Below are 72,089 nucleotides of genomic sequence, written 5' to 3'. Positions count from 1 at the left end.
TTTAAAATTGCTTATGGGGCTGCTTCCAAACTAAAAGTCACCCATTCTGTACATCTAAGAGCATTCCCATGAATTGTTAAAAATGTCTAGTACTGAGGTACTCTTTCTTATACAATTTTATATTTGGTATGAACTAGCAGTTCATGATAGATGACCTTAAATTGTGTATTTTTTGAGCTGTTGATGAAATAATAATCTCCAATATTAAATAGAAATTTGCATCTTTGTGTGCAGTATAGTGTACTACTGAAACACAAACAGCTAAACACTTCAGCAACATTCCTAACAATCAGTCAGCAAATCTCTTCTGTGTCAGATGGGTGTTAACTAAGAATGACCAGTGTTTGGTGACCTTCAGTGCCACATTTAAGAAGGGAATAACCATCTAAATTTACTCTGATTGCCGGTCTCAAGCCCGGATAAATGGGCAGGGTTACGTCAGGAAGGACATCCGGTGTAAAATTTTGCCAAATCGATATGCGAACAACAATTTTGGATGTTCCGGTGTGGCAACCCCTAACGGGAGCAGCCGAAATAATAATAAGAAGATTAAGAATTCAATACTTTTTTTTTTGTTTTATCTTTAGAGTTGACTATGAACTTGTGCCCTGATTTGCACAGCTGCTACCACCTGAAGTTCCTAGTCACTTTGAAAATGGATCGATGGGTTCTTTTTCAGAATGTAAAACTACTAAGACAGTACAACTAACATGTTTTATACAGATGGCTTATGTGTGTGATGTCATTCTTGAAAATGAGTTAGAAGTATTGCCATCCCTGCCTCAGATCATTAGACCTGATACCGAGAGCCATGGATCATTGCCAGCAGACTGAGTTTCTGTCCACGGTTTCCGCAGCTGCTGCAGTTTGACATACGGTAAGATGTGCTGAAATATTCTGTTCGGAGATACAAAGTTATAACATTTCATCAGCTGTTAATTGTGGGTATCTGTGTTTTTTCTTAAATTAATTATGTGCATAATGGCGGTAATAGAGTGCAGTCATTGAGATGAGTAGGGCATTGGCTTTAGACAAGTATACACAGATTTCAGCATCTTTATCTTAGAAATAGCAAGAAAATCTAATTTGGTTTCTCATTTTTTCACGAGGAGAAGCAAACAGCATTCTGGTGAGGGTAAAGCTCCATTGGCATTTTGCGTGTGATCATTCCTATCTCATAACAAGAAACACTGTTTTTTCTTGCTTTGTAGAAGTGTTAAAAATATATCTTTTTTTTTTTTCCTAATATAATCTTTTGCTTGGGAAAACCTGTATATTTCTGCGCTGGTATCCAAAAGGTTGCTGGTTCGAATCCCCGTCACTGCCAAAAGAGATCCTACATTGCTGGACCCTTGAGCAAGACCCTTAACCTGTAATTGCTCCAGGGGCACTGTACAATGGCTGAACGAAAAAAATGATCTGTATGTGGTGTGATTATAAATTCTTAATACATTTAGTTTTATTACATGTTTGATAGAGTAGAGTATTACATGTTTCTATGAAGCTAGATTAAGAAGGGAGGCGATGATTAGTGAGCAGCAGGATGGTTTCATACCAAGAAAGAGCACCACAGATGCAATGTTTGCTCTGAGGATGTTGATGGAGAAGTTTAGAGAAGTCCAGAAGGAGTTACATTGCATCTTTGTGGGCCTGGAGAAAGCATAAGGGTGACTGGAGAGGAGCTATGGTATTTTATGAGGAAGTCGGAAGTGGAAGAGAAATACGTAAGAGTTGTACAGAATATGTACGAGGGAAGTGTGACAGTGGTGAGGTCTGCGGTAGGAGTGACAAATTAATTCAAGGTGGAGGTGGGATTACATCAGGGATTGGCTCTGAGTCCTTTCTTATTTTCAATGCTGATGGACAGGCTGACAGACGAGATTAGACAGGAGTCCCCGTGGACTATGATGTTTGCTGATGATTGTGATCTGTAGCGATAGTTGGGAGCAGGTTGAGGAGACCCTGGAGAGGTGGAGATATGCTCTAGAGAGGAGAGGAATGAAGGTCAGTAGGAACAAGACAGAATACATGTGTGTAAATGAGAGCGATGTCAGTGGAATGGTGAGGATGCAGGGAGAAGAGTTGGCGAAGGTGGATGAGTTTAAATACTTGGGATCAGCAGTACAGAGTAATGGGGAGTGTGGAAGAGAGGTGAAGAAGAGAGAGCAGGCAGGGTGGAATGGGTGGAGAATAGTGTCAGGAGTAATTTGTGACAAACAGGTATCAGCAAGAGTGAAAGGGAAGATCTACAGGACGGTAGTAAGACCGGCTATGTTATATGGGCTGGAGACGGTGGCACTGACCAGAAAGCAGGAGACAGAGTTAAAGATGTTAAGATTTGCACTGGGTGTGACGAGGATGGATAGGATTGGAAATGAGGATATTAGAGGTTCAGCTCAAGTTGGACGGTTGGCAGCCAAAATCAGAGAGGCAAGATTGCGTTGGTTTGGACATGTGCAGAGGAGAGATGTTGAGTATATTGGGAGAAGGATGTTAAGGATAGAGCTGCCAGGTAAGAGAAACAAAGAACGGCCTAAGCAAAGGTTTATGGATGTGGTGAGAGAGGACATGCAGGTGATGGGTGTAACAGAGTAAGATGCAGAGGACAGAAAGATATGGAAGAAGATACACTGTGGCGACCCCTAACGGGAGCAGCCAAAAGAAGAAGAAGAAGAAGCAAGAATGTGGAACAATCTACCAAGACATGTAGTGGAAGCAGAAACCTTGAAAACCTCTAAGAAAAATCTGGAAACAAACACCCTTGATAGACTGAATGGTTTCCTCTCGTTTGCCAAATTTCGTATGTATGTATTAATGTATAACTGGCTTTTTCTTTTTTAGCATCCCAGAATTTAACCTTGGTTTGTTTTGTCACTCAGCTTGTTTTATATACAGTGATAGTTGACTGCCACAGTACGTTGGCTCCTCATGACCCTGTAAAGGATGGAATGCATTCAAAAAATTGATTAATGAAGGGCTAGGAATGAGAGTAGTGTACAGACATACACAGTATCTATCAATGGAAATACCAGAGGAGGAAACTGTTGAGGATAAAATCAATTGGAAAATCAAAAAGTGCTAGTTTATAAAGCATCTCACAACACCAGGCTACATTTAAGAAGGCTGCATGGTGGATTACTGAGCATACAATTGGGGCATTTGCATGCATATGAGACCTGTTCACAATGGGCTGCGATACAGTTGTTCCCCTTCTGTTTTTTTAAGTTTGCTTGTTCTGTCTCTGTAGAATTTAATTGATTTACCCTGTGTCCTTCCACCGTCCAAATGCTGTCAGATTATGAGTTAACACCACAGTATCATAACATTATCATACTATACATACAAGTGTGCTGTGATGGCCTGGGGTCTCTTGTGTTTATTGCCATAATGATCCACACATATTACTCAACTGTAATTTAACATATACTGAAAATGAAGAATACATATTAGAAAAACGCCTTATATAACTGAAAATCGAATATGTTCAGACTCTTTCCAGTAATTAACTAAGTATAACAGAAAAATGACAGTATAGCTAGCACACGGGGCCAAAATAATCTGGCATTTTGAGCAGAAAAATATCAGTCTACAATGCAAGAGTAATAAAACAAATATTCTTCTTAAAATGGGAAGTGCCATGGTGTCTTTCATAACCATGCAGACAGAAGAAAGAAGCAGCTTATTAAATACATCTGATGAACAGCCTCTGATCCCCGCTGAGAAGCTGGCTGAAGCGCTAGTATGATGCTGGGGATATCAAATAAATCTCTGTGAAAGTCATTCATGCACCCTGCTTAGATCTTTCATCCAATATCAGATCTTTCCCATCATTCAGTAATATGAATAGACTGGGATTCAGAACTGTAACGTCACCATGTGCCATCAGATACCAAGAGCCTTTATAATGTCATCACACATGCATATTGAAATACGTATACATTTTAATTTTATAATGTCTGATTTTTCAAAGCACAGATCTGAACAATTGCATTAACTATCATATGTATTTTTGGCATAATTTTTTATATAACAACCATGCTCAAGTTATATGAGAAATTTGTATTCTAAAAAATTATTAAGTCTATAAATTTACAGCTCACTTTCAGCATAGTTTTAGTTTTATATTTTAGCAATCTTATTCTTACAGTATTAAAACTTGTACCTTATTTAGGACAGTATGCATTGAAATCATATTTGGGACATTATGTTTGAATTAAATACTTTTTTTTAGTAAGTAGAGTGGCACTGCATTTTCAAGGCTGATATAAATATTTTTCAACTCAAAAGGCAAAATCATGAAATTTGTTATGGTACAGTTTATGGACACAATCAGATACATCACTCGTGGTTCTACTGCCTGGACAGAACTCTTCAGGCTCTTCTAACATTTGATTCTGCAGGGGAATGCAGCACACCCATGGGCATCAAACATGGATTTTGGGAGGATGAATATTTAACTCAGTCGGTCAGCAGCTGAACACAAATGCTGTTTACAAAATCCTGCCAGGCAGTGGTACAAATTTACTTTTTTCTGTTAGACACTTTGTCTGTGTCTCTTCTTTCTCCAAACAGGTTGGCATGAATGAATTTCATAACAAATGAACTGACATTTCACCTTATTGAATATATTTCAGGGTGTTATTTTGTATGTTGGAACAGTGGATCATTTTGCATCCTTCCAGCTCGAGGAGCCTAATTTATAAAGCTTATGTATCCATCCATCATCCAACCCACTATATCCTAACTACAGGGTCACAGGGGTCAGCTGGAGCCAGTCCCAGCCAACACAGGGAGCAGGGCAGGAAACAAACCCCAGGCAGGGTGCCAGCCCACACACACACACCAAGCACACTAGGTGTGCAATTTAGAATCGCCAATGCACCTAACCTGTATGTCTTTGGACTGTGGGAGGAAACTCACACAGACACGGGGAGAACATGCAAGCTCTATGCCAGGAGGACCTGGGAAGCGAACCTGGGTCTCCTAACTGCGAAGCAGCAGCGCTATCCACTGCGCCACCGTGCCGCCCACACAATTGGAGGTTTGAAATTTGTATATGCAACTTCCCAAGCAAATGTCAGAATTTATTTAAAAAAAAAGAAAAACTTGACAAGGGAATGTGCATATATTTATGACAACTCTGACCAATGTATAGACAACAAATCAGAGAAACTAGGAAAAGAAAAAAACACTAGATAAAGTAGGGAAATGCAGCCAAACCTTCCAAAAGATGACTTGCATGCATTATTATCATAATATAATTATAACATATTATAATAATGGCTTGGCAATATAATAACTCATGTACTGCGCCGTTACTATAATGAGTGTTAACGTGACAAATATATTAAGCCTCAAAAGTGTTGAATACGATGTGCCAACTGTACTTCAATTCCCTTTTAAGAAAGTCAATGCTGCACATTTTCACTGAAGAACTTTATTGGATTTTCTTCAGTTTATATCGATTACCTGTTGTCATTTCTAAGGGAACTGACTGACAAGTCTGGAATATCTCGGCCAGGCTTCATTCCATCATGTTTGCTGTGTTGAAAGCCATGAACTGACAAGTGAGACACTACATTCAGTTTTTGTAAGGTGTGGGTGGACAAACATAAACATAACATACTTCTGCCAACATAAAATGGCAATTTTCAGCAGTGTCCGGTTTTCCTAATGTAACTGGACCAATTTACTGCACTCATATTGCAATAAGGGCATCCTGCGAGAATGAAGCTGCTTTTGTTAACTGTGAACAGTGACATTCCATTAATGCGCAAGTCATCTGTAATGCCAAGATAATAATAATACATTTTATTCATATAGCACCTTTCCAATGCTCAAGGCACATTAAGGCTGACAAACACCTATTGCTCTGTGTCCTGGGTCACCTTGTGATTCATTTCTGTTGAGGCAAACTAGCTTAGGCAGACCTCAGTTTTTCATATGTTCTGTACTATTCATTGTATCAGCAATCGTGCCAGGTAATAGGTACCAGGCACAGGTACCATGTGCCTTTCCCAGACCATTACAATGCAGAGGATAAGTGGTATAATACCACACATGATCTTATGTGCTCAGTTGTGGATTGCAGGAGGATGCTGTTGAATACAGGAGGTTGTGTCTGAACACATCAGGAGGAAGGCTGCTCTATCAAACCAATGAACATCTGCAGCATTGTGACTGCATATGTATAAGGTTGATTTGCATTAAGGTGTGTTCTGGAATGCACATTTACAATGTGATTGTAATATACAGGGTGGCCCACGAAAAAGTAGCCCGCCTTTCTGCCAGAGTGGCACGCCAATTGACTACCCTCATCACGAAAGCTGTGTAGACGTAGTGCAAACGTGTGAGTATGAGCTGAGCGACATGTATTGACGCACAAGGAGATCATTTTCAGCACTTTCTGTAAAGAGTAAGTAAAGATTTTTGCATTTCAAGTTCTTTCTTTCTTTATGGAAGGGTGCCTTTTTTCGCCAGGAAGGCGGGCTACTTTTTCATGGGCCACCCTGTTTAAAGGGTAAGTTACGTAGAAATGTGTATACAGCAGGCTTTATAAATTTTACTTGTTTTCGGCATACGCATTTTTCTGTTTTTTTGGTACGCGCAATCTTCATACTCATATCCACGCTATGTCTCATAAATGAGGCCCCAGGAGGTCAGGTTTGAGACTGTACCTGGTCACCATGTGGAATTTATACACTTTAGGGTGTCTGAGTTTTTCTCTTTGTACTTTGACTTAATCCTGTATTCTAAAGATGTATAGGCTACTTTAATGGGTTACTGATTTTTTATGGGTGGCTTTAGCAGCGTGAATATGTCTCTTGAAGGTCAGATCCCTTAACCAGCTTCGACCAGTGTCGACTTTCGGACACCCTCCTTTCTACCTTCAAACTCTGCTAAAAGGGTATCCTTAGTCTGACAAGCCTACCACCCAGTCCTACACAAAATTGTCATTTACTTTAGACTGTCCTCCCTCCTGTGTGGGTATGAATATATTTTACATGGCTAATTAGCTATCTATTCCCATTGAAGGACCCACAAGTAGCAAAAATTATATCTTAGTCTTTTGCTTACTGTATATAACTTTATTTGGAATTTGCATTTGTGTTTTTTGTGAGGTAGAATGGGAATATTTTTCTAGTACAGATGCTGTTTTGGCAGAGGTAGGATGGAAAATACGTTTTTTGGAGGAATGAGAGAGGTTCTTTACAAGGTAGTTGGTGTTTTGTGTGAGATAGGAAGGTAGGGTGGAGTTTTGCCAGAGGGAGGAGGAGAATGTCCTAAAATGGACACCACAAACGAGGGCCAGCTTCTGCTTCATGGGTGATTCTGTGGGCTTTTTTCTACCACAACCTTATACTGAAATAAATTTGTTTGGAAAATAAATGAATGAAGGAGTAAGAGTCACTGTATCTTGGAATATTTCATACACTGATTTTATTCTTGCCTTTTGATCCATGTTACTAGCGTGGTCTCTGGCTCTATAAAATAATTGAGCTCAGAAAATGGAAGGATGGTTAATTCATTATCATGTCATTCAGTACACTTTCTATGTAGCACAATCAAGTTCTTGCCACTTTGTGTTGCAATGTGTATTTGCGGCAAGCAGCCATGTTAAGTATAGATTCATTATTGAGTATCTAGTGTGGATTCACTGTCAGGCCCTGGATGGCCATCTGACTTCAATGTGGCTTTTTATTTTGAAGACTTTAATGCTAGAAGCTGTTTAAACCATTACTCATGCTGGAGTTGTTGTATATGCAGCTGGTCTTCTACTTTAAAAGGATGTTCACAATGAATCCCCAACACTGAGAAAATGAGAGATAGATTTGTGGAGAAAAAATATAATGGGTGGTCCAGGATGTACTGTACGTCATTTTGGAGGTCACTGGAGCTTTTCAGTAAAACCTATTTGTTGAACAATGGCTTTTTTCCCAAGTGGGCCATCCCACATGATTTACTTTAAGACGAGTTACAACTATCAGGTCCATATTTCTCATTGGCAGCATCACAAATCAAACACCACCTAAATTTATAGTAGTCAAAGAGTGCTGTCTGCGTTTCCACTTGCATTGCATCTGCATGTTGAACATTAAAAGAATGTAACAATGCACATTATATTCTCACTTTTGTAATTATATACAATATTACATAATAAATTAATCTTTAATGGTAGAGTGATGCATATAATTTTAAATCAACAAAAATTGAGTCAGAAGTACATACAGTATGTCAAATTCTAAAAAAATGATAAAACCATAAGCAGATGTACACTGCAGGAAATGGAGACAATTGTGCATTAGGTTAGTCTGTGTACAAGAAACCCTTTCATTGTAATAGTTTTTGCAACAATATATACAAGCAGCCTTATTTAGTCCACCACTAAATAAGCACAATCTGTGACATGACATATCAGGCAACAAATCAGTGCTCATTTTTCCTACTAAAATAAATACAGAATATCCCTTTTTAGACTCCTGCTTTTGACTAAGTAAATAAATATTCAGCCAATCATTTACCCTACAGATGATTCAGTGCTCTTATTTCATGTCCCAAGATACAAATATCTACCATAGCAATGCATGCTCTTATAGAATGGGAAATGGGGAGCCATAGTTGTTTCCATGCAGCCAAAAAATTAATTCTAAATGGAGGACTAGTTTGTCGCAGGTCACATTCACATACACACCCATAAGGGTCTGTTTAGATTTGCCAATCCATCTAACACACAAATCTTTGAGGTGAGTGAGGGAATCAGACTGACCAAAGGAAGCCTTTATGTACTGTATTTATTCCCATGGGAATAATGTGTATACTCTGTAAAAACAGTCTCCATACATAGAATTAGGCTGTCCATAGCTGATGGCCAAGTAAGGAGACAAAAAAGGAGGTGACACACAGGGAAAGCTACCTAACCAGAGTCAGTCCTTGAGTTCTTAACGCCTGTGTTAACTTTGTGGTGTTCTCTTGTCACTAAGGCTGCATTGTTCCAGTTCTTGAGAAAGCAGGTGCCTCTTCACTTAATGACTACAGACCAGTGGCACTTCACATCATGAAGACCTTTGAGAGGTGGGATCTGGACTATATGAGTCCCTTGTGAAAGGCCACATGGACCCACTGTGGTTTGACTATAGGACAAAGATTTGGATGGAAGATACAATTGTCTGTATTCTCCAAAAGCCTTATTCCAAATTGGGCAAAACTGGCAACACTGTGAGGATTTTGTTTTATTTTTTATTTTTTCCAGTGACTTCAATGCAATCCAGCTGTCCCAGTTTAGGGATAAGCAGGTGGATGAGCCTATGGTGTCCTGAATAAATGATTATCTGTCGGGCAGACCACAGTTTGTGAGACTGAAGGACTGTGGTTCTGATATGGATGACAGCAACACTGCAGTACCACAAGGAACAATCCTGTCTGCTTTTCTCTTCACTGTTAATCTCAGGCTATAAGTAAAAAAAAAACAGGCCAGGTCACTTGAAGACATACTCTGCTGATTCTGCACTTATGGGCTGTATAGGAGTCAGGTGGAGAACTTTGTTTCCTGAGCAGAAACAATTGTCTGCAACTTGACACCAGCGAAACCATGCAAATGGTTAATGACTTTTGCCGCACTAAAGAGTCTCTGTACTTAGACACTATTCAGGAGTGGATGTTGTTGTAGTGCACTGCTACAGGCACTTGGGGCGGGGGGTCACATCAGTGACAAGTTGGACTGATGTTGTAACTCAAAGGTATTATTTAAAAAAGAGCAGTGCACTCTCTACTCACAGGGGGTAGTAGCGATGGAGGCAATGAAGACAAAACTGATAGCCATTATGAATAATGCCGCACATCCTCTGTTTTCAGACTGTCATTGAGTTCCTTTAGCCAACGAATTATTCAGCAAAAGTGTATCAAGAAACACTACTGGGGCTCCTTATGCCACACTGTGATAATAGTATTTATTAAGCTTTTGTAAAAAAATTCCCACTGGTGACAAATAGATAGATAGATAGATAGATAGATAGATAGATAGATAGATAGATAGATAGATAGATAGATAGATAGATAGATAGAAATCTATCGATCTATCTATCTATCTATCTATCTATCTATCTATCTATCTAAACAGAGGTCTATGAAGCAGCACTACTAACCCCTGGGCCACCATATTCTTGGTGTATAGAGGTGTCCCATGCAATCTGTAGTAGAGATAATTATATCAGAATAACAATTCAATACTTTATCAAAAGATATCAAATAAATGACGTAAAAATTGTAGTTGCAATGCAAATGTGTGTTTTTTATGATATGCTTCATCCTATTAAAAATAAAATTAGAATACTTTTGAAACAATTTGTAGTGGTTTGTAGTGGTGTATATGTGATTGTGAGTGTAGAAGCAATCTGTCTTCTCCAGCCAGTTATGCAGGTGAGGTATTATGCTCTTTTTCACTAATATTTTTTTTATAGATTTATTATATTCCAGCCCACAGAAAGCGCGTCTCCCAGCATCATGAAAGACTGTTATTCACTGCATACAAAACATGAAAAGGAAGATGTTGTGGGTAATTTATTTCATATGCTATCTCTATAGCCTGAATTGTTTAAAGGACGATGATGCACTTTGTATTTACAAGCAACTTTTAGAAGCATTCAGTTAGTTAGGGTATTTGGTCTTTTGCTGAACCAATCTTGTTAGAAGCTGGCCAGGTTTTTTCAAAGGATGATAATTCAATACTGCACCTTTGTTTTGGTTTCCTTCCCCCTTACTGATCCCTCGTCAAAGAAACTAGATTTTGAAAAGCCTGCCTTTATTTAGGAAAGAAAACAGCTCACTAGTTCATTTAAACTTCCAATTATTTTTGAACCATTATAAAATTTTGACAGAAAGTTGGAAAAGAGACAATTAGTTTGCTGTGCTGTGCAAACAAAGCCATCCAAGGAGGGGAGCTAAAATCACTATAATGTTCACAGTATTACATATAAGAGTACAATGTTCATTGTTCAGTTTTGTTTTTTTTTAAAACATAGTAATGATAGTATGCCAAAAAAACAGAATACTATGAAATTTAAACTTCAGATCCTCAGATAGTCTGAACAATAGCCTTTGATTTCAATTGTCTAGAGTAGCCAGTAGTAATGAATTAAATTACAAATGATTGAAACTGTTCATATAGTAGATTATGTTAAAAGGTAGATTTCATGATTATTTTTTGCACAGTATGAATAATTGTCTAATGCTTGAAATCAAGACTAATAAATAGACAAATTAATGTGGTTATGTGTATAACAAAAACCATATCCAATTAATCTCCAACAGACTCACAGTCATTCATATTTTTCGGGATGACTCAGTAAGAAATATTAAGCGCAGAGTCCTGAAAATAAGAAGAAACACAACAATGAGCATTGATTCTTACTTTAAAAATCCATTAAATTGTGTATATATATATATATATAGAATATAGAATGCTTAATTTGATTATTAGAATGCATTCATTAAGACATTAACATTTTAGAACAATTTTTAAATTTCATTCAAGTTTGTAAACTTATGTGACAGCCACAATGAGATACTGTATGTTTTATTAGTAAGTTAAACATAATTATTTAATATATAATAAATAACTAAGGTGTGTATTCAGTCCCTCAGAGGAATCTGATCGGTCAGTTTGGCGTTGGTGATGCAATGAAAAGAGGAAGTGTGAGTGTGAGAAAAGGAGGAGTTAAGGCAAATGAAGCGCCCAGAGAGATTCATCTTCAAAGATGGCAAATATAAAAGTGGACAGGAGGTGAGAAAGGTGCCATGAAAATAACGACAGAGTCTGAGAAGTAGAGTTTATGGGAATGCGCTTGACAGAGGGCGCACCAGTGAAGATATACTAGTAAAGGCTGTGTTGTGTGGACACAAGAGAGAAGTAGATGAGTCCAGGTTTCTTAAAAAGGCAGCTTTACTGTTGTCATGACAGGAACAACTGAAAGCTTTTTCAAATGGGTGCGGTCACCTCAGCAAACAAGAGGTGATGCTGTCGTCAACATGCATTAGCTCCCTTCCTCAGATTAAAAGAACGGATTGCCTTCTTCGGAGAGAAGTCAGAAAGTAAGTACAAGGCCAGGTCAGTGGCTCATTTTCAATGTTCCCTGTATCAACCATCGGACGTCAGACACCAGCAGTGGACAACTGACTGTTGCCTGATTTAACAGGGTTTTTAGCGCACAGTGCAATTGTGGGATGCCAGTGTCTCAAAAAGAGTAAGACGCAGGCTGACAGAGTTGTCTTCAAAGACTGAAAGTGTAAAACCTGATAGGAGATGAGAAAGGTGTCTTGAAAATAATGAAAGGCTGAGAATGTGCTCAAGAAAGGGCGCACTAGTGAAGAGATGCTCACACACACATAAATGCAGAGGAAAGGTGCTGGAGGCACACATAGAACAAAAGATAGCAAATATTTTTTAATTATTCTATTACTTGTGTTTGACAGATTGAGAGGCCAATTGTAATATAAAAGATCAAAACCTTATGTAACATTTTCTTACCAATAATTAAGCTGATTTAAGCTCCTGAGATGATAAAAAATGTAATACATTAAGTATATTCTGTAATTTGTGAAAAAGTAGCACAAAGATTAGGATTGCTGCCTCAAGAATCCTAGGAGTGAATTTCACATGAGGTTGTTATCAAATGTTATGAAATGGTGACACAAAGGCCTAAAAAAAAAATTAAAAAAAAAACCCTAACCAGGTCAGAACTTCACTTATCCGCTTAAAGCTAGGCCTTGCCTTAAAGTGGCCTAACCCCAAACTCATAAGGTATGATTTGGCCTAAAACAGGGTTCAGACATTTAAAGTTCAAAAATATACAAATTGCTCTTCAAGGAAGAGGATACACCATTAAACCTCTGGCTTGAGAGACAAAAGATTTTATTTAATTAACAAAAATAAGAACACAACATAGGGAAATGAGCAAAAGGATTTGTCTTAAAATCTAAAAAAAAGATAAAAAATAATCAAGGACCAGAAGAACCCAAAGAACAATACTTAAAAGAAACACTCACCACCACAATTAATGAACCTTTAAGGGATCACGCCCCAACCAGAAAAATAAAGGCTGAGGGTGGTACTTCAGCTGTGACATAATACTGGTTCTACCCACAGAAAAACAGGAATATAGACAAACAGCATAAAGACACAATACATAAATACTAATAAAATAGAAAATAAACAAGATAACATCACCCATTTACTCCTAGAGTCTGAATGATTTTACTGCAGTTTGCCTCCTACATTCCTAAGATGTGTGTGTAGATTAATTGGTCATCCTATATTTCCCAATGTTGGTTGATTCCTGTGTTGTACCCAATGATGTCAGAACAGGCCTGAATCCACAGCACAAAATGCTGAGATGAATATGAGGTATAGACCCTATTATAGTTGCCTTTTAAAGGGACAATGCTGCATATTTGCACTGAAGAACTTACTTGTATTTTCCTCAGTTTAAATCGGCAACCTTTTATCACTTTGAAACCAATGCAATCCCTTGTTGTCAATAATGGCATTACATTAAAACTTGGGAGTGATTTACTACCTGTGTACAGAAATCTCAAAATCTCCTGCCCTACAGCCTAATGCCTCATAGTCTAATGGTTTGACACAACATGACTTTTTGGAGCTATGCAAATGATCATAAATGAAGGGAACAAGTCTTTAGAGGCTGAGAGGATCTTTTCGTCCACAGTAACGATTGGGTTTTACCCCAATTTAAGATCCCAAGAGTCTCTTGAAACTATGGGCTGAGTTAGACCAGGCATTGAAAAGACAGACTGTCCAACATTGGGCTCTTTTTTTTAATAATATCCGGGTTTAAACAATGGTTGACTTTCTTGCAATAGGTAAGCACCAGATGGAACTTGATAACAGGTCAGGAATATCTCAGCCAAGCTTCAGCTCCATCATCCCTGCTCTGCTGGAAGTCATAAAAAGGTGCCACTACTACATTCAGTTTGAGTATAGTGTTGGTGTAGATGTCAACATAAAAATGCAATGTACAGCAGTGTCTAGTGATCAGAGCAATTGACTGCACCCATAAGGGCACCTAACAAAAATGAAGCTGCTTTTGTTAATACTGCATAAAAAGCAACTTCATTTACACATACTATTTGCACATTAAAATCACAGCATGTACATATGCTTTTTTCTCCTCCCACTGCAGTAATACCATGCCAGTGAAAAGCAACCCGCTACATTGCCTGAGGTCAGACCTTTTTTTTCAGTAATGGTGCAGCTGGTGGAACTCACAGCATTCATGGCAGCAGTGACATCTGCACTTAAACCGTCAAATAATGGTTCTTTGCATTATTTACTTTAGAGACAATAACTTCTATATCATACGTTTCAAAGTTTTTGCCCTTTACCTCTCTTCTCTTGTCACCGTTGTCTCACAATTACAAGTAAATCTGTTCATTATATATGTATGAGATTGATAAGCATGGTCCACATGTATTTGTTTCAGGGTGGAAACTTGGTAGGTGAGTTCACATACGCACATGATTGTTATTTATAAAGGGTAAGTTGCAAACAAATGGGCCTATGGCAGGTATTATAAATTAGATTTTTTTTTGCCATAAGTATTTTCCTGTTTTTTTGAATTTATTTTCATTCTTGAATCGACACAAGGTTTATAAATAAAACCTCAGAACTCCACTCGGTCTCAGTCCAGAGGTAAACTCAAGAGGAAGGCTTTCCGGCTTGCACACGCCCAAAATGTAGCATAGGCTTTTAAAGTTATGCAGATCTCAAAATGCTCAAAAACATCCTTCAGAAGAGAGAGGATAACTGGAAACCTCTTGCTTTCCAGACAAAACACAAAAATGCTTCTTATGTTTCCAAAACTGTTTTAATTAAACAAAAAAAGACAATCACTGAAAAACGACAGTACAATAAGAATTAAAAAGGGTATGACAAAAAAGGCAGCCCAAGGCAAACACATCTAATCTGAAATCGAAAGGCAGAATCAAAGAAGAAAGCAAATAATCCAAAACCAGAAATCCAAACAAAACTTAAAAAGAGCTGATCTGAACTCCACAGCTCCCATGGTAAAAATGAAAGGAATAAAAGGAAACAATAACAACATTAAAAAAAATAATACATATATATTCTCAAATAAAAAAACAGTCCAAAAACAACAGGAAAAATATACAGTGATGAGCCAAAACAATATTGTCACCTGCCTAATACTCTGTTACTTCTTTGTGTGCTGCCTAAAAAGCTCCCACCTGCCAAGGCATGGATTCGGAAAGACCTCTCAAGGTCTCCTGTGGTATTTGGCCCTAAGACGTTAGCAGCAGATCCTCAAACTCCTGTAAATTTTCAGGTGGAGACACCACAAATGAGAATTGCTGTTCCAGCTTATCCCAAAGATGCTTGAATCGATTGAGATCTGTGAAATTTGAAGGCCAAGGCACCACCTTGATCTCTTTATCATGTTCCTCAGGGTACATTATCCTGATAAGAGATGACATTGTTTTGAAATAGTCAATGTCATTTGCTCCATGTGGGATTAGTCATAATGTTTTGGCGCCTCAGTGTATAACTAGCAATAAAAACTCTAAAACAAAAGAAATAAACTTTAATTAAGGACAAGTGCCCATATTTATCAAATGTCTCAGAGGAAGAAAAAGGTCTTCATGGCTCAAAAACCTTAGAGTGACACAAATTTGGTCCAAATGTTAGGAGTAGGATTAAACGCATTTTATTAATGTTCCTAATTCAGGAAACAACTCTTAACTCACATTGATTTAGCAGGGCTCCTGAGCTGTCCTAATTCACTAGGATCTACCAGAAGATGGTGTTCAGGCAAAGATTGGCATGCATTTCCCAGGAAAGGCTCAATAGTTAAAGATTGAATAGAGATGCAATAATGTTCCTAAAAATTTTGTACATTAGGCTATTTGCTCCATCTATATAGAAAAACCATGCGCTCTCAGTTGAAACGAAATTGTGGCAACAGTGATCATTTGGGTATGTCATATCCAACAATTTCTGGACTTGTGCACCAAAGTATGAATGCCATAACAACATGTGAGGTAATGTGAAGAGTTATACATATCTTTACCACTCCACATGAGTTAATAATGAAGCAAGATTCAACCGTACATATCACTGGTTTTCCTGGAGATGGCATGGTTGATGGTTGATGGCGAGATCATTGCCACAATTGTGAATAAGCTAACATATTTGAATAACAAGTGATATCACAGTATCAACACACAGGTAGTCATGAATGTCAACTGTATGGCATAATCAGCATATTACCCTGAAGATAGGCTTGGCCAGATGGGTGATTGACAGCACAATGTTATACAGGTATGCATTCCACAAACTCCTGGAACATTCACGTTACACTTTATAAGGCAGGCAGAGATTCTATTGGATAAGTAGAGCCTCACAGAAGACAAGGGGGCATCACGGAGAGAAGCACAGCATACAACACTGGAAGAAGATCAGTAGCACTACAGAAGTGAACACAACTTCAGTAACTGTACAATAGTAGCTGTGGCTAATTTCAGTAACTAATAATTTACAAGGTGATCCCTGTGGCCATAACAGCAGGAAGGTGATCCATCCATCCATTATCCAACCCGCTATATGCTAACTACAGGGTCACGGGAATCTAATGGAGCCAATCCCAGCCAACACAGGGTGCAAGGCAGGAAACAAACCCCGGCAGGGCGCCAGCCCACTGCAGGCAGGAAGGTGATTCTTCAGAAAATACTGCTGTAGAATATTTATGGTTAAATAAATGTGCCTGTTATTGGGATTTACTCTCATTCATTGTGTGTCTTAGTCTGTCTATCTCAGTGCTCATTAAAGTATTATTCTAGATGTTGTTGTGAAAAGGCAATAAACACTTGCGGCTTACTGCAATATATTACCTTTCTACGTTTCCTTTTTGGTTATTCTGCTACAATTTTGAATATTATTATTATTATTATTAGTTTTGTGGTTGGCTCAGGTTGGACGGTTGGAAGACAAAGTCTTAGAGGTGAGATTGAGTTGGTTTGGACATGTGCGGAGAAGAGATGCTGAGTATATTGGGAAAGGATGTTAAGAATAGAACTGCCAGGCTAGAGTAAAAAGAGGAAGGCCTAAGATAAGGTTTATGGATGTGGTGGGAGAAGACATGCAGGATATGGGTGTGTCAGAGCAAAATGTAGAGGACAGGAAGGTATGGAACAAGATGATCTGCTGTGGCAACCCCTAACGGCAGCAGGCAACAGAAGAAGTAGAAACTTTGTGGTGAAGCCTTAGTATTTTAGTCAGAAAACTACAAAATACCATCATAAGTCCATGGCTGAGGGGTGCTGTAAAATCGCAACGTCATTAATTCTCAAATGTAAACTACTCCTTGCTGGAAGTAAGTGTAGGACGCTTCATAAGTACTTTTCATGACCTACTCTGGGGTAGGACAATTTTCTCATCCTAGTCAGACTTTTACTGCTAGTAGTACTTCTTAGCTGTAGTTTTAGGAGTAATTCTGAGATGCATAATAAATACAGAGACAGACCTAGGCTGACATATAATAAGGCCTCAGCATCCCCAAACTGGATTAAGTGGGCTTTCATTTTGTTGCTTTATGCTACAAAAAACAGAAAACACAAGATTCACGTTTACAGTGTCATATAATATTTATGATCTTCAGATCATAAGCACATAAAGAATGGTTATAGGTAATCATAGAAAGCACTTGATTTCACTAAATAAGTTTTTGAAGGGGAAGTGCAGACCTCAGTTCAATTCTATCATTTGTTAAAACCCTAATGATTTTTTATTCACAAAAATTAAGAAATTTATTTAGCAAAGCATTTGAAAACCATTGTTCCACTTTCTTTGTTCAATGAAGTACAAAAAAGATAAAAAATAAAAGGAAGAATCTGTATTTATTTAGTGGTGTTTACCTACTCAAACTTAAATAAATCAGTGGATTAATGCAGTAGGAAGTGAGTACACCCAGGTGAACATAACATGTTTGATTTGTACAGTATATGCTACTGCTAACAACAAAAATTGAAAATATAGAAAAAAAATGCCATAATGTTTCCTTTGTAAATATATTGTATTATATGACCCTGCACAGGATTAAGCAGGCTTAGAAAATGGTATGGTATGGTGCTATTGAAGGTCCTCAGAAGTCTAAAGCAATAGAACAGATAGTACAACCTGCTATTCTAAGACATTGCCATTGTTATTTTTATGCCATTCCTGTGTACCTTTTGCATTATGCTTAGGGTCACTGCGTTGATGGACAACAAATCTTATCCCAAGCTGCATGTTTCTTGCAGAATACATCAGGTTGTCCTTCAGGATTCCCCTGTATTTTGTTACATTTATTTTACCATCACAAGCCTTCACAGGACTTGCTGCAGAGGAACATCCCCACATCACGATGCTTCCAGCACATGCTACACAGTGGGGATGTTTTTTTTTTTTTTTGATAATGTAGAGTGTTTGGATGACAAACATGGCAATGGCCATAAACCTCAATTTTAGTCTTATCAGATCATAGAACCTTCTTTCAGCTGACTTCAGAATCTCCCATGTACCTTCTGGCAAACTCTAGCTAAGATGTCCTGCTTGTTTTCTTAGCCGTGGCTTTCGCTTTTCCACTCCCCCATACAAATGTCACAGGTGAAGTCTCTTTAATTTCTCTTCAATTTCAGTCACTGTAATTTGTAACTCCTTCAGAGTTATGTTACTTGGTGGTCTCTCTCAATAGTCTTCGTCTTAGACAGTCACTCAGTTTTTCTGGATGGCCTGCTCTCGGCGGATTTACAACTGCGCCATACTGTTTTAATCTCTTCATGATTGATTCAGCTGGTCTCCATGGATATTCAGTGACTTGGATATGTTCTTGCCTCCATCCTTTTGCTTTTCCATCACCATGTTTCACATTGTTGCTTGCAGTGTTCTTTTGTCTTCATTGTGAAGGTTTAGCCACTACAAGTTGGACCATCCACATACAGCTGCATTTATACGTCAATCAATTGAAGCCCCTTAACTACAGACTGGTGATCTCCATTTAGAATATTATATGACTTCTGAAACTAACTGGTTGCACCAGGGATGATTTAGGTGTGTCATATTAATATTTATGCAATTAATTATTTTGTGTTTTATATTTAAAAATTTAGACTACTTTTCAAATATCTATTTTCACTTTGACAATAAAGAATCTTTGTTCTGTTGTTTAATGCCAAAAAGTCAAATTAAATCCACTGTGATTCAAGAATAATATGTGAAAACTTTCAAAGGGTGAATACATTTTATAGGTGATGTAACTGAATTATGTTCAGTATTCATATATAACATGAAGAAAGTTCTGAATGATAAATAGTTTAATTATTTATCTCTAAAGGTCAGTGATAGAGGCCTCATTGTTTCTGCAGCCTGAGGAAGAATAGTAGAACAAAGCTTAACCCCAAGGAGCCTGTTCATTTTGAGTCTCTCATTTCAGAATACGTAATGTTTTCTTCATGAATAGCAGTGGAAATGTTTGGATAAGTGTTGCGACACTGGGAGGATTCTAAATTAAATCTATAATAGAAAAAAAAAAGCTGGATGCTGAACAATGATACTATTTGAACACAGACAATATTTACTTTATAATGATAATTGTTACTGGAAACAATAACAGGTGACAACATGATACGAGTGGAACAATTTAATACTCTGTTTGAAATGGTTTCACTTAGCACAAGCCTGGCTTGGCAATATGAAACTCAACATGTTAATAAAAAGCTGAGCATCAACCTTAATGAATTGTAGGGCATATCTGAGTAAATTAGAATAGTTTGGTAACAATACAACTGTCTCATCAATTGTAGAAGCCTTTAATCACAAAGACATTTGCAATGTGCAACATTTTCTTCCTTCATATCTAACTAATGGATATGGTAAATATAGTGCAGACTATTAAAAAATTAGAAAAAGCAAAACCATTTTTAGTGACCTTTAATATTCACCATTTTAAAATAACGGATGTTTAACCAGTGTTAATTGACAATAAAAGGCTATTCGGTTGATTTTATTTGATTGAAAGAAATCTCTCCCAGCATTCCTTCCTATACCAAGAGTCATTTTAGAAATGGTGTATTTATTAAATGTGAAACACATAAGGGAGAAATAATCACATGGAGATCTGAAAGCTGTAAAAGATGCCTGCTACCAAAATATGCATTACAAATCAATTATTACTCCCTGTCACACAGATATTTGACAGTGCTGTGCTGCATTTTCACATCTTTATATACCATCAATAACTGTCCCTTCTCACCACCAGCCTCTCTATCTCTCTCCACCTTTTTCTCTTTCGCATCCAACAGTGAACTTTCACCCTAACTCCTCTCCTCATTCTAACATGAGTGAGACCTTTAAACTCTATTTTCCAAGTAACTGCTGGACCAGACCAGAAATTCTGAGGACAAGGTGGACCTCTATAGTGATTCAGCGTCTAGTTCAGAGCTCTCTATAATTGCCCTTGCATTCTCTGCATGACTTAACCCTGACTAGTACGTAAACTGTATGGTCCAAAGAGGAACAATATCTTGCCAAATAATGATCTATTGGAAATTACCTGTCAGTTGTTCCTATCCTTGTGTTAATGGGATTGTATGGTAAATTCTGTCCTAGGTATGGATTGTTTGGAAATACATTCAGGAAATGGAAAAGTGCCCTTCTGCCAGCACACCATGCCCACAGTTTATCAGAACTGAGAACCTCAGTTGCCCTTATCCATAACAGAACTGTCTGCATTTTAACCTTCTTGTGAGGTATTATCAACTCCTTCCCAGAGCACATGATTTTTTTCAATACAAAGGTGCTATTGAAGGTTTCAGTTCCAGAACTGCAGTCAGACACCAGGGGATGACAACGAGCGGGGAGCTCTGTCTCTTGAGCAGAACTCACCATTGTAATTGTCGCCTGGCCTTTAGCATACTAGGGTGATGGATAATTCATGACATTCTGCATATTATGGCTCTTCTTCATGTAGGTGGTTTATACATCTAAAAATTCTTTTTTATATTACTTAATAGTCATGAAAGCCTTTCACCTCAGTCCACTAATTTTCTAATTCACTTTCACCGTGAACAGAGCCCTGTTGAACCTTAGCAGTTTCCATCAGACTCCAGATGTGTGGTTCATGTTGTCTCTTAAATAAATTCTAGACAGGCAGGGTTATTCAATCATTTCCTATTTTTTTCCATCACACAGTCATGGGTACATACAGTAGCTCCATGTAAAACTAATTTAGAATCAATATTCAACATAGAAATCAAGCAATAGGCAGAAATACACTTAGTGTGATCTTACAATAGATGTTTAGAGTTCTGTAGAAACTCGAAGACTACAATTGCTGTTAGGCAGCTCTGAAAAGTGCCATGTCGACATGACAATCATGTATTAAACAGCGTTTTTTGTACAGTATATACAGTAGGTTATTTATATTTTATACTGTCTGTCTCTCATTTACAAATTTTTTAAACAGAAACAGTACCCTTCATGTCAGCAAGGTCCCAGTGTGGGAGCATTCTCGACTGCCAGTGGCAAGTCTGCACAGAAAATAATTTCCACTGTCTGAAATCATATGTCACCTATGTAATAAGTGGCTTTGCCACTACCCGAGCCAAGCTGTCACAAGGAATATTTACTACAAGAAAAATATTTTTGTTGACATGCTTAGCTGAAGACAAATGTTTTGGAACATCTAAAGCAAAGCGATTCTACCCGAAGTAGAGAGCTATAAATGTAACATCAAAGTGAGGTATAATCTTCAAATCAGATAACAAAGATTTTATTACATCCTCCCAGCTACTGTTATCTTAAAAAGAAAAAAATGGAATAAGAAATGAATAAACCTGAAATGTGATTAAAATACGCAATCTTCTAAACGTGTGATAAAATCCAACTCAAATATTGTAGATTGCAGCCCTTTCTAAAAGTCGATAAACTTAAGAAACCCACCTCACAATAAGGTGCTGATTCCTTTTCTGGTTCAGATACAAATAAAAAAATGCTATAAAAAAGAAGCTACAGCTATAGTTAACTGTTTTTATCACAGAACACTTGACAGTTTCAGATCATTTGTGCGAGAACTGTGTTTGAAGGGCATTTCAGGTACTTTATATAAATCAAATCCTAATCAATAGACATTTCTTAGAAAAACAAACATTAAACTTTAGCGTCCCAAAAAAATCTTTAAGAAATACATTTAAACTGTTACTGCCGACTAGAGAAAATCCTGTGGCAATGGTTAAAGACTCATTTATTATGTTTCATTTCTTTTGCAGTGGTTAAATACTTAATTGGGAGCAGTTATTTTTTAAATTAAAATTAATCAAAAACAAAACAAGATTAGGAATACAAGATTATGGCAATTAACTATTTATATTTTATTGTTGTCGATTGTTGTTGGTTTGCCTTATGCAACTCATTAGAACTTCAGAGGATCAACAGTCCATTTTGTTATTTATTCAAGAAGGAATTGGAGGTGCATTAGCCTGGTCACACCCAGAGCAGTGACCACAAAGGATACAACACTTTCTGTTCACAGGTGTTTTACCTGAGACTACCAAAGAGAAGAGAACTCCAACTGTGGACTTAAGAGCACAGTATTCTCCAAACTGAGGATTTTTCTACATTGATGGAAAAAGACTGATAATAAGGATTTTAAAGTATTCTTGGAACAGGACTTAGCCGTATTGTTCTTGTCTCCTGTTGTAATAAATACTAAATACTGAACCCTTGGTGGGCACAACAGTGATGTATCAAAATAAAAAATCACAACCAAAGCTGAAATGTAGACAACTAAATACCCAAAGCTAATTGCTTCTTTTTGTTTTTTCTTTGTCTAATCAATCTTGCATACTTTGCATAAATTATTTTTGCCTGAAGAATAAAACTGAAGGTTGATGAATGGTCATTTTATTATCAAAGTTATTCTTTTCAAAGAGTGAAAATATATGAAAATATTCTGTTGTACCATAAAGATGATTCTGCTAGTAGACCATTAGCTGACTATAGATGTCTGGTTGGTATATACAGTATATCATGGAAATGATGTTCTTTTAGCAACCTATTGAAGGAAGTATTGCAGATGTTTGATTATTATGTATGGTGTAACAAGTCCGTGGAAGTACACAGCACCATTTCTGGCTGTATATATAAGGCTGGTTGGGTATATACCAAATAGTATGAAAGTGATCTGGTGGAAGTAAAGACTAGGTTTACTGGTAGTTGCTCTTCCAAAATAGGATATTGAATCTGATGGTACAACTAGTGGGACAAGGTGTGCTCCAGAAGTGAGTTCTTGTACCCCTGTTCCAGATGGCAATTTAATTAAAACCACAATGGCAGACACTTTTTGGATTGTTCTTTTTTGGCCTTTATCTGCAGATGAATTTACTATGGACAACCTTATAAGAAGCAATTACAGAATCTCCAGATAATAGAGCTCTTATTATCACATCAAAAGGTGGGATGTTCATTGAGGAAGAGTGCAGTGGATGTGGACTATTTCAGACATGCAAAGCCTGGCTAAGCTTAGGTCCTTCTCTGTGGCTGAGTTTGCTTCTAAGATTAAGCTGCACTGTGACAAAGTTGTATGTGTGGATGACATCAAGCTGTAATAATAATAATAATAATTCTTTACATTGATAAAGTGCCTTTCTCACTACTCAAAGCACCCTCCATGAGGAAGCAAACCCACAACCTCCTTTAAAGGTGGGAAAGTACTGAATACTGTTCAAGAGTTGACCTTCAGATCTAGAAGAAGCAATGTGGACACTGTTCTGGCTATGTGAGGGTCTATCAATTGTTTGGGGTCAGTCATGGGAATTTGTCAGTCCTGTCAATATGTGCTTTGTGGGTTTGAAAATAGTCTAAGATGATGTACTTCAACATAGATTCTGCAAGAGTATGGAGGTCTCGATTTGCCTTCTCTTCTCTCCAAGTCATGATTTTTACTTACAGAATATCAAAGACTACCTCTCTGAAGAGCTGCTAAATGTAGCAGAACAAACAAAAGTTTGTTTGTTATTTCTTCTCTTGGGCTTGGTTTGTAATTATGTAACACAATGAGGTAGATTAAGGAAAGCTGAGCTTTCTCTTTTGTGTTTATTCCAGCATTAGACGGAAATGTATGACATCATAACAGAGGACTAAAATTGGATTTGCAAATATTAAAGGGGTTCCTTAAAACAATACTTCACAAGTAATAAACAGTGAACAATTGGTTCAGTCATTTAGTTAAATAATGTAAAAAAAAGAGTACAAAAATTACTAAGCACAGGAAAAAAGCATAAAGCAATTGTTTGTATTATATCAAAGAGCCAGACCTTTACTAACTTAAGCATTGTCCTAGATATTTCTGGAGATTTTAAAAATTAATTGAAATCAGAACTCTCAAATATGCTGCCTGCTTGCTGGAGTACTCACAATAACCAGCTGAGCTGATAGCCCATGATCACACATTTAAACTTATAATTATCATTATAAAGTGCATTATAATAAATCACAGCATAATGTCTGTTCATAGTGGAATTGGTATAATCGTTTAATGTGTACAGGACCGCAGATTAGGTAACGAAACACATAAAAAAGCCCTGAGCTTTTCATATGTGCTGCTAATAGACAAAAAGTCAATTGTCCATCAGCCCATCCATTCACTTATTCAGCTGAGGATCCCAAGGATTCACTGCCATGCGTATTTTAGCAGTGTTTTTATAATAATAAATGAGAAGAGAGACAAGTTCTTGTGATAAGCAGAATGCCTGATGTGCGTGAATGAAGGTTGTGTATTTTAGAAACTATGGTGGAGCAGTGGTTAGCACACTTGCCCGGCGATAGGAAATAAAGGTTCAAGCATGTATGTTTTCCTTGTTGAGTCTGGATATTCTTTGTGACTGCACAATTTTTTCTGGATATGCTTTCTTGTTGTGGAATTATGCCACGTGATTTCCCGATGGGTGGATTAACCTTATTGTCGCTGAATTGGATCGCCATGGAGTTTTTATGATCTGGAGACTAGCGCCATATGAAACTGAGGTAAGATGTACTCCTAATTTAATGAAAGTAATACCAGCTTGCGTCCTGAGAAGTTGCTTGATTGTAATGACAAGCATGAAGGTAAAGAAGTAAGTTGTTTGATGGTCGTGACAAGTAAATAAGCATGAAGGGAAAGACGCGTTTAAGTGCGTTTAATGGTGAAACCTTATAAATAAAATAAAAAGCACAACCTCGAGTGAGTTTATAGCACGTGTGATAGAGATCTCTGTGAATGAAATACAATTGTAAAAGAACTTTGTTTTGTGAATGAAGTGCAATTGTAAAAGAGAATGTGAGAATGAGAATATGTGAAGATATTTGAAAGAATGAAGCAATTGCTAAGTGTGTAGAAATGACTGCAAAGAGTGAAAGCTGTTTGTTTGTGAACAGCAGCTTTCTCTAGTGTGCTGAATGTGTTTAAAGAATTACTGTTATTCAGAGTCTGAGGTGGCAGATGCTCTTATATGTCATTTGTAATCTAACAGTCAGTGCTTCTGTGTTTGTCAGCTGACTAATTAATAATGTGAATCAAATCCAAAAAGATATGGGGTACGCTTCATATAATGATATAATAGGTTAGTAATAGGGGATCATATCCAAGTTTAATTGTATTAGTAACTAGCAAAATACCCGCGCTTCGCAGCGGAGAAGTAGTGTGTTAAAGAAGTTATGAAAAAGAAAAGGAAACATTTTAAAAATAACATAACCTGATTGTCAATGTAATTGTTTTGTCACTGTTATGAGTGTTGCTGTCATCAAGGATTTGATTATCGTTATTTCTTTCAATCAGGTTCTTATTTGGAGGACGTGTTGTTTTCAAGTTACATTCCGTGTTTGTCAACCATTGTAAAGGTAACAGGTTTCATTCATTGAAGTGTTCACTACCCAAATCGCTAAAGGCAAGGAGGCACCTATTTTGAACGAAAAGGGAGAAGACAGCGAAAGAGTGGAAAAGTGAGAAGGAAAACTGTTTAAATAAAGAGCTGGGAAGGTGAATGGAAAGAAGCAGCCAGCGGTAAAGCAAGGAAGACTCCATAATAAGGATGGTTGGGTGCACGTAGAAGGTGTAACAATGTTCCCGCACGAAGGGTTTAGAGAGATGCACTGGGAGAAGTATAGAATAGGGAACTCCGTGTGACTGTTCTGCTGTTCTCCTTCGACAGTTCTGTGGCTCTGCATATTTGTATGCACCTTTCTAAACTTGCATCACTGGTTCTGCACACAATTCGGTCACGTATAAGGGAACTTTTAATCTCCCCGAAATTGCATGTGCCTGCTAACACTCTCAGATCTGTGACGTAGTTGTCTATATTTTCTCCCCTTGCCCGATTTCTTGAAAAAAATCTGTACCTCTCTACAGTTTTGTTTATTTTCGGGTTGCAATGTTCATCAAATTTACGTATTATCAATCTCATGGTTAACTCATAAGGTGTTACATCACCGGTCAGCAGCTGACACAGTTCTCTGCCGCTCTCTCCAATAAGATAACGGAATAATCTGACCTTAGTGTTTTCCTCTGCCTTCGGCATTGCAAGTTCTGTGAATAATCTGAACTCGTCCTTCCATGTTCTCCATGACTTCGCCAGGTCTTTAGCATCGAGGCTTAATGTCAGCGGTGGTCTCAGACCCTCCATTTTTCTTTCGTGTGAGCGTCTCCGCGTCCTGAACTTTTAACAGCAAACTGGCATAACTTTCGGTGCAGTTCCATCACTCACGCTGCCACCATTTTTCTCTCTCAAGATTATTAAAAGGCACAGACTCACGCTTCCAGTTTATGTCTGTTTATTTCACATAGTTAAAGCCAAAACAAAGTTCCCGTGAGCCGCTCGGAGTACATGCATTGAAGCTTCTCAGCTGTGCTTGTGCTATCTAGTGCGATCTATCTCGCGAATAACGTATTCGTCTTAGGCATGACAAACGCCAGCGGCAGCGTGTCTATGAACCTAATTTAAAGTTAAGCTTTACACCCTGCTTTCCTATTCGTTTGCATAAGCACAGTCCTTAACCAGAAATTTTAACTCCGTTACAGCAATTTTAACTCTGCTACAAAATGATCAAAAGTCTCGTTTATACCCTGCGTCTTCTCATTAAACTTGTATCTCGCGAATATCGTATTCGTCGTAGGCATGTCAAACACCAGTGGCAGCCTGTCTATGAACTTAATTTAAACTTAAGGTTTACACCGTGCTTTGTTTCCGCAGTAGCTGCACTTCTGAATATGCTTGTACTCGCTTCATATTCTTTGCTGCCTTCTCAATTGTTTAATGCGTTTTTTGAACAGGTTTCATTCATCGAAGTGATCACTACCCAAATTGGTACTCGTGAATCTAAGATGTTTAACAGGCATTCTCGGTATTAAGTTGTGGATTTGCCTGCGAATATTTAGCGGTAGCGTGTCTATGAACGTAATTTAAACTTAAGCTTTACACCTTGCTTTCCTATTGATATGTGTACAAAAGGCTTGTTCAGCATCAGAGGGTTGTTACATCACACACTGCATGCACGGGTTTACCTTTCCCAGTCCTGCAAAATCAGTTCATGTGAGCCGCTTGGAGTACATGCATCAAAGGTTCTCAGCTGTGCTTGTGCTATGTCTTGTGATGTCCATAGCTTTATTTAATGTTAGATAAGACCCGGCACTTAAAAATTTCTAATCTTCGTTTACATAAGCACAGTCCTTCACCCACGAATATTTCGCGGCAGCGTGTCTATTGGATAGCTGCTGACGGACAGCCTTATATGGGCAGGCACAACTCTGCCTCACACAGCGACCGAGCTGCAGGTTATAGCCGTATATATGGATGAAAGTAGGTTCCAGTTATGACCGTTACGCATAGAATTTCGAAATGAAACCTTTATAACCTTTGTAAGTAAGCTGTAAGGAATGAGCCTGCCAAATTTCAGCCTTCCAAGTTGGAGAATTAGTGATGAGTGAGTGAGTGAGTGAGTCAGTCAGTCAGTGAGGGCTTTGCCTTTTATTAGTATAGATATAGTACATGTGAATATCTAAAACTCTAATTAGCAAGTAAAATCAAAAGTGATCATGATTGGTATTGGTAATGCATCTTTGAAGTCTACAAGCAGATGCAGTGTTAAATAAAGCCATGACTTATTGACCTAGATGAATCTTAGAAAATTTTAACTGAAGGCAGAAGGACAGCAGGTATCGTGGTTAGTTAAAGAGTTAAGAGTTTAAAAATCTGAATTTCAATAAAAGTACTATAAACATAAAAATTATGTAACTTCAAAACTATAGATGTTCTTTTTCTCCAGATTCAGGAAACCCTGTGACCAATGGATGAAAAACACAAACTATTTTTCTATACAAGCTGCAAGAAATAGATTAACAGCAAGTTTGGGCAGAGAAATTAGATATAATCTGACCAAAGGGTGGTGATTGTTTGATTATCAATCATAAATGAATGAACAGCAGTTATTGGAATTACAGTGGAACCTCGGGTCACGAACGTCTTGGACCACATACAAATCGGGTTACGACCAAAATGTTTGCCAAACTTTTGCATCTGTTCACGACCATACACTCAGGTGACGAACAAGCCAGTTTCCCTTCCGGTTCATACGCACCGATGATTTCCACACGAGTTCAGTCTCTCCCTGTGCAGCGAGCAAGCAAGAGAGAGAGAGCGAGAGAGCGAGTGAGAGAGAGAGTGCCAGAGAGCAAGCGAGAGAGAAAGAGAGAGCACGAGAGAGAGAGAGCGCGAGAAGGCAGTTAAAGAATGCACCGGGCTTGTTTTTAAAGAGACTGCAAGGTTAGTTTTCTCTGTTCAAGGTTTTCTCAGTGTTATTTAATGTTTTTACATTTAGTTTACTATTACACTGTGCCTTCTATGGTATAATTAACTAACTATTTTTGTGCTTAAAAATGTTTAAAAAATATATATTTACATACAGCTCTTACGGTCCGAAACAGATTAATTGTATTTACATACAGTCCTATTGAGGAAATTACTTCAGTTCCACTGTATTCCCTTGCATGTTGATTAATTGTGCAAGTGAAAGGGTATAACATCCTATATAATAAAAATGTTTAAATGATAATAATTGAAAAATACAAAAAGTTAAATGTTAATAAATTAAACTAGACTAATTTCTTTCTCTAGTCTTCATATCAAATACAGTGAAGAGGGTTTACATATTTTGATGTATCTCAAATGATTATTATTATTATCACTTCACTAATAATGAAATGTACAGTATTAGAACTGAATACATGTATTCATTTGTATCTGTTAGTGATTAATTTTATGAAGATTTGTTGTTACATTAATATATTAAGGTTAGTGCTCACTGATAATGCACATAGCTGGTGTTTAGTCCTACTGAAGAAACATTGTCACTAGCCTGGTTTAAATGTAATAATTTGCCATATTAATTTATCTTTTATGATTTATGATATGAGACTGAGAACTGACAAAGTATTGTTTTATGTTATGTATTTGCTCTGGCCTTCACCCTTCTTTATTTAGCTTAGCAAGCATTTTAGTTTGGCCACTCAATTTTGTGGTTGTTAAGGCCTCTCAACTCAGTGGTAGAGCTTTATCAATAAAGAAAAGGTGGTGTTCTACGAACAAAGATTTAAAATGACTGTACTGTACTAATGACTCTTGGTCTGCTGCACATACCTAATAATAGCTGGTGAAGAAACAAATCACTTTTTCCAGAGTGGAAGGAGTGCAGAATCAAAGAAAGATTGTAAGTCTAGTTAAGTAAATCTGAAGCCATGATATGGTTGTGCAGACATTTGCTGCAGAAACAAAGATTTTATGGACTTTAACAGAAACAGGCTGTGAAATGCCACTGAAGTGAGATGACAGCTGTTGAATGTGAAGGTTTCCTTTGATTGACTGCTGTATCCAGTGCAGGACAAGTGAAGTGTTCCTCTGCTAAAAGGACAGTCACCATGTGTGCATGTCATTAGCTTTATAATGGCAATCGGACTGTTTAGTTTCTGTTCCAGTAATGGCAAAGACTTTAGTCCCTGTACCAGCCACACATTTGTTGGGAGGAATCTGCAAAGCCACCAAGCAAAAGACTTTGTCTACAAACCATTGAGTTGGACAAGGCATGTATATAGAAAACTTAGGAATATACTTGAAAAATGTTATAAGAAGGGATCAAGGGTATGAGAATATGCATAATTTACCATCAATGATGTTAAATTGTAAATTGAAAGGGAATAGAACATCCGATAGTGAAGTTGGGGAGAACACAAATCTACAATTATGCAATAATATTAGTTAAAAACAATTATTAATCATAGCAATAGATCTAGAATAGCATCTGAATTATGTTACAACTATTGTAACTCATATAAAGGGATCAGACACCAAAGGGTGGGGCACATATAGCAATATACTGTAGCTAGAAATATTATGAGTGCCAAAGAATAGTGAAGTCCATCAAGAAGCTATATAGATTTTTAATGTAATTTGAGGCTATATTACCCACTGCATGGACTCAATGATATTTAATTACAACACTGGAGGTCTCCACCTACACCACAGGTGGGATACAATGATCACTACTTAGTAACACCATGATAAATGTAACTGTTTGTCCAAGTGTACTGTAACTTATTGTTAATACTTATTTACATTGATATATTAGATGAATGAAACAGGAGCTATAGTGGCACTACATGCCACATTTCCACAAATGTTCTTGAAGAACTGGCTACACTGTAAAGGGGGATCGAGTACCTTTTTCTTTGTGGATAAGACCTTCAAGTACTTTGTATTATTTTTGTCACAGATCCAGTGACAAAGGGTGGTTTGTAATAAGAATGTAAGTTTAATGTAACTGTACTCTGTACAATAATTATTTTATAAATCTACTCACATGTACAGGCCAGGCCAAAGTTAGCACACAGAGGCTCTCAGCATTTAGAACTACTAGGCATGCATTTGAAGAGAGAAGATACAACTACGAAAATGGGCATTATACTGTTTCTGTATGCTAGAGATGAAATTGAATCCTCTCCTTTCCTTGTTTGGAACCAAAGTAAGGGCCTGCACATGGAGAAGACAGTATGTAAAGACTTGAACAGCACCCAAATACTTTGAAGCCGATAGACAGATGGGTGATATTGTCATCCATCCTGAAAAGCCTTCCAGCGCAGCAACGGAAAAAAACGCAGACTGTATACATCGAGATCCCACCTTGATAAAAGTATTGTCTTGCTATGGCTTCCTCCATCTGTAATGCCGTGTAAACCGTCAGTAAAGAAAGCTAAGTTATTTTCTGTTATGTGATTTTTACCGCCGTATCACTATGGGAGGGATATCGCCTTTTAATATCATATCTGTATAGTTTTCAGTTACTTAAAACACCGCAATTACAAAAGAACTTATTCCAATTAGGGAGCTATAGCCCCAAAAAAGAAACAGTAGCCAAATGTGCAGGTCGATCTTTAAGTTCCATGTCAACATAAGAGAAAGAGCCGCATGCCCTATGCATGCATAATAATTAGTCACGTGACAAAGCAAGGGTTATAACAAACCTTGAAGGACCCTGATCCCCCACCCCAAATGGTGGAGACAAAATGAAATTATAATAATAATGAAATATTTATTACTATTTACATGACGTTTATATCTTTTTGATTGGATAAAAGGTGCCAAGCCATAGCACAGACAGTTTAGAAAGCCTTCAGCATGACTTCAAAAAATAGAATGAGCCAGCAGTTTCAATCATTACATGCCACTTTGAATTTTCTACCTTTAAATGTCCTATATATTTTTTCTGAATTTTCACTACGATTTTGGCATTTCCACTTATTTTGATGAAATCATTGATTGCGCGACTCTGACTGCATACTTTCTTCTTTGATAGCATTGAGGCACAGTGGTGCAGTGGGTAGCACTGCTACCGCACAGCTAAGGTCAACTTTTTGGCCAAAATAATCGGTCCAGTATAGTTGACAGACGCTACCCTAGCCCTTAGTGACACTTTAAAGATGACTGCACCATTATAATCTAGCCAAATCTAACTCAGCTAGTTCTTCTTCATTGACTTTAATGCAGTTCGCCAAGTTTGGCAAATATTGCGAACATTTTCATCTCATGGCGAAGCAAACTTGGCAATGTTCCCTCATTACTATAAGTATATAAGTACGTAAGTAAATAAATACATGCACACACATATTTGTGTCTAGTATTTATGACTATAAAGCAAGAAAATTAAAAAGAAAGAAAACTTCTGACTTGGCAGTCACAGTGAGGCATTATGCAGACTTATTGCTGTTGGTATAAAGGAGCCCCTGTTGTGTTTCTTAAAACACTTCTGCTGAATGTTTCATTGGCTAAAAGTCCTCAGTGTTATTGAGTTAGAAAGAAGATATGCAACACTGTTTATAATGGCATTCAGTTTTGTTTTAATTCTCTCCTCTGCTACTACCTCCAGGGGTCCATAGTGTGTCCTCTAACTGAGCTGCTCTTTTAATTGGCTTGTTGATTCGGTGGGCCTCTTTTGAAGTGACGTTACCAGTCCAGCACACCACAGCCGAGCAAGTCGCTGAAGATATGAAGGATGTCACTTCCCATATTAAAGGCATGCAGTCTCTTAAGGAAAAAGAACCTGCTCTGCCCTTTCATATATAATTCATCTGTGTCCCTGGACCAGTCCATCCTGTCATTAATATGGAACCCCAAGTACATGTAGGAGTGGACCACTTCCACATCCACCATTTGAATAGTGACCGGATATACAGGCTGTTTGGCACAGCGAAAGTCAATAACCAGTTCCTTGTTTTTGCTGCTATTATATTTATAGTCAGAGATGTAAAGAGAAAAGGAGACAGAACTGTTCCTTCTTGTGCTGTAGTGTTCCTCACATCCAGATCAGAAACACAAACTGTGGTCTACCTGAGAGATAGTCCATTATCCAGGATACCATAGGCTCATCCACCTGCATATCTCTGAGTTTAACCCTTAACAGGGATGGCTGGATGGTATTAAAGCTACGGGAGAAATCCAAAAACATAATCTTCACAGTGCTCCCAGTTTTGCCCACTTGAGAATAAGCCTTGTGGAGCAGGATGATAATTCCCTCCTCCTCTCCGCTTTACGACTTAAAGTGGTATAACCTCCAAACGGATCCCCAGATTGCTTACATTCAAGCCATGAGCAGTACACGGTATTACTACAGTAACTCACACGCCCAAGCTTGGGTACAGCAACTTCTAGTCATGACTGTTAGCATCACTGTCTACTACAAATAAATATTAAAATGCGTTCAGGACAAATGGTTTTCAAGCATCTAGTAAATATGAAGTGCACTAAACACTGGTGCCTGCTCAAGAATAATGCCAATGATTCTGAATATGCAAGAGGTAAATAGAGTACACAAAGTGTAGAATAAGTAAAAGAGGGGAGATGACTTTGACTTTTTTATAGATGATGTACTGGTTTGATAAATGGTTGTTAGCTGTTTGCAGTAAAATTTAAAAATATGAGGCAATATTGAGGGTGTACTTAACATCTTTTCCATGGAGAATTATGAAAAAGAATCTTACTTTCACACATATAAAGTTCAAAAGTTAACCAAAATTCCATATATCCAGCTTTGAAGTGTCAAAAGTATTTTGGTATGCTGAGGGAAGGAGGTCCAGTAATCAGCCTCCATTTCATTGAAGGATCATAGTTTTCCAACATTCAAGCTTGGTTTGGCTCTGATTACCACCAAGACCAAGGAATTTTACTTTCACCCTTTGATTATACCATGTTTTCAGAAGATTCACTGCTAATCCTAAGATACTGATACTTAGAAAGAGAACTAAACTGTGCAATGTGAAGTACCACATTCATGTATATGTGTTTCTCCATTGCTGAGCTGTTAGGCTTGCCACTAAATTGTGGAGGCACGCATCTTGAACAGATCTGTTAATTATGTGTTGTGTAATATGTAATTATGTTATTAGACCAGTACAGTTGTGCAGTGGTTGGAGTTTGATCTTCCCATCACTGTGAGGGTACACTATTTCTCTGGCTCTCCTCTTTTCATCTCAAATGTTGATTTGCAACCCCAAACTACAAGCTTATGAATTTGTGTGCCCTGCAATAGACTGACACTTTTTCATGGGAATGGTACTGTAATAAGAATATATAATGTCACTGTGCTCTGTACAAAAAATATTTTATAAATCCATTCACATGTACAGGCCAGGCCAAAGTTAGCCCACAGGGGCTCTCAGCATTTAGAAGTGCTGGGCCAAGCAGAGGACAAGATAGACAAAGACAGCTGGAGGAATGTATAGTCAGCCTAAAGACAGGTGTATACTATTTTGTCCTCTGTTAACAGTCAGCACAAAATCTTCTTTCTTTGTTTGGAAATGGACTATTTACCTTAATAAGGGCTTGCACGTGGAGAAAACAATATAAATAGACTTGGACAGCAGCCAAACACCTTGAAGCCGACAGGCAGATGGGTGATATCGTCATCCATCCTGAAAAGCCTTCCAGCGCAGCAATAGAAAATGGCAGACTGCATACATCGAGATCCCACCTTAATAAAAGTATTGTCTTGCTATGGGTTCCTCCGTCTGTAATGCTACGTAAATCATCGGCAAAGAAAGCTAAGTTAATTTCTCTTATGTGATTTTTAACCCCATATCACTATGGGAGGGATATCGCCTTTTAATATCATATCTATATAGTTTTTGGTTACTTAAAATGCCACAACTACAAAAGAACTTATTCCAACTAGGGAGCTATCACCCCCTAAAAGGAAACAACTACAAGCACAGATAACTCATCCCATCAGATTCTGTAATGCAAATGATCAGCATTACATACATGGGAGGTGGTCTCATCAATGTTGGCCTCGCAAAGCATTATGGAGTTCTGGTATATATATAAAAAAAATTCATAATCTGGCCAAATTATCAGTAAATAATTTAATGAACAAGGGTGAATGCTAACACAGCAAATTTGCTGTGAATAATACTTTAGCGAAATTCATTGGTCAAAACTACTTGCTTATCTACTGATTTATTTATATATTTAATGAAATTCTGTATAATGCCAAATTTCTCCCAAGGACAAATACAGTTCTATCTATCTATATGCTTAAGCACTGCATACTACGTAGCCTAAGTAGTTATAATCTAAATTCCGACTGTCGTAGAGTTTCATTTACCCAATGTGAAGATGACTCAGGATCTTGGCTGCATTGTATAAGCAGAGTTACATCACTTGTGTTTTGAGGCATAGAGGTATGGCATTATGCTGGAAACCTTTGGTCAAAACATTGTTTTTATTTAAAAGCTATTGCAATTGAATGCACAGTACAGTAAGAGTGTAGTTGGCAGTAAAAGTTAACGTATTGTAAAAATAAAGAAGCAAGAAGTACAAACAGGTAAAACAGTTTAAGTAAGGTGAGTTCTGTATGTCTCAAAATCAGGGTTACATTTGATTTTTTGAAAAAGTTCATTAGTTCTCATAAGAACCCAAAAGTAGGGAAGACTGATCTGGAGTTAATGAAAAAGACTAGAAAGGCCATGCAGTACAATAAAATAAGTTTGACACAGTGGTACAAACAACAGAGCAGTATTCTGTACTGTGTGGACTTTCCAGACCCAAGTAATGAGCAGAGAATCTCAAAGTTACAACAAAAAAGGACTTCATTAAGAAAACAAAAGAACAGCTACACACAGGACAAAGAATAGTTATATAAGAGGCTACAAATAAGAAAAAGACAACGCCATCAGGTCCTAAAAGAGCAAAGAAGGTCATTGACTGTCCTGTGGGGTGGCAGGTCCACTTACACATTGCTGTAACCTCCATCTCACTTCTGGGCTTCCTTCTGTTAGTTGATATCTTGTCCAAATGCCACATCTCAGTTCCAAGCTTATTGGAACAAGCTATTAACACTTCCACTGATCCAGGTGATATTGGTCCCTCATGTCATGCCTGGTGCCACAACATACTAGAAAATACTAGCTTGGTTGTCAGCCCCTGTAAGTTTGTGAGCTACAATATGTTGCTCTCTAGCAGCCAGAGGAACATCAGACACACCCAAATTGAAAATAGGGTCCGGAGTGACCCCCTGTTCTGATGGTAGCATCTCAAGAGTGTTTACAGCAGAAAGTCTCCATCACTGCCCTGGGACATTGGGATTCACACACAGACTACAGCATAAGAGCTCCCCCGATGGCTTCGCCAACACCTTTTCCAACAGCAGTCCGTGATTTTCCTAGTTACACTCTCATCCAAGTACTGACAAGATGCAAACATGCTTAAGTTAAAGTAGATTGCCTGTTCTGAAGTGCAGGTGGTATGGTTGCTGCCTAGAGTTTCAAAGTCTCTTCTGAGGACTGTAGCACAATTGTCACAGGGCACAAACATCCGTACAAGCACGTCAGGCCAATTTATGCACACAGACATGGGAAAACATGAAAACCTAAAAGAAATTTGAGCCCAGGACAATACAGTAGTGAGGCAGCAGCACTATACATTGTACCACCGTGCTATGTTGGTTTAAAGATCTAAAACATATTTTAATTAAAGTGTGAGACTAGAACATCTCTTAAACTCCTTAGTCAATGTTTAGTAGTTTGAATTCCTGATTTCATAAAATAACTAAAGAGAGTGCCACACATAATATGCAATTGCACAGACAAAAATTATCATGCTGTCAAAGACACATAAAACCAAATATGGGGATTTAATCTGCAGTTTGTAATTAGGATTCTAAATGCCAGTATGTGTGTTATTTTATCAGTGTCTGTAACTCCCTATAAAATATAAGAAATACTTAATAGTATGATAAATGTGGGAATTGTGGCAAATGAGAGAGTTTGTTATTTAAGTATGCAATTTGGCAGACAAAGTAACTGCTACAGTGTAGATTTTCTGGACACGGTCCATGTCTGCTGTCTTGCACAGCCTGTGGGATCAGCAAATTATTTCTTTATCTGTTTCTTTTCAGTGGTAATATAGAAAATGTCTTCTGAAATTTTGCTATATTTGCTTCATTGGGATCAATGCGGGCATGTTTTTTTTGGTTTCATAAATTTTTAAATTACATATATTATTTTATCATCATGCTGAAAATAGCAGAAAGACTTCCTGGGTTCAGTTCAGGGAAGGAATTTCTTTTCTGTGTACTGAATTTTGACACTGCGGCAACTGTCCTTACGGAGGGGCTGATTGTACCCTCAAGGTAAGTCAGATGAACAGCAGTTAATTCAATTCAGTTTGATTCAGGTTATTTATGTCAAGTGCTCTTCATCGAGTGTATGCTCAGAGAGCTACAAAACATGTAAAAGTGAATGCAATTACAAATTTACAAAAAAAAATAAATAAATAAAATTACATCATGACTGCACATAAAGACACAGATTTCAGGAAGAAAAAGCAGTTCCAAAATGATTAACATAAATAGAATCAAACTATATCAGTCCATTAACATTATTTTGGAACTATAGCCTGTTGACAGTTCTCTATAGCCCTGTGTTAAATCTTTGTTCATTTAGATAGAGAACACAGTACAAGAAGTGTATACAAATGAATATTGATAATATTGATATCCTTGTATGGGTTACAAATTCCAAGACTGAATAACAGTAGATAGATTAAGGGAAAAGGACAAGAAATTAGGTATTTTCTGGAATGGGTCACAATGCAGAGATTTTGGTCCAGTAACAGCTGATGTATAACTACTACTGAAACAGTTAAATATAATTAAAGTTAATGGTTAGCTTTGCTGTCTCACAGCTTTAGTTATGGCTTCAAATCCTTTATCCCTCTCCCATTTGTGAGCAGTTAGCATGTTTTCTGAATGGGGTATCTCCTATTGCTCCAGCTTATTTTCACATTACAAAGATGCGCACACTAGGTTGACCCATGAAAAATAGGTCCCAAGAATTTCTTGTAAGTGCAAAAATAGGACGAAATTCAGAATCTGGGAAACCTGTGGTATATGGATTAGAACATTATCATGCTCTTCAACCTGTTCATTAACTACTTGTGACTTGTAGATGAAGACTGTGTCATTCTAGGAGATTCCACAACCACGAAAATCGAAATGCTACACCTCAGGAAAGAACACGATCACTTTATAGACAATTACGAACAATTGCCTAGCCCATGGAAGTAGTGGAATTAGACCATGCTAGCATATTGCATGATATACCAAAATGAGACTACAGGAATGTTTCAATGGGGAGAACAAACATTTAAGCCTGTAAACTACTTTCAATATGCACCACAGATGAATTCATCCACATGTTGGGAACTAAATGAAATGTGTCTCAATGGTACTGATCATTTTTTTTCCATTCTTCAGTAAACCAGGCCTTGAATTAATGAAATATGTGACTTTGGTACAGTTTACCAAACTGAGCTCCTTAGCATCTCGGCTCTTCTCTACCTCGCAGGTCATCATTGACCTTGTACTTGATGCCCTTTAGTGTTATTGATTTAGCTGTTAAAGGATGGCAGTGTTAAACAAAGGTATATTTTAAGCAAGGATTACACTAACATTCCATCAATAAACTGATGACATCTTTGCATTTTTAATCTCTATATTTCAGCTGGGTTGAGGACAAAATGTTCTTGTGTGGAACAAAAAGATTCCTCATAAAGATTTTGCAACAAAAGTGGCCTGCTTTTATAAAAATTACAGATGGAACATGGATTATTGTTGCACTTTTTCTGTTTTTTCAGTGTTTTAAAAATTAGCACTTGTCTTTTAGAAACATATTCATGATTTAATAAATACATTTTCTTATTTATTAAATACTCTAGTTAATGTTTTTGTAGGTACTAATATATAAAATACTTTGGATAGTTTTGCCTCCTTAATGTTGTAATTTCTTGCCATATTATATCACAATGGGATTTGTCTCCCAGATAGAGTATTAGGCCTGGGCTTTAGTATAGCTTCTCCTCAAACCATAAGTAGACTCAGGCCTACCCATTCATCAAAATGGGAAAGCCAAATCCTAAATTATCTCAAAATCTTCAATACAACCAAAAATGAATAAAGAGAAAAATTGAGAGAGACAGACAGAGATAGAGGAGTGAGAAAGAGAGAGCTCTACAGACACCGGCTGTATAAAATTATTTCTTTGGTACACTTTCTTACAAAGGATGCACCTCTAAGTGCTTCACAGCATGTCAAAGAAGTAGTTCTATGGAAAGAAAAACAAATAAAAATTTGATAATAATAATAATAAATAGATATAGAAAAGTATATGAAAGATAAATGATGCACAATAAGAAAGATATAATTAAGAGAATAATTAAGAGAGTTCTTAAATATAGAATTGGTTTTTTTTTTAATTTTCTATATGACAGTCCAAGGTCGGATGGCCAGGGCTGACAGAAAAAAAAAACCAAAATAAAATCTGCAGAGGTTCCAGGGCAAAAGACCACCCAGCCCCCACTGGGCATTCTGCTTACCATAAATGTTCTTAAGTAGCTTATTTTTGATTAGACTTTTTCTTAGAGGATTCAATGCAGTAGGCCTTGTAATAAGTTGGAGTATCAGCTTTCATCCATACATTACAGACAGATACACAGAACTCTATATGCAGATGGTGGTCCTTCAACTGAAACATCATGGTTACCTGGTGCCTAAAAACTCTACATAAAGAGGACAGGGCACATAACTAAATACATTAACACAAATAAACAAAATACATACATTATAAATAATGAATAACCAGTATAATATTCATATATATATATATATATATATATGTATATATATATATATATATATATATAGTGATAAACCCTGGGTGTCTGAGACCCCCAAACCCCAGCACGATTACCAAAACAGAGTTCTTAATCAAATAAATGACGGTTTTTATTTAAATATCACCAAAATATTACCAGTTCTCTTGAAAACACTGGTTCTTTTCCTCTCACCACCACACTGCCCTCCTCCAGTCGAGTGTTGCCTCTCTACCACCCAGCTCCGACTCACCTGAGTAAGGGAGTGCGGTCCCTTTTATTACAGACCCAGGAGTACTTCAATTGCCAGGGCGATTGCCCGATGGAAGTAATTCCCGGTCACACGGAAGTCCATTATTTATGTAGGAAGCTTGTTTCTCTGGAACGCCCTCTTGTGGCACCCTGTGACTCCAGCTGGGCTTCCATGCCAGACTACATTTCCCAGCATGCCCTGCTGGCTTCCCACTTGGTGGAGATATCTGGAACTGCTGCCATCTAGCGTACTGGCGGAATAACAGTTCTTTAGCAATCTCCCTGCTTTTATACAGGTTGTCTGTCCCTTTCTTCCTTCCGATTCTGCTTCCTTTCCTGGCCGGGACGTCCGTCCAGCCTGTGTGGCATCTACTATATAAATATATACTGTATATTTATATATATATATATATATATATATATATATATATATATATATATATTTGGGTGCAGTGGAATGTGTGCTGATGAGCCCAAATAAGGGCGAAACACGTGACGCATACTCTTTGCATTATTTGACAGTAAACTATGTAATATATATATATATATATATATATATATGTATATATATACTAATAAAAGGCAAAGCCCTCACTGACTGACTGACTGACTGACTCATCACTAATTCTCCAACTTCCCGTGTAGGTAGAAAGCTGAAATTTGGCAGGCTCATTCCTTATAGCTTACTTACATAAGTTGGGCAGGTTTCATTTCAAAATTCTACGCATAATGGTCAAAACTGGAACCTATTTTTTCGTCCAAATACTATAATAGACTTCTGCTCGATGGCCGTGGGAGGCGGAGTTACGTCTCCCACATAATTTAGTGCCTGCCCATATAAGGCCGTTCGTCAGCGGCAATCCAATAGAAACACTGCCGATAAATATTCACAGGTGAAGGACTGTGCTTATGCAGACGAAGATGAGATGGTCAGGGTGGTGTTTGGCACAAACTCAGCGAAACTGCGAGAGAAACTTTTAAGTGCCGGGTCTTAGCTAACATTAAATAAAACCATGGACATAACACGAGATGGCACAAGCAGAGCTGGGAACCTTCGATGCACGTACACTGAGCGGCTCACGTGAACTGACGCAGTACACAGATAAAAAGCAACAGTTCCAAAGAGTGCTGAACAAAAACCGAATTACACAATTGAGAAGGCAGCAAAAAAATATGAAGCGTGTGACACATACAAGCATATTCATAAGTGCAACTACTGCGGAAACAAAGCACACGGTGGAAAAAGTCAATGTCCCGCTAAAGGAAGACAGTGTAAAAAAAACCTGTGCAAGCAGTGTGTCACGTCTCAGATAAAGAGGAAGACGAGCTGTTTATTGATGCAGTAAGAAACGAATCATTGAATGAAACCTGTCATCTTTACAACGATTGACAAACACGGAATGTAACTTGAACACAACACATCCTACAAATACGAACCTGATTGAAAGAAATAATGATAATCAAATCCTTGATGACAGCAACACTCATAACACTCACAAAACAATTACTGTATATTGACAATCATGTTACGTTATTTTTAAAATGTACTCTTTGCATTATTTCACAGTAAAACTATTTCAATATATATATATATATATATATACATACATATATATATACACACACACACCTACATATATATCAGTGTTTCCCGATCCATTTTACCCTCGCACCACCTTGGTTTGAGACGTATGAAAAAATATGCGGTTAACGCAGAAAGACAGATCACCAATTGAAGCTTTATGAATAATGGAAACTTTATTCGCCATCAATGATTGTTTTGGTAAGGCCATACTCAGTGTAATCATTAGATGAACGGTAAAAAAGTAAGAGCGAGGGGAGAGTGACTTATTGAGGCACGCAGGCGAAAGCACAATAGCACGCAAGCTCGATGTAGTGCGCATCAACTCGATCTGAATTGCGCGATCACATTCGAAAAAATATATCTTTTCAAGTTCTATTTAGTTGACACAAATGTCTTTGGTTGAAATGTAAGGCGAATTTACTCTTTACATTTCTATGGTGAAGAAAAATTTATGCAATGATGCCTACATTTAACTTACATTCCTAACAAAGATATTTCTGTCGACTAAATAAAAATTCCTTCTATTTAAAATTTAAATAGAACTTGAACAGATACGATAGTTCATAATATCCACGCAGACTTGCACGTAAGAGCGGGAGTCATCCGTTTTAACAAGCAGCGTTTTGCACTGATACGAAATAGCCTGCCCATTTAATTGTTTAGGAATGGATAAATAAATTAAGATTTTGTACAAATAATGTTTTTCATTTTTTTTTCTTGATGGATTCTGGCACCCCCAGCAACAGTTGCTCTCACCCCAAAGAGTGTGTATATATATATATATATATATATATATTGTGGTCCCTGGATGGGACGCCCAGGAGGACCAGAGGAGGGCCTGTGCCTCCTCCAGACCGCGAGGGGGCATCCATCGTGGTTATGTTGGGGGCCTCGGGTACAGGGCTTGGAAGCCCAGCCCTGTAGAGACTCGTGGCCACCGCCAGGCGGCGCCCCGGTGCCGGAATATCCCATGTGGTCCCTGGCCGGGGCTGGAGCCCGCCCAGGGACCAGAGGAGGGCTTGTGCCTCCTCCAGACCGCAAGGGGGCGATCTCCCTTAGGCGGCGCCCAGGTGCATGAGGAACCCTGGAGCCCAGCACTTCCCCCACACCAGGAAGTGCTGGGGGGAAGAGAACAGGAGACACCCGGATGGCTTCCAGGTGCACAGCCGGCACTTCTGCCACACAGGGGTGTGTCCCAAGGAGAGTGCCGGGAAGCAGCTGGAGCCCATCCGGGTTCCCATTTAAGGGGCCACCTCCCTCCAGTCATTAGTGGATGTCGGGTGGAAGAGGACAGAGCTGGAGAGAGGACGGGAGGCGGCCAAGAGAGAGAGGCACAGCGACTGAGAGGCCTGAACTTTGGGGAATCGGTGCAAGAGGCACTGGGGTTTGTGCACGTTCAAATTGTAAATATTTGTAAATAAACAGTGTGTGGTGGATCCAACGATGTCCGTCTGTCTGTGTCCGGGTCACCTTCCACAATATATATATATGTGTGTGTGTATATGTATATATGTAGATATGAATGTTTATGTATATATATGTTTATATATGTGTGTGTATGTATATATATATATATGTATTTGTGTGTATATATATGTGTGTGTATGTATGTATGTTTATATGTGTATATGTACTGTATATATGTAGATATGTATGGATATGTATATATATATGTTTATATGTGTGTGTATATTTATATATGACAGCAACACTCATCACTCACAACAGTGACAAAACAATTACATTGACAATCATGTTACATTATTTTCAAAATGTTTCCTTTTCTTTTTCATTACTTCTTTAACACACTACTTCTCCGCTGTGAAGCGCGGGTATTTTGCTATATATAATAATATTTAAAGATTAACAAAAAGAACACACCAGGGAATACTTTTTTACCTGCGTAGAAATATGCGTTGTACTGACAACTTTTGTAAGCTAGTTCAAGTTTCAAAATCAAGGTTCAAGTTTATTGTTTGTACAATGACACTGCATGCTTCCTCAAAGTAGTTATCAATACTTTTAGAGTATTTCCAGGTAGCCATCCCAGAGCAGACTGTTTGCAAAAACAAAAGAATCCATTAGGCTTATTTATTAAATTCTACAAATATTCAACAAATAAAATGTTGCTAGTCCAGTCTTCACCTTTGTGATAAGGAGTCATGAACATAATGGAAGGGTGTTGAGTCTTCCAAAAATAACTCCAAAAGCAGATCAGGACCAGTCCCCAACTAGTCAAGCACCAAAAATGGGGAACTGGCTTAAAAAGCTCAAAAATAACAAAAGAGTTCCAAAATACCAGAACCGTCCAGCAAGGGAGAGAAACAGTAAAAACCCTGGCTTGCAAGCAGAAGGCAATGAATGCATTTATAAATGAAATAATTATTTAAAGGTCACAAAGAAATAGCAACAAAACCTAAAAAAAGACAGAGAGGAGATGCCTAAAGTCCAAGCTAACTTTTTAGTTCCAATACACATATCCAGAGGCAAATCCAATAACATAACTGAAAAAAGGTCATAAACCAGAAATCAGAAAACATGAAAAACCAAAACCAGATAGGAGAAAACAAACAGTGTAAAGGCCCACTGTGTTTCGCCATGAGGTTTACAGCACGGCACACAGCACCCACTGCTCTAGTAGTATATCTGCAAAACAGACAAACTCTGGGTTGTGTCAGACTTCGAAGAAATGTTTATTCTTCTTTAAATTAATAGCAAGGCTTTTTTGCTTCTAGTAATTGGCATACGCTGAAGCTAGCAGAAAGAATACAGTATTTGAATTAGATCTATTGTGCTTTTGTAGCTGGGTCGCCCAAGCAATATCTATGTACTGTTTTTTATATCTTCTGAAATGACTACAACAAAAAAAAAGATGCATCATGTCTTTTAGCACTTTTAAAAATATTTCTAGAGTTTGCTTTTGGAATGATGCTTGACAATCATATGAATTGTGCAGTGACATTCAATTCAAGTCAAGTTGGGGGGCATGCACTGGTACAGCGCGTTGCCGCACCCACTACACGACAAAACAACTTGGCATCCCGTTTTGTAACCCCCCAGGCAGACACGCGGTCCAGTCCCGCCCTCCGGAAATGACCCTATATCTGCTGCAGCCAGGAGTTACGAGGGCAACCCCTTGGCCTGGTCCAGCCACTCGGCTCCCCAACAATGAGGATCCTGTAAGCTGGATCACCCTCGGGGAAACACACCACATGGGTGTAGTGCCGTAACTGACGCTCCCTCACAATGCAGGTAATGTGCCTCACTCGGGACTCCATTAGCAACCGCTCATTCGACACAAAGTCAAACCAACGATACCCAAGAATTTTCCGGAGAGACACAGTACCAAAGGAGTCCAGTCTTCATCTCTGGTCACTGGACAGCATCCATGTCTCATGTCTCGCAACCATATAGCAAGACAGGAAGCACCAGGACTTTAAAGACTTGGACTTTCGTTCTTTTGCGTAGATATCGGGAGTGCCACACACCCATTTCCAGCGACCTAATGACCCTCCATGCTTTTCCAATCCGTCTACTGACTTCATAGGAAGAGTCATCAGAGACATGTCACTGCCAAGGTAAGTAAACCTCTCGACAAGGTCAACACTCTCTCCGCAAACAGACACACAGCTGATGGCTTTGCCCAAGAGGTCATTAAAAGCCTGGATCTTGGTTTTTATCCAGGATACTCGCAAGCCCAGACACTCAGACTCCTCACTCAGTCTCTCGTGCACCCTGATCAGAGCCTCCATTGAATCTACGAAGATCACAGCATTGTCAGCAAAGTCAAGATTCGTGAATCTTTCTTCACCAGCAGATGCCCCATAACATTACATCATCATTAAGTTTATTATTCTATGTCAGAGAACTTTTGATAAAAGCTAAGTGACTGTTGCAGAGTTTGATGTGTGTTCCAGGATAAAAAAATATAAAGCAGTGTCAGTTCTGGCATAGGCAGCATCTCCCCCATCCATATGATCAAATCCAAACAGCACTCATTTCTGTGGCCTCACCTCTTTCACAATTCACTACTACGACTGTCTGCTAAGCAGAATGCAGCAGTCAATGAGATCCTTTCTCAGACTCTCTCACCATATAGGTCAGGGAAATGGCATGTATCCAAAATTCATCCATGTTTACTGTAAATGCATTCAAGCACATGAAATAGTAGTAAATGATTCAGGGTTTAAAGTCCATTATTTTCTAAATTTACAATTAAATAGATATGTCAATATATTAAGGCAAATAATGAAAAGTCTTTAGTCAGACATAAATTTTGATTGAAAAATGCAGAGGGATGGGTAATCACTAGTGTTTATTGGCAAAATTCCCAAAAATTTTAAATTCACCAGTGACCTTGTTCACAGAATATTTTCCTAGAAATATGCCATGTAGCTGATTTAGGCAAATTTTTTTCTCCAAATGCCCTATGAGGCCAGGGTGACATCACAGAGCTGTAGCAGCCATACACAGAGCTTTCATAGATGCTTACTGTAAGATGTTGCCAGGTCTCTAACGCACTCAATTCACCAAGGGGAAAACCTGCTCTTCCACTCTCAGTCATTTCAACCTCACCACCGCTCAGCTCTTCAGTTGCTCTTTTTGGATCTTCAGTGAACTTAAAACAGTAAGCATGTGTCACAAAGCCACAAAGGGTGAGAAACAATGCTGGATTTCCATCCTGCATGTGTTTAAAAAAATAAAAAAACTAGCAGTATTTTCATTTGAGGGGTACATTAGATGATCATAACGAGAATATTACAAGTACAGTACTGTGCCCAGATATATAACGCTGATCTCTGTGCACTGGCAGCACAGCTATTCATGTCTAATTATGCATTGTGGACTATGGTCGGCAGCTTATCCCGGCCAATACCCCCAGTGATGTGGAGATGCCCTGAATTCCAGCAGGGCATCATGGACTATGGAGTTTTAATGCACAGCCCTGCTGGATAATGTCAGGGCCGCCAGGGGATGCTGCAGGGAGGCACAGAGATGTTTATTTTCCATATAGCCCGCAAGTGTGTCCTAGTCACATGGACAGAAGAAATGACGTACTTCCGGGTTGAAATAAAGGAGTTTTTACCTGACCTGGAAGTGCTGGATAATCACATGAAGTGAGGGATCAGAAGCACTTCCGGGTCATGAACTATAAAGGACTGTGTAAAAACGGGCGAGCTAAATTGGGAGGAAGGGAACAACGTGTCTGGGAGAGGAGGACTGATTATTGTATTGATTATTATTGTAAATTTATGGGTATTGTGGAGTGGAGGGTGCTTTGCGCACAGTATTGTACAAATAAAGTCAATTATTGGACTTTTATCTGATGTTTGGTGTCTGATCCAAGGGTTCAAGGGGACGACAGCACCCCCTATCTGTCACAGCATGCAAATTAGCTATGTGCTCAGTTATGATTTCAAAGCAAGACTTAAACAAGCCCTCCCCCACCCCAGAAAACACAGGCTGTGCTCTGAAATAGTAAACACAAAAGTTTTGTTACTATTTACATGGTGTTTCTTTCTGCTTGATAGATGAAGAAAGTGAAAAGCATCTGCACATATACATGGGAGACAAAAAAGACTTTCCTGCTGCACCTAGAGCCCTGAGTTCAAACAATGGAACAAGCCAGTCCCAACGCCAAAGTCTCCCCCAAGTTTATTACTTTGAACAAAATAATTAATATTTTATTACTTATTGCTAGCCTGTGGCCATTTGTTGTATTTTGTTTGTAGTGTTCGTTCTGTCTGTGTTTCTTGTTGTTTGAGGCACAGCGAGACAGTGGTCAGGACTGCGACCTCACAGCTCAGATCACATATATTACCACAATAATTGCTCCAACTTAATTGACAGACTTTGCTCCTTGTTCCTCAGGGACAACAAAAGGACCACTGCACCATTATAGTCCACCCACAGCTAGTTCAGTTCCTCCTTCCCCTTTGACTTCAATGTATTTCCAGAGTTCAGCGAAGTTTGCGAGCATTTCTGTGATTTTGATGAACCAAGGGCCCCATGTATAACACCGTGCTTAGAATTCACACTAAAACACGGACAAAAGTGGAAATGTGAGTATGCACAAAACCGTGTGTAAGCCAACTTCCACACACTTCTCTTCCATAAATCTAGGTCAGCTGGAAAAGTAATGCTCGAGCACATGCCTGCTGCCCCACCCCGACTACTCCCAGAATTACACATCTTTGAATATGCAAATTAATCTAAATAGCTGCTTGCGTTAAGGATTTTATGAAAAGACAATGGCAAAAGCATGGGAAAAAAAAAGAATTTCAGTGAATGCAAAGTGGAGGCAAGTCGCACAATTCGCACAGTGCCTGAAATAAAAAAGAAGTACACAGTTGACGTGTAAAGGTGAGTCGCAGCCTGCAATTTGTTTATTCTGTTTCTGACAATATTACAAAAACTGCCCCTCGTGCAAAGGTCAGGTGATGACTGTGCTACTGTGCCGAGCCCATCTGTGGGCGCTGGCTGCACACACACCTCTGCCTCACTGGGCGACCATCTGGCTGTGTGTAGATGGATGCTGTTCTGAGTCACAAAATGCAATACTGGATGCTGTAAGAGATGTGGCCAGTGAACTAAGGAATATAAAGGCTGTACTTATTGATACCAAACACAAATTAATTGGTTAAAAAATAAATGCTGCATCTGATTACTTGTTTTTACATTCAACTAATTACATTCAAACGAACTTGCAGCGCTGTCCAATTTTGTTGATTATTTGGTGGGTCAGGGCCAGGTTCATCATACCACATCTCTTCAGGTATGGGCAAGCCACAATTGTGTGCCACATTATATATGCAGCATACTACATGCTTGCACAATGCGACTTACATTCTGTACACTACTGAGCAGCACATCAAAAGATTGGAAATGCTTTCTATTTACGTAAGCTAATTTATTCTCTGAAGGTGCCTTTATAGTGTAGCGTCAGCACTGAGTGCAACAACGGATCGATTCTCTGCTCTTTATCCTTAAAAAGACCGTTTGCCTTTTGCTGCACTAGTTGGAAAAAGCAACTTGGTGTTTTTATAGGCACTCCTGCTATAGATGATGCAATGCCAGCTCATTCTTTTGGTGATTCATTCCTGGTTGATGTAACTTGTCCAGTGCCGTTGCAATAGCAATGTGCGTGCAACTGACCTTTCCGGGTATATATGGAAAACCGGATGATGCTGCAAATTGCTCTTTGATGTTTTCCAGGTCAACCACAGTGTAAGGAAATCTTATACTGTATAACTGAATGACAAGGGGATATTACCATCCTATACAGCTGGCACGGAGCAACTCAGTAATGATTGAGAAATACCTAATCAGTCAGTAAGCTCACGTTAAAAAGCTCCAGTAGCTAAAAGCCTGAGAGTGGACAGAACCAGCAAAGGAGCATGTAGCACACAATTCCTTAAAGTCTGCCTTTATAAGGCTGGTGCACACAGCTCCAAGAGGATAGCTTTTGGAAATCGAAATTGACTTAGAAGACAGTCATCATCATCTATTAATACGCACTCTCTTCTAATTCTTCCATTTGTGAAGTCTTCTAACAACGCCAAAACAGCCATGGTAGTTAAAATAGTTTGGCCATACTGTGAACCATTATATTGTTATAGAATGATCACAATCAAGTGAATGAAATTTGTAAACAATATGCAATTAATTTCGGTGCATTTAATAAAACCCACCTCATGGATGTGAATCTAAAAAAGAAAAACAGACCCAGAAACAGTAGCACTGCATTGACGATGGGTGCCGCCAGTTTGCAAAACTGAGCAGAAAAATGCGTAAGCAATGTGTTGTGCTGCCGTGAGAATGTGCATGGCTTTGCGCCAAGTTTAGTTTTTATTATAAACATTTTTGCCCCTGAAGAGAAGCAAATTCAGCAAGGTTTGCTCATCACTCGTAATCACTCAATATATTTACATTTATTTGCTTATTAGACACTTTTACTTACAAAAGGAGGTCAACATAATTGAATATATATTTATTACAATAGATGAAAAAAGTTTATTGAACAGCAACTGTTGTAATCTATTATGAAAAGTTCAAAGTCATTTGGAAAGGGAGAACAGAATAGTGTTAAAGATAAAAGTGTGTCTTGTCACATCATCATAAATATCTTTGGTAGGCTTTTGGATTAGTAACAGTAGTTTCAAATGACTATAGGACCACTAGTTAAGTTAATACTTCCTGTAACACAGCTGAACCTTCTCTTGAAGCGTTGTCAGGGGGCTGCAGCCAAAAGGATAAGGTACACAGTAAATGGATTTGTTTTTTTTCTTCTTCTTCATTACATTCATTCAGTAGAAGGAATTCTCAGTTTCCAGTCTGAAGTCTAATGCCATTTATCTCTAACCCAATACTATAGCCATTTGTTTTCTTATTCACATAAAAATTTGGCTTGCATAATGACATTTTCTAATAACCTAACTAAAGGAAGAAACATCTCTGTTAGAAAAAAACAGCCATCATCTTTTTATTAATTTAGATGAACCCTCCACCTGTCACTGCGTAACAGAATTCCATAAGTGTTCCATACTTCAGAGCACTTCTGTTTATCTATTAATTTTTTTGCACCTGCTTCTTCCATTTCTGTAATGCAGAATCCTGGGGTCAATCACACAATTTGAACACAAGTTGGTGCACAATTAAACACATAGCAAAAACTGGAAACAAATGGATGCTTAACAGATCTCTTCAATGAATGAATAAGACAATAAAAAATACTAAAGAAAAAGGCAGATCTATGCTTATTATAAGAAAAATGAACATGAGAAAAGCAGTTGAAAAGAAAGTTGGTAAGAAGTCAATGCTGAAATAATTTTTCATTGTTATTTATTTATTGAAATAAACTATACTGGTATGGCAATAGCAAATATAATTCATCTTGATTTTTCTCAAGTTTGGCTTGTGAATAGGTCAATAACATGCTGTGGCTACAGAAATATTGAATCCGCTGCAAATAATTTTAAAATTAGAAATTGCAATGTCATGCTTTGTTCAGAAATGGTAAATATTTAAACACATGGTCAAAGTAGTGATTATTTGTATACAAGTGTTTAATGTGGATTTTTTGCAGGTTAATGAGGAAATTCAAAAAGTCTGAGACTGGCAAACATTGCACCATTTAAAAGAGTGAATTGACTTGATGCTGTTGCAAATAAAGTAAGCAGCTTAGTAAACAGAAGTGAATGTAAAATTTTTGATAGAAAAACAGTAACCTAGTATAGATGGGTTAGCAGACAATCTGCATCAGTTTGGATAGAGAAGACCCAAATTTTCTAATAGGATAAAATTTTAAAAGGAAGCAACAAAGCCATTTGACAGTGGTATCATGTGCAATACCACTCAAATTAATACTACAGGAGTCAGTGATTCAGGTTGAATAACATAGATTGGTGTTGGACTGCCCTAAATAAAGAACCTATGAAATGTCATATCAGGATTTTTATTTGAACTGAGTGATGTCATTAATGGGATCTAACAGAAACTACTCCATTGGATTGCTACTTTTTTAATTCATGTAAATAGTTTAGATGATACATTTTGAAATGATACAAAATAATCTTGGTAAATGATACCCTTGAGCAGCGTTTCTCAACCACTGGGTTGTGACCAACTTTGGAGTCGTGGGCTGCCTCCAGTGGGTCAAAAGTTGCTATTGTTTGTAATTTCAGTGGGTTGTGACTGATTATGCTCGATTCACCAAGGGGGACCCACTCTGATGTTTGTGCTCAATTTACCAAGGGGGGCAGCGCTTCCACGATCACACCTGGTTCACCAAGGGGAAACTAGAATTATTGTGACACCAGAAAGGTTGAGAAAAACTGCTCTAGAGAATCTTTACAGACAAACTGACTGAAATTTGACTTTTTTTTTAGCATGTGGCAAATATAGTTGAATTCAAAAGAAATTTAGTTTTAGACATAGGTCGTACAAACATTACATATAATTTCATACTAACAGAACTGTAACTAGAGGAGTCATAAGGAATTCCTTAGTTTTCAGGGTTGCAGTAAAGCAGTCCTACTCTGTGTGCAATTGTTTATTCATATTATAAGGACTTAGCAATGCTAAAGAATGACCACAAAGGTATTTAAGGAATGTCCTATGATCAGGCCATTCATCTTTAAGAGTGACTATCATTTCCTATTCAGGTTTCCAAAATACCATGGATTTGGAGCTCTGTTAAATGCTAATTTCCATGCACACTACTTAATAACTTGTTTTATATGTGTTACTATGTGTAACCCTTTGTTACACAGTAACAGCTGACAGCTACTGTGCTTTGTTGGTTTACAGTTAAAGTACTAGGGGGCTTCGCTTGCCAACCCCCCTGCCTGCGCTACACGCTAGCCACTTCACATCTCTGCTGCTCACATATGTGGATTTCAATTTTATCAAACAACAAATCCAAAATCCAAGAAAACTTCTCTGTCCGTGTTTTGCAGATAAATTTCATGTAAAGTGTGATACTTTTGGACGTATGGATATGTATTCATTATTGGCTGTAAAATCTCTAATACGTCTCATCGTTAACTCTTTTTGATTCTATGTTGCATCGGTCCTCCATGATCATAAATATAAACCTGACCGAATTGTGGTTTCTTCTAAATTAAACTTGTTGTAGCTTTAAATGTTTCGGGACCACAGATATCTCATTGCATATAGTCCTGAATCGTGTAAATGTATGTTCTGAGCATTGAATGCAAACGCAAACAGATTACTGTAGATTCTGATATTTTGCCTGTAGTGTTTGTGGATTTCACTTTCACAAAACAACAAATCTTTTAATATTCACGGATACGCCTCTTCATTGGGAAGAAACACTACTTTTCCCTGATGACAACACGAATTAGATGATCTATAAGTCTCCGACTTAAATTTTAAAGCTAAACAATATCTACGTACTTCTGTCATATCACCTGTGTCCATATATTTGATCTCTTTTTGCTGTTCCGTTATTTCACCAAGTAATAATTTCTGTTTGTTAGTGCTAATACAATCTTTACTATTAGTTTTTTGAGACTCAAAATTTAGTACTTTCATAATCTCTAACCTGCTCTGCCTCTTTACAATGTTCTACTTTGTCTTCTACTCTTTGTTTTTTATTTCCGACCCCACTTGGACCTGCTAGGTTTTCAATCCCACTTATTCTGGGCTGATTATTACTTTCCTTATTTTCCAAATTTGCGCTTAGATTATTATCATTCTTTTTGGGCTTTTGGGCCTCTTTTCGATGTGCTGCCCTTTCTTCTTCGCTTAGTCTTTGATGTGTGATCTTGAACGTATAAAATTATTGTCCATAAAAGGACCACATTGAAGGAAACAAATAGATTGTATGTCTAAAAACACTGTCCAGAAATGCTTCTTTAAAGGATGTAACTGAGGACTTTTCATAAACAAGTTAAAATGTGGACTACATCGAAGGAGATTAATAGATTGTCTAAAAATACTGTGCAGAAAAACTTCCTTAAAGGATAAAACTGAGTAGTTTTCATAAATGAATTTTAATGTGTAAAACGTAAAAATTTATATGAGCTGGGAGCACATGAACTATGTCTAACAATACATACGAATGAGAAATGATTGTATCATGTGCGTGATTGTAAATGTTTGAGAGGAGGGCAGGACTTTTTAAAATCTCTTGTCATGCAGGACTTGAAATTATATGTTGCAGGATTTCCTTTAATAATACAAAGATTTCCTTCATTCTTCCATGCAACCATTCACTTTCTTCATTCAGGGTTGTATGGAATCCTTCAATGCAAGGCAAAAACCAGACCTGGGCTGGATACAAGTCTATGGCAGGATATATGAGCACAATATACACAGAAAATAAATGAGCCACATTTCCTGAAGGTGCATAGCAGCATCATAATTTTGAAACACAAACAGAAAGACACAATGCAATATGTGGTGAGTCGAGTTAGAAGATTGTGGAGGTGTAAGTTTTTAAAATAAAAATGGTGCATCTCAGGTTCTGTGGATGTGCGTGTTCATGCAGCCCTAAGATGTAAAATGGGGAGACTGGGGTTAAATGCATATGTACCTGAGTGTGCGGCTGGTTCCAATTTAACTCATCAAATCTCTGCGGTAGTAATTAGAACACTGCATCCACCGAGGTATAAAGGAGAGCCTCAGCAAGGGAAAAAGTTGGTGAAAAACAAAGATGGAGGACTAAAGTGAAGGAATAGTCAGGATTGAGGAGGAGTGGGTCTGAGACTGTGGAGACAGTGGTCAGGAATGGCCTGAGTGGATTGAGTGGATGGTACTTGAGGGGCAGGGTCGCTGATACTCCTCGGTATTCAACCAAGGAATGGGAGTGGGGAAAAGGAGAAGCACTCATGGGTCCCCGCAGACACCATGGCATGGTGGTGACGCATATAAGCCAGATCAACGAATGAATTCATTTGCCTCTGTCAGATGAGCAGCAGAGACAAAGTTTTAGATTCAGTGTTGGTTTTACAGAAAATTCTGACTTTTGTTTTACCCTGATGATTTTAACTATTAGGTTATTTATTGGTTACTGCTTTTAACCTCCACCAAAGCACTGATTTTAGTATTAATTATTTATTGATTTGATTTATTTGAAAAGCACTGTACTTTTGTACTTTTGAACCCTTAACTGTTGTTTTTAAAAGCACCAATGCTTGTTATGCATCCTCATTGATGATCCTCAGACATGACTATTGATGGGCCCGTGTTCATGGGAGTTTGGTAACTGCAGCCAACCTCACACAATGAATATAGATAAATATCAATCTATATAATTTTAATTCTAACAAAGATTTCTAAAGGTGCCAAAACTTTATATTTAGTATCTAACTCCACTGTTTTAATTTTGCCTTCAGTGAATGGCAATATAGACTATAATTACATTAGAACACAATAAAAATCTGACTTTCATTTAGCACTGTGGCATATTTGCAATATATTGAGTAGACAAATAAATTGTGACAGAGTTAACAACTGGCAAACATTTCAATGAAATGTTTAAACACATGGTGGCGCAATGGGTAGAGCTGCTGCCTCACAGTTAGGAGACCTGGGTTCATGTCCCGGGTCCTCCCTGCATGGAGTTTGCATGTTCTCCCCGTGTCTGTGTGGGTTTCCTCTGGGTGCTCCAGTTTCCTCCCACAGTCCAAAGACATGCAGATTTGGTGATTCTAAATTGTCGTATGTGTGTGCACGCCCTGTGGGTGGCTGGCACCCTGCCTGGAGTTTGTTTCCTGCCTTGTGCCCTGTGTTGACTGGGATTGGCTCCAGCAGACCCCTGTAGTTAGGATATAGTGGGATGGATGTTTAAACACAACAATATGATAAAAAACTTGATATTCTTTTGTAGTTCACGACCATAAAAGTAGACTGACAGGAGCCATTAGACTGAGATGTTGGTTTTGTTTTTCTGTTTTTATTTTGTTTTACCTCTCCTTTCTTTTAATGATACTACACTGCATCAATAAGGGCAGAATAATATTGAGTAAGCTAATGTAGGTCAAATGACCTCTTCTTATGCTAACTTTCAGACTTGCATTATTGTAGTCAGTTTTTCTCTCACATGTCTACTTAACCCTGATTTCATCCAGCCCCTGAATGCTCGGATTGTGAAAACAATAGCATTGTCACCAGTCTTTACATTCATATGTCACGTCTCTTTGGGAAACTAGATTGATTTTCAAATATTGGTTCAATTGTGCATTTTGACAACTTTAATAATGTACTGTTAGGTCTTGGTTTTAAGGAAACACATTCTTTTATTTAGCTTTTGTTTCTGCAATAAGCCTGCTGAGGCCTTCTTAAGTAATGAATGAAAAAATGAACATTTTATTACTAGACAGTATACAGTAGATGGCAAGAATATCACAGATATTATTACTGTAAAATAATACAGGTGATATCTGATATCACCTGATGTTACATGATGTTAGCAGTAAATAATTAAATAGCACACGTTACACAATAAACACATAATACCTGAACTAGGACAACAACCAGTGGTAACTGCATTTGTGTGATTCTGTGTCACAATCCATATTTTCAGATGCTTGTGTTTCTTCCCTCAGTCAGAAGATTAATTGTTATGGTGATCGGTCTTTCAATGTTACTTTAGCATGTGAATAAAGAGTCTGAGTACACATCTGAAATTTTGTTATAATGCATCTTCTGATGAAGTGATGCAAAATACAAGATGGCATCCGGGCTTATTTGCATAGTTGAAAGATTTGACTCTGTTAAAGATAAATTGATTTTAAAAGTGAGAGATGTATGTAAAGATGTTTGTACATCCTTAGTAAGACCTGAGAGTCTGCCCCACCTTCCTTAACCATATGAACTTGGCCAAAATACTATGATAAGTTTTAGCTTTGCTCAAAACCATCAATGAAAATAAAACAAATGGCATGTTAGGATTGAATATTGCTACAATTATCATTTCCCCAGCAGCAGAGACAAAATCAGTAATAAACCAATGTGATAACTACGTCAAGGGAGAAGAAAACAATTGATTATAAATCTGTTTAGCTAACATTTCATGTTATCTTTGGCTGTAGTTGCATCAATACAGCTGGTAGTTTGTTAAGTGTTATGGCAACATTTCACATAAATACTAGGTTGCTAATATATTTGGATTTCAATTCTTTGTTGAACAAGTTTAAACAATAAGGCAAAATGTACTGTACACCAAAAAAAACTTGTTACAGCGTGATCTTTTCGAATGATAGCAGACACAGAAAACTCATTTTAAGTCAGTTACTTTGAAAAATACATTTCTACATTAGTGAATTCGTACTCATTTGTTTTCCTTGCTGGTATTTCCTTTTCAGGCTCCCTTTCAGCTGAAAAGCTAAAATGTACAGAGCTGGATTGTAACACTGATAAGAAAGGAAAATTATAAGAAGAATATAAATCTGTCTGGTAGTCACTTTTATCAGATGAACACAACTCAATTTATACTTTGAAAGTGCTATTCCTTGACTACACTCTTATTTAACACTATAATGTACTAACAGTAAATTATTAAACCATACAATAATTAAATATATAAATACACAAATGTTGTTAAAAGCATAGTAAAACTGAATTTATCTCAATAATATAGGTTTGGTATTTTTCACACATAACTTATTCTTTCACATTCGTTAGATACATTGACTTGCCACAGATAACTGAGTTTTTAAGAAATGTATTTATATTTTTAAATATATTGTGTCTTCTCTTACAATTTAGATAGCCCTTAAAACATTATTTCAAGCCAATAATGTTTTTGAATATTAATATGTGTCTTGAAATTGCACACATGTATCCATTTCACTTTCTAACAGAAAGCAGCATTTTTGTAAGATTTTACTATTTTAAAAGATGTCTGGATGGGCTTTACGCCTCATTGCCAGGAAGGTTTCCTATAGTTAATTTTGTGAATGCCATTTTTACTGTTGTTCTGTATAGAATAACTTGAGTAAAACATTTGGTTAAGTTATTTTTGCAGATTTCGACAAATAAGCTGTCAATTTATACCAGCAGTAAGTCCTACTATGAAGGTTACATTTGGCCCCATAAAGGGTCTCTACCTGTATAAGACAGAATATGCTTATGAATTTGACAGGGCTTGAAGCAACAGCAATTCTCCAGACAACTGGTTACTGATGGTGCACCTAGAACATGCCAAATAATCGAAAATAATAGAAGATGAATGCCTTTGTTGAAGAAAACTTAGATGTGTTAGGGGAATAAGCCCACTTTGTAATGTGTGGCTGCCTTTTGTGTGAATGATGATGATGAAACCCTTATATGATACCATACTTATATATACCGTATATACAGTATCTATAGTAACGGTGTTGGTTTGGGTACAAGAGGAGCTGGTGGTTCCCTACTAAGGGGAAACAATGCTGGGGCAGATTTTTATGCAGCAGACTTTCATTAAAAATGTTAAATTAAGCCTGACATTATTCTCTATCTTCCTTGAAAATGAGTATGCCTAGTGAACAGGCATCCATACCTGAAAAATAAAGTTACAATTAGAATATGCACAAATAGACCAGGGGGTGGGCAACAATTTCTTTTAACAGGGCTGTCAACTTTTATATTAGTAAACACATTATATTTCTTTTTTTTTCACCATTATAAAATTAATATAGACCACATGGTCACAGATTATGTTTGATTAATTGAGCATTGCAACATGCACACACTTTAGCGTGCTTTCTAACATAATCAACAATTCCTAATTGTGTAAAACAAAAAACTAAATAAGAAATACATTTTATTACAGTAATCTCTGATAAAGTATTTTATTGTCTCTGTACCTTAGACAACGTAGTGGAAAGAATTAAGTCTTTGATGTGCTTCAGCTCTACACTGAAGTCAGGTGTAATTCCTGGTCATCACTGAGAGAAAATCTACCTGGACTTGTTGAATTTCATTACTGAGAATGTCTGTTCACATATGTATGTTGATCCAAAGAGGACAAGCATTCTCTGAGCTAGTCTTCTCAAATTTTGGAAATTCTTCTTTTTAAGAGAATTGTGGAATGTCAGTAATGGCACTGACTTGAAGTTTTCTGCCAGCAATGCCTCAGACTGCAAGTGTATAAGTTCAAGTTGTACCTCACTGGAGGCACTGTCCACGTCACATGTAGAAGGACAGGAGATAGTGAACATTTCAGTTTCCACGACTTTGAAGTCTTCAAATTGCCTGGAAAACTCACCATGCAGAACATGGCTACATATGTGTTAAGCTGATTAGCAGATTCCTCCCTCTCAGATGTGTCATTGTGATCCTCACTACTTGTTGAGAGAGAAGCAGGAGCTTCCTCATGAAGGCCTTGACTAGGCTGTGCATATCATGACCTTTGCTTTGCAATTTTGTATTCAGTTCATTCATAAGTGCAGTCACATCAACAGCAAATACTAAATCTGATAGCCACTCAGTGATGCTTAGTTCAGGGATTAGTTTTCTTACATTTGAAAAACCCCTGACTCTCTGATTTCACATATCAGACCTGTTGTAACAATTTGCCCAAGCTTAGCCACCTGACAGCTGTGTGGTAGCCTGGATCAGTGTGATCAGTCTCATGCTCCTCCAACAGTGTAACAAACTGTCTGTGACTTAATGCCCTAGCTCTGATGAAATTTCAGTATTTATGACATCAACCACATGATTAATTTTTAGCACTGATTTACATAGCACTTCTTTGTGAATAATACAATGTAAAAATGTGAGTTTTTGGGCCGAGCTAATGTCAGCCACTTTTTTCTGCATCCTTTTTAAAAGTCCAACATTTTTACCTGTCAGATTAGGAGTCAAATTAGCAGAACCATCAGTTGTCACAACAGCTAACTTTTCCTACTGCAGTTCTAACTTTTGAATGCACATACTGACTTCAGAAAATAAATCCTTATCAGTTGTTGTCCCTTCCACTGACTGCATAGAAGCCAGTTCATCTATCATTTCAAAGTCTTTCGTTATTCCTTTCACAAAAATCAGCAGCTGCACTTTGTCATGAATATCACAGCTCTCATCCAAGGCCAAAGAGAAAAAGTCAACCTTTTCCACTGTGTGTTTCAGCTGTAGTAGCAGATTCTCCGCAATTTCCTCAATCTGTCTTGCAACCGTTCACCGGACAGATGTTGAAACACATCCTTCTTCTCTGGGCAGAGGATTGCTGGTGACTCCAATAATCACTCTTTAACAAATTTTTCCATCATTAAACAGTTTGCTTCTTTTGGCTATTTTGTGAGCTAATATATGGCTGTTTTTTACTGTTCCTTCCTTTGCTGTATGAATTATAAAAAGACTTTGCTGTTTTCGCAGTTTAGGTAACAATTCCTCTGTAGTCCTCACCTTCTTCTCTTCAGATAAATTTGTGCATTTTTCGGTGTACTTGCTCTCAAAATGACGACTCAAGTTGTAGTCTTTGAAAGCAGCGAAGTGCTCTTTGCATACCAAATAGATTGCTTTACTGCTAACCTCCATGAAAAAAGACTCAGGAGTCCAGGATTTGTTGAATGATCTGTTTTTTGCTTTTCCTTTTTTACAGTTCATTATAGTTGTGTCTTTGCACAAAATGCAGACAGGATTCAGATTAACAACAGGTGACATCTTCCTTTATTCGATATAACATGAACAATCTCTATATCACTCCTTTCTCCAGCAGTTTCACATGAATATCAGTTTTGACCTGAGTCTGCAAGGTAACATCTAGCTGTAATGAAGACTAAAACATGGCAGGCTAGTACTTGTCATCCACACCTTTCATGGGCCCGACAGAACCAGATCAATGTCCAGGTATGTTATAGACCAATATTTCCACTAAATCCCAATGTAAAAAGTCTGATTAAGGTTTTCACAAACTACATAGAATACCTCTTTCCCTGTTTTATTTAACAAGATCAAACTGAATTTGTTAAAGACAAGTCAATTACTATCAGATCTCTGGCCAGAAAATTTACTGTCCAATGAACTTTTGTTATCGTCGAATGCAGAAAAATAAGCTTTCAGCAGAGTTGAATGCAGCTAATTATTCAACACATTAAAGAAATTTTGGTTTAGACCAATATTTCTGCATACATTAAATTTTAATATCTCAGCCCAAACAATTTACTTTGTGTTAATAATATAAACTCTGGTCTCACTGTTTTAGGCAGTGGTTGCTGAGATTGGCAAAGATAATAAAAAACTCAAAAGGAAGGCCTAAAATACCTAAGTAGGCTTCATCAACACAAGGTAAACCTGGCTATCAAAACCTTAGGAAGCAATCTTTTCAACCTGCACAGACAAAAATGAGCCAGGTTTAAAACCCTCAGAAAGAAGAGTGGAACCAAAAAAACTCTGGCTCTAGAGTTTTTTTTTTAAATATTTATAGAGTTATCAACTAAAGGATTCAAAAAACAAAAGCATCAAATGGATGCCTACAGTAGGTAAAACTACAGCAAATAAAACCAAGTCTCTAAAAATTTAACACCAGAGAAATAAAAGAAGAGCGCTTACAAATATAAGGGAATCCAAAATAAACTAAATAACAACAGCGTAAAATCGAATGTCTTGGCAATAATGCTGAGGCATCTCAATTCTTTTATAGAGCTGAGTGTGATCCCACTATGGCAATGTTAGTTGATACCCCTGCTTAGGTTCAACTCAATACTGAGAAGGACAATAACCAATTCAATACAAAATTAAATTAAAAAAAATAATCGGGAAATATGAAAAATATTATAAAAAATAATTCCATTTAAAACTAAAGAAACTCATAAAACCACTTTTATTAATAAAAAAGTAACAGGCACAGATTAGAAACACTGAATTAAAGCTAGGGATGCTCTGGCAACAATATAATAGTAATACCAAAAAGAGGTGCCCTTTTTCAATGATATGATTTGCTATGGTTATAGAACCTTTTTCCTTTCACTTATGTAGGTACTCAGAGGATCTTGCAGTGATAAGTACTTGAACAAAGAGCACTCTTGTACGTTGTTAATGTAATGATTTAAATCACTGACCTGTATTTTTCATTTCCATATGTATTAAATACATTTAACATGAATCTTAGAAAGAGTACATTATTTATTATAAATGCCTTTGCATGTTAGCATAAATCTGATTATTTCTCTTTAACTGACTCATATCAGTTCATGGATTTAGGAGTTACAATCAATCATTCAAATTTCTTAAATCACTATTCAAATTTAGTTGTCATTGCTTTAATGAACATATCAAGCAAGACCGCATTAACTGATTATGTCAAAGTATAACAATCGTCAGAAGAGCTGAAATTAATGCAATGCATTTTCTATTAGATTTTTATACATTTTTCAGGGCCTTCCTGTTTTTATGAACCAATCATTCTTCCATCCATCCATTTTCTAACCCGCTGAATCCAAATACAGGGTCACGGGGGTCTGCTGGAGCCAATCCCAACCAACACAGGGCACGAGGCAGGAACCAATCCTGGGCAGGGTGCCAACCCACCGCAGGACACACACAAACACACCGGGGCCAATTTAGAATTGCCAATCTACCTAACCTGCATGTCTTTGGACTGTGGGAGGAAACCGGAGCGCCCGGAGGAAACCCACACAGACACGGGGAGAACATGCAAACTCTACGCAGGGAGGACCCGGGAAGCGAACCCAGGTCTCCTAACTGTGAGGCAGCAGCGTTACCACTGCGCCACCGTGCCGCCCAGCAAAGGAAAGTACAGCATTAATTAGCTTTCAATCCTACAAATACTAAGAATATTTTGAAATTATTAAAGCAATTGGATAGCAAAGTTGCATCAGCATTTCTAGCTATGGAGAGAAACACCAGCACTGCTTCCTAACTATGTCCTCTTCTCTGTGCACTCTGTGGAAGAATCGAGACTGGGCACCACAGTAATGAAAGCTCTAGAGGGTTTTATTTAACACAAGACAAAAACACCACAAAGTTAGAGAATTAGGGTGATGGAATGTACACAGTAAAGAACATTGAAATCATTGCATTTAGGACAACGGATTGACCAATCAGAGAATTGCAACAAGAGCTTATATTACAAAATACAGAAATTATCTAAAGTTCAAATGTCCTGTAAAGATTAATCACAAAGAGAATGTACAGTGCTGATAATTTCTAATATGTGCACAAGATAATATATTTCTTCCTTTATAGAGTAGAAGATAACATTTTAAAGCTAAGTATCTCTAGTTAACAACTTCTAGTTCAAGTGAGTACCAGTGCATCAGACATTGGAGGTCTTTATCATTACAAAATAAAAATATGTTTCAGGCAATATCTAAAGTGTGCAAAATGTAAAAAGTTTCATTGAAGAACCCTGGAGTAGTATCTTAATGGCAAGGGTGTGTATACAGAAAGAAGCAGACACTGTGATATGTAGTGCCATATGACTCTGAATATATTCAGATTCACCTCTTTAAAATAGCAAAGAATCTGTAGTATAATGATAGGAAATTAATATGTGCAGTGTGAGAATTTTTGGAGTGTCATTTCCACTTCAGCTTTGTGTTCTGCATTTGATAATCACTAATCACTGTCTTTGTTTTTTAGTATTTTCACCCATGCCTCTTTTTACAGGAAATTTTTGGCAAGTCCTTATTGCTACTTTCATTTCTCAGTCATTTTCACTTTAACTGTTATTCTGGATATTTCTGCCTTTTTTGAATATGCCTAACACCAGTTTACAGGAGAGTTTGGGGTGATGTCCCAACTCTCAATAAACATATAGTGAGAGGGAGAGAGAAAGAAGTTAAAAATGGGATGAGTAGATGAGACAAGTTTGAAGCATTTTTTTTTACCTTACTTTACTTTTCCCTTGTAATTCAGTCCTGTGTTTGCTTTTTTAAAATGTAACAATGTAGTCATAAGTACAGAGGTCAAACTACAGCTGTAGAAACATGATACAAGGGTCTGTTTCCTGCACCTATGTACAGCAGTTATATATCTTTTAAACAATGTATACCTATTACCTAAATTTGATCCCTTAGCATCAAAAGTTATAGTGAAATTAAAGAATTTAGGTGTTGCCATTGACTTTGATCTAAACTTTAAATGGCACACTTCAACATATTACTAGGACTGCATTCTTTCATTTAAGGAACACTGCAGGAATAAGACCTCTTATAACATTGCAAAATGTTATTAATTCATGCTTTTGTTTTTAGATGACTAGATTACTGTAATACTGTAATTACTGTAACAGGACTGCTTAAGAAAGGCATCAGTTGGTTGCAGTTAGTTCAGAATTCAGCACCAAGAATCTTAGCCGGGAAAAGAAAACCTGAGCACATCTCACTCGTTCTATCCATGCTACATTGCTTAATTGGGTTTTTAAAATTTAAACGCTATTAATGGTACATAAAGCTCTAAATAATCTTCCTCGTTCTTATATTTTGGAGCACCATTTCCCTTATATTCCCAGTCATAACCTTAGATCTTCTAATAACGGTCTGTTTATTACTCCCAGAGTTTAAAGAAGTGATGGTGAAGGTGGCCTTTTAGTGTTAAGCACCAAAACTCTGGAATAGTTTAATGATAGAGATATGCCAGGCTAATACCGTGTAACATTTTAGAAAACTCTAAAAACAGACTTTTTTAATTTCCTTTTTCAGAGCTGCATTTTAGTTCTACTTCTAAAATACATGCATAGAAATATAATACACATTATGGATTTGCAATCACTATTAATCTCTACTTTCTCATCTATTTTATCTTAGAGCAACCATCTGATTAATGCACAGTGCAACTGTTTATGATGTTGGAATAAAAGAACACACTCCAACTGTTGATGAGACCCACTGCATTGAATCTTTAAGGACGAAGCTTTTAAAAACAATGCTTAAACTTGAGTACATTTATGTTAGGTAGAATCTCCAGTGGAAGGTCTTTTGGAACCCCTGCATTTTTTTTCACCAGCATCTTGCCCTTTAATTCTTTTTATTCATTCTGTCCTCCCCAGCTATCTGAACGTAAGTGCATATTGATTTATTGTCTTTTACTATTTTTGGTATATGCATTGTTATTGTAATCTATTTATAATTTGTGATTTCTTCTCTTACAACTTCCTTTCTTTGGCATCTTGTAAAGCACGGTGGGCTGCATTTTGTGCTATAGAAATAAATGCTGTTGTTGATGTAGATGGGACCCATGATGCACACATTTAAATGGCCTCGAGCAATACAGTATACTATAAATGTCTGTGTTTTTTCCAGCAACTACTGTGTACTGGCAAACTTTTTTGCATACCTTTGTCTGTTATTGGAAGACTTATCACCTGCATATAGTAAGGGAACAAAAACATATGCAGCACAGAATAGAAGAGAAAAAATATTACCCAAGCCAGTAACATGTGCACATGTAAGTAGCAAGTTTTGTAGACTCAGTATTTTCTGTTTATTGGTGGAGAACATAATGTGCCAGCTTTTTAGTAATTGTAGACATAAATTATTGCTGTCCAGTCAATGAAAATATAAAACTTTCAGCCAAGCAACTGAATTCCAGTCTGAGAAATGCATGTAGTCAAATGAAATGGGATGTATAATTAAATTGATTGAGCGTAGCTGTCTTTCCAAGAAAAAGTTAAGCTGCAAACTAAAAAGATTTAATCAAATGTCGTCTCTGTCATTGCCAAATCCACATTTAATTAAATATATAGTAGAGGGAATAATAAAATTTTTAAAAGTCTGCTCAATCTGGTGAAAAAATAAGTCGACATAATGAGACAAGTTTTTAAATGTATGAAATGTGTGAAGGATGAAGCAAAGTTTAATCAGTTTAATCCTTAAATAAACACTGTACCATAAAACGACATGCTGGAAATGATCTTTACTACTAATCTTGCCTTGTTTCTTAAGCTTATTCAAGACAGAAGCAGAGCATCGGTATACAATTCCTTGCACATATATTCTGAAGTTTTCAGGAGTTTCTCAATTCCAAATGATTCTTATCTTTTGATACAGCTCTTTATGGCATAGCATTTTATTGCAAACCCAGATGTTCAAGGAAAAACAACTTTAAATACAATATGAGCTATGGTTAGCATAATGTTGAAAACTGATATGTATTACTTGTAAAAATATGCAGATTCCACGCATTGATACCTGTATGTGTTAAACATTTTTCAAGTCTTTTGAGGTTGGGGTATAACAACTTTGCAAAGCAGCAAGTTTTGCCTGTTCTCCTGACAGACTTGCTTCAGCTCATTTTTAAATTGTGTCACTAGATCTAAATGAGGCTGAAGTCAGGACCTGGGCTACTTTTTTCACTCTTGAGCCATACAGAAGTTAGAACCCCAAACGATTTTTTAAAAGAAAAGTTCTTTTTTTGCACATCCTGTGTTATATCTTGATCAGTGGCAATTCTGGTCTGTAAATATTGGTGCGAATATGCAAGCCTGGGAGAGTGAGACACACTGTCTGAAAGGATGCAACCAAGCAGAGAAACAGTGCAGAGTGTGTGTGTGTGTGTGTGTGTCACAGAGACTGACTGAGTGTGTGTGAGAGAGAGAGAAATACAGAAAGAGAAGGATGATTAAGCACTTAAAGAGTAGATCTATGTGGCCCACTCCTCTGCTTAAATCCACTGGCCTGGGAACACTGCTGCTCATGAATCTTTGGAGCATCCTGGGTTGAGATTGGCTCATATAGATGGGAAGTGCAGATGGTGAGCCCTCCGACCACAAATGGGTGTTGTGTGGAGGAGCTAGTGGGATAAATGTGCAGCAAAAGACAGAAATCTAGAAACAACATACATTATAAATTGCAAGCAAGGAGATTGAAGCACTGGCAATGGTGTTGGATAATGGCCTAGAAAGGAGATGGCCTACATTAAACCTGATATGAGAAAAAGAGGCAGACACGCTGCATTTTGTAATGTATTAGGCTACCTGGACATGTGATGATAAGATATCAGTTGAATAATGCCATAACAAATTAAAACAAAATAAACATGTTAGTACAGTACTTAAACATATGTCAACATCAACAGCAAAAACAAAAACACAAAAGAATATTAATAAATTTCATATTTTTGTTCAGTGGGCAAAATGCTAAAGCATATTGTTTAAGTAATAAATGTGATTTATGATAATGATGACAACTACTCCAAAACAGACAGAGTACACATTTATACGCCCTTGAAACTGCATTACAAAAAATCAACCAATGGGTACTTAAGAAGGACTATTACCTTAAAACACGAAAGCAGAACTGAAAAGTTCAGACTGCATATGTGCACTGTAGTTTGGAGTGTATGATCACTCAATGAATTCATTATCAGTTTTACCTTTAGTAATGCTGGTAATTAATTAAAACAATCAACAAGATGCCCCTCGAGACATGTTAAGTTTAAATGTAAGATGAGAGCGGGGCCTCTGTCTCACTTTCCTGCTTGCACACCAGAAATATGATTAAATCTGTAAAAAAAAAAATGAAAGTCTGCATTAACACTTTCACTTTCTTTGTTGGGTTTTGGACAAAGCTGAAGACTTACTGTTACAAATAACCCAGACAGAAAAAGGCACACTACTTAACACCTAGCCTCTACACTGGCTTTCCATCCACAAATACACAAAATTCTCTCTCTGTGTGTACATCTGTGAGATGCTACTTTTCACTTTCTAACTAGATTTAGGAAGAAACTTTTAACACAGGACTTATCCTTCACAAGGTTATTACCCTTTAGTTACGTTGGCACCCGGGACCATAACACATTAGCTGGCTTTGGCCTGTCTATTAAATTGCTATTATTAGTTCTCTGAATCAAATTAATAGTTATGGCTTCAGGTGAACAATGGTTTATTCCTTTCCTAGTTGCCTTTCTCCAGATATGTGGAGGAATCATCAGCATGCTTCCCATCTTTGTTCAGGAACTCATCTCCTTCTTCATCTTTGGCTACACCTTCTGGAACCGGGTGGTACTGCAATTTCACTTGGAAGGTTTTACACACACAGCATCCTTGGCAGCTAGCAAAATTATACCTGCTGGACTGGCCGTCCCAAGCAAAATATTGGGCTTCATGTATATGGTCTTCCTCAGCCTGGGCACTTGAGATCTTGGCAAGGTTTGGATTAATGGTATACGTGGCTCAATTCCTGTTATGGACAGTATTGTATTTTTTTCCAGTCCAGCCCTGGTTACCCGTTTTAAATAGACACATACACACACATACACCCCCATATATATAATGGGAAAATGATTAATCCGTTCCCATGAAATTAAATCCTATTGTTATTGGCATATTATACATTGATGGGGTTGTATAAAATAATTTAAACACTGCTTAGATGAAATAAATGAAAATGTAACCTCACTTTACTTTTTAATAACATCTTTGTTTTTCACAATCATAGATACTGTCATTCTCGGCGTACGGTATGTAGCAGCCATGTCCCGGATATGCATGCCACCTTCATACTTTTCAACAATATATTCAAATTTATGTGAAAAAACACAAAATCACGTTGTGACTGCGGGTTTGCTGTATGCTCCCATCTGCTGTCGGGGAGCCCTTGAACCGTACACCATCGGTAATGTTACCGATTTCCTTAGCAGTGAGGCACAACAAAGCATGGGGATGGTGAAAAAGTGCAAAGTGCTTTTATTAAAACAATCAACAAAACAAGGTGTTCAAATTAAAGCTCCTCCTGACAGCAACATGGGATCCACAGCGACCAGGGCGCCTGCGCTGGGGAATACACTCGCCCAAGTCCCTTATCCTGCAGCCTTACGCGGAGAGTCATTCTCCTTCTGGTCAATCCCGCTCCATGATCACTCAGCGGGAGTCACCACTATTACTATTCCCTGGGTGTCGGCCCAACACCCAGGCTCCCTGTTCAGCTGCAACGCTCTCCTGCACCGTGTCTCTCTCTCTCAACCTCCCGTCCGTTCTTTCTTTTTCCTCCCCTTCTAGTCGACTTGCGCTTCTATTTATCAAGATAAGCAGCCCCAGGAACAATCACAAATGCGGATGGTCTCTCTCCTGTGCACTTAGGTGAGAAACGCCCATATGGCGAATCACCCTGAGAACCGCTTCAGCCACACAAACACCACACCCTCCCCAAGCCGCAAGCGCAGTGATTATTTATTTTAAAGCTGGCCTTTGGCAGGAGCTGTGGACCCGCTATACCACACACGTGAAAATTCACAGAGAGTTATAGCGTGGGTTGTTCACTGAGTGCTAGCAACTGCCGCACTGACGCTCGTGGGCAGTCGTGGCTTTGTCTCAAGAGAGGTAAACAAGGGTAGCACGTGAGTCGTATTCCAAACAAAGGTATACCAAGTAAAATTTTTTGGACTTATTCCAAAGCAGATGTATACCGAGGTACCACTGTATATACAGTATATATATATATACTAGCAGAATACCAGGCCAGCGAGAAGTAGTGTGTTAAAGAAGTTATGAAAAAGAAAAGGAAAAATTTTAAAAATAATGTAACATGATTGTTAATGTAATTGTTTTGTCATTGATATGAGTGTTGTTGTCATATATATATATATATATATATATCTATACTAATAAAAGGCAAAGCTCTCACTGACTGACTGACTGACTCACTGACTGACTGACTGACTGACTCATCACTAATTCTCCAACTTGCCGTGTAGGTAGAAGGCTGAAATTTGGCAGGCTCATTCCTTACAGCTTTCTTACAAAAGTTGGCCAAAATTCTACGCATAATGGTCATAACTAGAAGCTATTTTTCTCCATTTACTGTAATGGAGTTGAGCTCGAAAAGTGGGGCGGAGTTTCGTGTGACATCATCACGCCTCCCACGTAATTACGCAGTATGTAGAAAACCAGGAAGAGCTCCAAAAAGCGCTTAAGAAAACATGCATTATATAATTAAGAAGGCAGCGAAACAATTAGAAGTGAGAGAGTGACATATAAAACCATATTCAGCGGCTCACGTGAACTGACGCAGTGCGCAGACAAAAAGCAACAGTTCCAAAGAGTGCTGAACAAAAACCGAATTACACTGCTACGCTCAAATAGATAAACCTCACGCCGTGGCAATAGTAGAGGTTTTGCTCTAGCGCCAACATCTGAGGTTCAATTGAATCAATGATTGTTTTGGTAAAGCCATACTCAGTGTATTCATTAGATGAACGGTAAAAAAGTAAGAGCGAGGGGAGGGTAATTTATTGAGGCACGCAGGCAAAACCACAATAGCACGATGGCTTGATGTACTGTAGTGCGCGTCAACTCGATCTGAATTGCGCGATCGCATTCGAAAAAATATATCTTTTCAAGTTCTATTTAGTCCATATGTGTCAAACTCAAGGCTCACGGGCCACATCCGGCCCGGCATGTAATTAAATCCGGTCCGTGAGATCATTTTATATACTGTATTATTGTTATTAATGGCCCGGGGATATGAAGCGCTGGTAACACAATAAACTACAGATCCCATAATGCAGCTCTTCAGCTGCCTTGTCGAACACTTACCGCGTTAATCAAGTCTAGCTTATGATGCTGCAAGTTATTGTGAAGCTAGCCCACACGATGCCAAAGAGAAAAGGTGATTCTGAACATAGAGCCTTTAAAAACCGATGGGAGGCTGAGTATATGTTTACTGACATTGCTGGTAAACCCGTGTGTCTCATTTGTGGAGCTAATGTGGCTGTAATTACAGAATTTAATCTAAGACGGCACTATGAGACAAAACATCAAGATAACCTGAAACACCTGAATGCAATGCACAAGATACAGAAAGCAGAAGAGTTAAAGAAGAATCTGACACTTCAGCAGACGTTTTTACCCGTGCACAATCACAAAGTGATTTCAAGTGAAGCTGCTTTTATGGGAGACACAAATGCACCAGTGCAACTTGCCCCACTTTCCCTGTTGCCAAGTAATGTTAAACCAAGTCGTCACTACGGTGTTCCCAAATACGCATTTTGCTGATAAATTGAGCGCACTGCGCACTGAGTTCGCACGGCGCTTTGGTGACTTTGAAGAACAAAAAAAGAATTTTGAGTTGTTTCGCAACCCATTTGCCGTCGATGTGGAAACTGCACCTGTGCAGATTCAGATGGAGGTGATTGTGCTGCAGTGTAATGGCACACTGAAGGCAAAGTACGATACTGCACGGCCCGCACAGTTTATTCACTCCATTCCCGCACAAATGCTCCAGCTCCGTCTACATGCGGCTCGAACCTTGTGCATGTTTGGTAGCACATATCTGTGTGAGAAGCTCTTCTCAGTGATGAAGACTAACAAAACAGCACACAGGAGTCGCCTCACTGATGAGCACCTGCAGTCCATCCTGAGAATCTCCACAACACAGAACCTCACACCAAACATAAACGAACTTCTTGCCCAAAAAAGATGCCAGGTGTCCAAATCTGATAAAATGACATAAGAGCAAAGACAACTGAATATATTTGATTTGTTATTGCTGAAAAGAACAAATTTTATTTATATTTCCAGGTTTTGTTATGCACCATGTTCATATTTGAATTTGTATAATTTTGACAGGATATATTTTTATGGAGAGCAAAATCTTTTGGGATATTTAAAATTTAAGTTTATTTTTTATATAAAATTACATAAGAGTAAAGAAATTTAAATGTTTGCTCTTTTAACATTTACTTTATTTCTAACTTGTATAATTTAGACAGGATATATTTTTATGGAGAGCAAAATATTATAACTTATTTAAGGTTTGAGTTGATTAATATTCTGTCGACTAAATAAAAATTCCTTCTATTTAAAATTTAAATAGAACTTGAACAGAAACGTAATAATCATAATATCCACGCAGACTTGCACGTAAGAGCGGGAGTCATCCGTTTTAACAAACAGCGTATTGCACTGATACGAAATGGCCTGCCCATTTAATTATTTAGGAATGGATAAATAAATTAAGATTTTGTACAAATAATGTTTTTCATTTTTCTTCCTTCATGGATTCTGGCACCCCCAGCAACAGTTGCTCGCACCCCAAAGACTGTATATATGTGTGTGTATATATATATATATATATATATATATATATATATATATATATGTCACGCTTGGGTCACAGATTTGCACAGAGACACAGAAGGTCGTAGAAAAAAAGAAGGATTTTTATTCAGACACTGCAAACACATGAGCTTAAACGTGCTCCATGACAAGTCAGAGATGACAGTTCCGCTAGGAGCAGAGAGAGATAAAAGCAAACAATCAATTCCAAACTGACAGGCGCTGCAAGGCTTATAAGTCGGCGAGTACCGTGAGGCTTGTATTACGCTTATAGTGCAAGGATAAGGAGCAATGTGTAGTCAGTGTTTCAGGGTTTGTGGTTTTCCCAGGGCGTCTGTCTCTATTTGGGGTGCGATCAGCCCTCCAGCTCACACCCTCCCCCTCAGCTTTATTCACATTCCTGTGAATCAAGCGACTCTCTGTACCAGGTTCATTTAGTCGGATAATACGTCTGCGTTGACGTGTTCAGAACCTGGTCGGTGCTTTACTGTGAAACTGTAAGGTTGTAAACCCAGAAACCATCTCATTAGACGAGAGTTTGTATCTTTCTGTCGGTACAACACTGAGTGGAGCATGATCAGTTACCAAAGTGAAGTTTCGTCCCCACAAGTAATAGCGAAGCGCTTCCACAGCCCACCTAATTGCCAAGCATTCTTTCTCAATTGTAGAATAATTGCGTTCCCTAGGAAGTAATTTCCTACTCAAATATGTGATTGGATGTTCTTCTCCATCAAAAATTTGTGACAGGACTGCGCCCACACCAAATGCACTTGCGTCTGTTTGCAAGATAAAATCTTTTGTGAAATCCGGGTTCCTTAGAACCGGGTAAGAAGACAATGCTTTTTTTAAATCGTTGAAAGAACGTTCTTTTCTGTCCACAAGATAGGTCGGTTTTTCTGCCTCTAGTAAGTTCTGTAAGAGGAGCAGCTCTATGTGCAAAATTTGGAATGAATTTTCTGTAGTAACCAGCAGTCCCAGAAAGCGTACTTGTTTCTGTGTCTCAGG

Source organism: Polypterus senegalus, chromosome 9 (assembly GCF_016835505.1).
Source record: "Polypterus senegalus isolate Bchr_013 chromosome 9, ASM1683550v1, whole genome shotgun sequence".
Taxonomy (NCBI): domain Eukaryota; kingdom Metazoa; phylum Chordata; class Cladistia; order Polypteriformes; family Polypteridae; genus Polypterus; species Polypterus senegalus.
Note: the sequence above shows the minus strand (reverse complement) of the source record.